The following is a 72,089-nucleotide window of genomic DNA, read 5'->3' as shown; positions in this document are numbered from 1 at the left end:
AATTGGACAAAAGGAACTAGATCAATGAAAATCAAGAAATCCAGACACAATTATTCAAGCCAATTCAAAGCATCAACACATGCATTCACTTCAAAAATTCATAAAACAGTGACAACATATTAGAAATGAATGGGACCAAAAGCATGATGTCCTTCAATGTGTCTACAATCAACATACCAAATTTCATCTTCATCCAAAACCATATGAGAATTTCACAAAAGATATACCAACATGTATCACACAATGTCACCAAATGAGCATACAGTGAAGAAAATTATCAATCAAATTGAAAACTCCATCAAAAATTCCAGAAAAATTCACATGTTATCTTGACACATCAATGATCATTCATGCAAAAAATTAGCTCAATCAAACAATCCTAGGCCATGCAAATAAAATCATAAAGTTGACCTAGCTTGGTGTGACACAAATTGTCACACCTTAGTCCAAAAATTCATATCTAATCAGCCAAGTATCCAAAAATTACAAACTCTATATGGAAATCACCATCAATGTGTCCAAAATGATCACAAAAAATTTCAATCATTTCTTTAAATGTATGAGCATTTCATGAAGGATATGGTAAAGTGCACAAAAAATGTAACACATCCTACAAACCCTAGGCTCATTATTTTTCTACTCATGCAAAAAATCCACAAAAATCATGATAAAATTCTACACATTTCAAGAAGAACAATGCAAAAAATTGCACTCAATTTGGATAAATTATGAATGAGTTATGGTTTTTTAAAGTTTTATTGAATTATTGAATAATTATTGAATGAATTAAAATGATTTAAAATGAATTATTAAGTCCAATGGCAATTTTGCAATTATCGCTCCCCAGGCCAAAACGGCGTCGCATGGCATTAATGCGTTGTCACGCTTCCATTGGCTGCGCTCGGAGGGAAACAAAAGTTCAAAAAATGCGCTGAAGCAAATGGATCAAACGCCAATTATTTTCCAGAATTCATGAAGTTCATCGCTGTTCTTGAGCTTTCAACACCAGAAAATGCAGAAAACGAAAATCCTCAAACCACAACCAAAATTAACAAACTCATAGTCCAAAGAACCGTCTCTCAACAAGGAACATGAACATGTAACTATTTTATCCTAACTCCTAACATAGCTCACGGATCGATCAAAAAACTAAATGACATCTAACATTCAAATCAACATTTCTCACTCTATAGTTCACTAAATCAAAAACTACCTACATCATGATCATCTACATGGAAAGCACTATAGAACGCATATGGAAATTGAAAGAATAGTGACATTCGAATTCACACCTTAAATTGAAGACAGTGGTGATTCTTTGAGCCTTGGCGCGCAACAATCCAAAACAGATGAAGGAGATGCTTCAGGAAGGTAATTGCAATGCTTAGCTTGGCTCGAAGTTGCTCCTATTGGAAGAAATTTCAATTTGCCATTGTTGATCACCACTTGAACAGTCGCGGATTTGCAAGGTTAAGGCAATGAATTGATGAAACAGTTGAAGTTCTTGATCCAAGGAAGATGAAGCAAGAAGAATTTCGTGAATTGGTGAAGAATTGAGGAAGATTCAATGAATTTTTGTTCTTGAAGCTTCTTGATGAATTTGGAAAATTGGAGGGAAAAGTTGTTAGAGTTTCTTGTGATTTGTGATATGATCAATATTCAGTTATGATTAATGTTATATACCTCCACTTAATCCATCTCTAATCACAAATTAACCAAAAATGATGTAATTAGCAAAAATGCAATTTTACAAAGCAAGGGCAAAATGGACATTTCACCCTGGGGCTTGTGACAGCTGTATGACAGCTCACACACTCTCCAAATACCAGCTGTGATGTGTTGGCACTTGTCTCATGGCAATTGGCTTTGTAATTCTCATTTTCCATATGTCATACCAAAATAATGCATTTTCAAGTGAAGTTTCAAAATGGCCTGGCCAAATATTGGACCTTGAAATGTTATGACAGTTGAAACCATCTCTAATTGGCATATGTGAGGTGTTGCAAAAACTCCCATGCCAAAATTCCAATTATTTCTCAACTTGGACCATTTTGCCCTTGACTTTTTAATTGTACACTTGAAAATTGACCTTTTGCATTGACCATTTTTGATGAATTCAAATTATGCACCATGAAAGTACATGTTAAATGGAGTTTGCTCATAAAAATATCACTCAATTTGGACACTCCATGTGGAAGTTATGCCACTTTGATTATGGGTCATTTTTGAAATTGAATGGACCATAACTTGCCAACCACACATGGGATTTTCATGTTCTTGGGCTTTTTGAAAAGGTGAGACCAAGATCTACAACTTTCATGTTGAAAAAATTTTCATTTGAAGCTTCCTTGGACATGTAATTTTATGGTCAAAAACTTTCCATTTTTGGAAACTTCCATTACAAGTCACTTTCTATTTTTGGCAATTTTTGTCCTGACTTGATTTTCTCCATTATTGAGCTTTGCAATGTCAAATAACACTTGTTTCAACATGAATGAAGTGTATCCAACTCTCTCCTACCTCCAAATCCATAAAATCAAGCACAGTTGACCACAGTTGACTTTTTCAACTGATAGATGAATTTGGCAATGCATTGATCAAACTGAGCTCCAATCTTCTGATGAAATGGCTCAAGGATGAAACCCTAGCCTCAATAATCTCCATAAAATCATGGGATGATCCCCATATACATCATAGACCCCATCTCCTTGCTATGCCCTGATTGGCCCAATGCAACTGATTAGGGTTGACCAGTGGTCAAAACCCTAATCTCAAGGAATCTGATCAACCACTTGAACTTCTTGGATGATATCAAGACCATGATGATGATGATGTATCACTGCAACCAAGATGAAGATCAATCCCTTTGAGAATCAAAACCCTAATTTGAACTTCCACATCCTCAGATGATTAATTACCAGTCCAATGAAACCCTAGCTTGCACTTTGACTTCCTCATCTTCTGATCAAGACTTGGGAGAATGGCTTGCACAATGTAACCACATGATATGCAATATGCAATGCCTAATGACCTAAAAAATGATATGTAATATGTTATGCTAGTCCCAAGAGAGGAGGGCAAATTTTGAGGTGTTACAGCTGCCCCTATTCAATCCACTGTGAACCTGTCGATATGAATAGCCTCGGCTTTCAGATGATCAGGATGAAGAGTGATTGAATACCAAGAACAGACGAACAATTTGCACTCTGATGGGAAATAATTAACAACGCCTGTCAGAATCGGCGAAGAACACACTCTTTGAAAAATCCGTCTGGTACGGAGAAAGCCGGCCTGAATACCGAAACAGTCGACCCGGATACCAAAATAAATGGCAACACAGGGATAACCATGGCCTGATCACCACATCCGCTGGGGATTATCATTTCTTTTTTTTTTCTTGAACCCCGGAATTTTCCTTTTCTTGGTCTGAAAACCACTTCGGTCTGAATACCGCCTCGGTCTGAATACCGGAAACTTGGCCTGAACACCACATCGGTCTGAATACCGGAAAGTTGGCCTGAATGCCGTAAGTACATCGACCTGATCATCGGAAACTTCTTCGATCTGAAAATCAGAAACTTGGCCTGAACGCCACATCGGTCTGAATACCGCCTCGGTCTGAATACCGGAAACTTGGCCTGAACACCACATCGGTCTGAATACCGGAAAATTGGCCTGAACGCCACTTCGGTTTGAATACCGGAAAATTGGCCTGAATGCCATTTCGGTCTGAACACCGGAAAATTGGCCTGAATGCCACAAGTACATCGACCTGATCGTCGGAAACTTCTTCGATCTAAAAATCGGAAACTTGGCCTGAACGCCACAAGTACATCGACCTGATTGTCGGAAACTTCTTCGATCTAAAAATCGGAAACTTGACCTGAACGCCACAAGTACATCGACCTGATCGTCGGAAACTTCTTCGATCTGAAGATCGGAAATTTGGCCTGAACGCCACATCGGTCTGAATACCGAAAAACTGGCCTGAATACCACTTCGGTCTGAACACCGGAAAACTTTTGGATTATCGCTCCCATCTTCGCTCGACAGAAACTTTGATGCAACATCACCTCTCAAACGGTAACCACAGCTTGAGACTAGCTTGTGCCTGCAATATGATGCATGACTGATTTTTCTGCGTAATGCTCCATAAGTATGGAAATGCTACGCGATTATTTATTTTTCTATGCAATATGCCATGCTTATTTACATGATGCATGTATAAAAAAGCATCCCCCTCAGGGGACTCTTCTGGGGAGCACGAGACACTCTGCTGAGGAACTCATCATTGCTTCCGATTCCACCCTGCTGGGGAATAGCACCGCTGCTGGGAAAATGCAACCCTTGCTGGGAAAAAAAAACCTCCTTTGCACCCAATCCGCTTGAGGATATTGCTGGGGAAGAAGAACCACCATAGCACCCTGTGGGGATACAACAGTCTTTGACTTGCTGGGAACCCTCACAGATACTCTCGCTGGGGGGAAATGAGAAAAGTTGGTACAACACCCATCGACTCGTCGAACCACGGTATCCACCTCCCAATCTCGTATAAGCTTTCCACTTTTGAGAACTCCCAGACTCGTCTGGACCTTTTCTGCTCCATCATCTTGTATTCCCAATCGCTCCACGCTCGACGAGACGTACTCCTGGGATTCATACATACTTTTCAATTTTCCGACTTTGAAGAGTCTTCTTGATTAATTTCAAGGGCCGTCGGACGTCTCGTCGTCTCTCCGTCCTTTCTTCATGCACTCGTCCCTGATCGGACTCTGCGGGGAATTACATACTTTCAAGTCTTCCGACTTTGAAGAGTCTTCTTGATTACCATCAAGGATCGTCGTACGTCTCAACGTCTTCGTCATCCCTTCATACATTCGTTCCTGAGCGAACTCTCTGGGGATCTGTTTCAACAGCTTTCACATCACAACCAGCAAGTGAGTGAAAAATATCTAACAGTTCCTGCAAAACAGATCGTTAGATAAAACCGTGCCCCAGGCGTGTCAAGATTTCAACACTTGGGTCACTCCACCTTCCGAATAAGATTTCAAGCTTTCAATCTTATAAACATGCATTGGAAGGGACCTATATGTCTTAAAATGCAAGATTCTTTATCAAAATAATCGGATGTTTTTGCAATCAAAGCGGTAATGAAAACAAAAACAAAATTATTTGACTGAATATGCATTTTATTGATTGAAAAAGTGTGGCTCAACTCGAGCAATACAAAGGAAGCAATTCCTAAAAAGAGGTAATTGCACACAAAAGGAAAAATCTATCCTAATGGCAATGTGAAACCCGCGATCTCATCGAGTTCCAACTCGGTTACACCCCATATGTCCTCAGACTCTCCGTGCTTTCTGCCTTCTGAACAAGACGATTCCGACTGATCCCTACCGGGTATTATCCATGATGCTTTAACCAAAGCGCAAACGATCATGTTGGACGCAGTTGTTCGTTTTAATCCCTCTTTTGCCTGGACCGCCCTCTCGGGTTTTCAGTCCACCGGGATACCCCTTTTTGCCCAAGTCGCCCTTGTGGGGTTTTCGACTTGCCGGGTGTACATTTTCTTTTTTTATCCCTAATTTTTGCCCGAACCTTTCTCTTTCTGTTTTTTTTTGGTTCGCCGGGATGCCCATTTTTGCCTAGACTATTTTATTCTTTTCGTCCAGCGGGTCAATTATACGAAGTATTTTTTAACTGCGTCCGCATTCACAGGGGATGGAAAATCCTCGCCATCCATGGTCGTTAACAACAAGGCTCCACCAGAGAAAACCTTCTTGACCACGAATGGACCTTCATAATTAGGTGTCCATTTGCCCCTTCGATCGTTTTGAGGAGGAAGGATCCTTTTCAGCACCATATCACCCACGTGATATACCCGAGGTCGCACCTTCTTGTCAAAAGCACGCTTCATCCTTTGCTGGTATAACTGCCCATGACAGATGGCTGCTAGCCTCTTTTCCTCAATCAGGCTCAACTCTTCGTACCTGGTCCTTACCCATTCAGCCTCTTGCAATTTCACGTCCATCAGGACTCTCAAAGAGGGAATTTGAACCTCAACCGGTAGCACCGCTTCCATCCCATATACCAATGAGAAAGGAGTTGCCCCAGTAGATGTGCGTACCGACGTGCGATACCCATGCAATGCAAACGGCAACATCTCATGCCAGTCTTTATAAGTTACCACCATTTTCTGCACAATCTTCTTTATATTCTTGTTGGCTGCCTCAACCGCCCCATTCATCTTCGGACGATAGGGAGAAGAATTGTGATATTCAATCTTGAATTCCCGGCACAGTTCTGCCATCATCTTATTGTTCAAGTTAGAACCATTATCAGTAATGATTCTCTCGGGAACCCCATATCGGCAAATGATGTCTCTCTTGAGAAATCTGGCTACGACCTGCTTCGTCACGTTCGTATAAGAGGCTGCTTCAACCCACTTGGTGAAGTAATCAATAGCCACTAATATGAATCGATGCCCATTCGAAGCAGTAGGTTCAATCTTCCCGATCATATCAATGCCCCACATAGCAAACAGCCATGGAGATGACATCAAGCTCAACGGATTTGGAGGCACGTGCACCTTGTCAGCATAAATCTGGCATTTATGACACTTCCGCACGAAATTAAAACATTGGGCCTCCATTGTCATCCAATAATAACCTGCCCTCAGCAGCTTCTTTACCATAGCATTCCCACTGGCATGGGTACCGAACGATCCCTCATGAACCTCTTTCATCAATTGGCTTGCTTCTCTGTCATCAACACATCTGAGCAAGACCCAATCAAAATTCCGCTTGTACAGAACCCCATCCTTATTCAGGTAAAACACCATGGCTAACCTCCGCAGAGTCTTTCGGTCCTTCTTAGATGCTCCCTCAGGATACTCTTGAGTCTCTAGATAGCGCTTGATATCATAATACCACGGCTTCTCATCATCAGGCGCTGTATCAACAGCAAACACATAAGCCGGTCTATCCAGACGACCTACTTCAACACTGGGGAACTGATTCCACCTCTGCACCTTAATCAAGGCGGCCAGAGTAGCCAAAGCATCTGCCAAAGGATTCTCCTCTCTGGGCACATGATGCATCTTCACCTTGGTGAAAAACGTCAACAATCTCCTCGTATAATCTCGATACGGCACTAAATGAGATTGATGCGTATACCATTTTCCGTTAACTTGATTTATCACCAGAGCTGAATCTCCATATATAACAAGGTTCTTGATCCTCAAATCAATCGCCTCTTCGATCCCCAATATGCAAGCTTCGTATTCAGCTACGTTGTTGGTGCACTCAGATGTTAGCCGGGCAGCAAAAGGAATGTGAGATCCTTTCGGCGTAACCAAAACAGCACCAACACCGCTTCCATTCACGTTAACGGTCCCATCAAACATCAGAATCCATTCGGATTCAGGGTCAGGCCCCTCCTCCGGGATCGGTTCCTCACAATCTTTCGATTTGAGAAACATGATGTCCTCATCAGGAAATTCAAACTTCATCGGTTGATAATCATCAATAGGTTGCTGGGCGAGGTAATCAGACAATACACTCCCCTTTATTGCTTTCTGAGAAGTATACTGTATATCATATTCAGTCAAAATCATTTGCCACCTCGCAACCCGTCCGGTCAATGCTGGCTTCTCGAAAATGTACTTGATTGGATCCATCTTGGAAATCAATAAAGTGGTATGAACCAGCATATACTGCCTTAGTCGGCGAGCAGCCCAGACCAAAGCACATCAAGTTTTCTCGAGCAGTGAATATCTTGTTTCACAGTCGGTAAACTTTTTGCTAAGGTAATATATGGCATGCTCTTTTCGACCAGACTCGTCATGCTGCCCCAATACACACCCCATAGACCCCTCGAGGACTGTCAGGTACAGAATTAACGGTCTTCCCTCCACAGGAGGCATCAGAATCGGAGGCTCCTGCAAATATTCTTTTATCTTTTCAAATGCCGCTTGGCAATCATCGTTCCACCTGACCGTTTGATCTTTTCTCAACAATTTGAAAATTGGTTCACACGTGGCTGTTAGATGAGATATGAACCGTGAAATGTAGTTCAATCTACCTAAGAAACCACGAACCTCCTTCTCCGTTCTCGGTTCAGGCATTTCTTTTATCGCTTTTACTTTTGCAGGATCAACCTCGATTCCTTTCTCGCTCACAATAAACCCCAGCAATTTACCGGACCGCACTCCGAAAGTGCACTTGTTCGGATTCAACCTTAGTCTGAACTGTCTCAGCCGGTCGAACAACTTGGCCAGATCTACCAAATGCCCCTCTTCTGTTTGGGACTTTGCTATCATGTCATCAATATAGCATTCGATTTCATGATGAATCATATCATGAAACAAAGTCACCATGGCTCTCTGATAAGTAGCACCGGCGTTCTTGAGACCGAATGGCATCACCTTGTAACAAAAGGTGCCCCACGGTGTAATGAACGTTGTTTTCTCCATATCATCTGGCGACATTTTGATTTGATTATAGCCAGAAAAGCCATCCATGAAGGAAAACACCGAGAATTGAGTTGTATTATCTACCAACACGTCAATGTGCGGTAACGGAAAATCATCTTTCGGACTAGCTCTATTCAGATCTCGGTAGTCCACACACATTCTCACTTTACCATCTTTCTTCGGGACTGGCACGATGTTCGCGACCCATGGCGGATAATTAGTGACAACAAGGAAACCAGCATCCCACTGCTTTTGCACTTCTTCCTTGATTTTCACTGCCATGTCAGGTCGAGTCCTGCGCAACTTCTGCTTCACTGGAGGACAATCTGTTCTCAACGGTAGCTTGTGCACAACGATATCGGTATCCAACCCTGGCATATCTTGATAAGACCAGGCAAAGATGTCGACATATTCTTTCAATAATGCTACCATTCTGCTCTTGACACTTTCCTCCAAAGCAGCCCCGATTTTCACTTCCTTCTTCATCTCGTCGGTACCCAGATTCACAACCTCAATCTGTTCTTCATGCGGCTGAATCACCTTCTCCTCTTGTTTCAACAACCTGGCTAATTCCCCTGGCAATTCACAATCTTCTTCGTCTTCTTCCTCAGCAAGATAGATCGGATTGTCGAAGTCATACAAGGGTGTAACAGGATTGTTATCAATGAGATCCGGGGAGGAATCGCATCTGCATGAATGTTGATTCATGCATTGCTTTAGAACCGGTGTGACAAATTGAAAAAGAAAAATGAAAACATTGCCATTTTTATTCTGTTTTTTATTTTTAAACTGCAAAAATAAATGAAAAACAGGAAATACCGCTTTTAATTGAAAAACATCCTTTTATTAATGATGCAAAATCTTGCAAATTTAAACATGAGGTGGCCCTTACAATGAACCATTACGTGTCGGGCAACACGTATGGCTTTCATGCATATAAAATGAAAACAAGAAAAATATTACTCTTCCAGCAGAGTGACCCGGATGATCTTTTCAGCCTTCCAGTTCTGGATTCCCATCCCTGATGCGCACGGCTTTATCCACCGGTCCATGTCACAGTCGCTATCAGCATCTTCACCCATCATGCAAATGTGATCCGGATCCAGCATTCCGGCACTTGTAAAGGTTACTGACGTACGACGTCCTCTTCCTTGCCCTGAGCCTCGGCCCGGTTGATATCCAACCCCGAATCTATCCTTCTTCGCGGGGACCTCCATCATTCTGCCCCAACCAGGAGCCTCTCCACTTTTTACCACCTCAGCGGCCTGTTTGTATGAAGCAATGGACGGTTTCTCTTCCTCCTGTTTAGCAAACAGAGCATTCTCCACCTTGATGGTTTCGAATGCCTGACTAGGCGTCTCCCATATTTCGCCATCCATTTCCACATACTTGAATGAGGACAGGTGGCTGACAAAGATGTCCTCTTCTCCGCACACAGTGACAACCTGTCCCTCCCAGATATATTTCAGCTTTTGGTGTAAAGTCAAGGTTACTGCCCCAGCAGCATGGATCCATGGGCGACCCAACAGGCAACTGTATGCCGGCTGAATATCCATGACATAGAAAGTTGACTTAAACACCTCTGGGCCAATCTTCACTGGCAGCTCTACCTCTCCAAACACGGGCCGCTTTGACCCATCGAATGCTCTCACAATCAAATCAGTCGGAGTGAGAATCAACCCATCACAATTAAGCTTCGCCAGAGCTTTCTTCGGCAATACATTTAAGGAGGAGCCGGTATCAACCAGCACATGCGAAAGCACGGCCCCTTTGCATTCCATAGCAATGTGTAAAGCCCTGTTGTGATTCCTTCCATCCACCGTCAAGTCCATATCAGTGAAACCCAGCCCATGGCTGGCATGAACATTGGACACCACAGTTTCCAATTGATTTATAGTGATCTCCTGAGGAACATAAGCCTTCTTCAGAATTTTCAATAAAGCTTCCCTATGCCCCTCTGAGCTCAACAGCAAAGACAAAATCGAGATTTTGGAAGGGGTCTGCTGCAGATGGTCCACCAATTTGTACTCGGACTTCTTGATGATTCTCAGAAATTCTTCAGCATCATCATCAAGTTTGTTTTCCGACCCCTCAGGCGCCGGTGTCACCACAGGAGTACTATTATCAACCGCAGCCTTCCCTTTCGCCCTGGCTAAAGCCTCGGCCTTTTCTTTTTTATCTTTTTCTCCTTCACCTCCCCTCAGCGCATCAGGAGCAAACAATCTTCCACTGCGAGTGAAACCGCTGGGACCGGCATTATCCACCTTTAGCACAGTGGTTTCACTTGCAGATTGCTCTTCTATCTTCTCCCCATTACAGTACACTTCCCCACCATAATGCCACGGCACGGCATCATCTTTGTCGTAAGGAATTGGTCCAGGTACCGTGATGGTAACTGGAGCCGCTTCAGCAAGGTTCGACAAATCCACCGGATCGAAATAGATTGTTATGGTGAAGACCTCCTCTTTTTCGTTATCAGCTCTCTCAATCAAGATACTCCCCTCGTCCATCAGGCCCTGGACATTCTTCCTCTGGAGCTCACACCCATTGACAGAGACAGTGCACTCAGCACACTCATGGACACAGCCCGGATAGACCCCATTCAACAATAACTGCCGTTTAACCTCAGCCAACGGAGTCTTCAACTGATCCACAGTAGACAGCCCAAACCTACTCTCTGCAGAAATGGCATTCACTCCCCCTTGACCATGCGCGGGCATGGGATTGGCATTAACATTGGGAGATGGTGCAAAGTTGATAGCTTTCGAATCCACCAGGTCTTGGACTACGTGCTTAAAAGCTTTGCAGTCCTCTACGTTGTGTCCGGGAGCACCCGAATGGAATTCGCATTTTGCGTTCTCATTATAACTAGCTGGCCTTTGATCAGGTCTCAAAGGTGCCAGCGTCCTCAACTGTACCAGCCCAAGGTCTTGCAATTTCTTCAGCAAAAAAGAATAAGTCACCGGAGGCCTGTCAAACTGCCTATCATTCATCCGACCCCTGACTTGGTACCCGGCCCTCTGTGGCCTCTGTTGAAAAGGTTGTCTTTGTTGTGGTTGTTGCTGCTGTTGCAATTGTGCCGGCTGAGACTCAGCAGGAATGGTTACTGCAGCATTGTGCTGGAAGTAACGGTCCCTACTGGGTCCTCGTTGTGAGTACACAGCACTGGTATCCCCTTCTTTCTTCCTCTGGCCATTATTACCGAATGGTTTCTTTGACCCTGAAGAAGAAGCAGAAGCAATACCCTAAATTTTCCCCAATTTCAGCCAACTTTCTATCCGTTCACCGGCCACCACAATGTCCGAGAAGTTAGTCACCGGACAACCAACCATTCTCTCAGCAAACGGCCCCTGCAGGGTTCCCATGAACAAATCTGACATCTCCCTATCAACCAGAGGAGGTTGCACTCTTGCAGCCAATTCCCTCCACCGCTGAGCATACTCCTTAAACCCTTCATTGTTCTTCTGAGACATACCCTGCAGCTGGGTACGGCTCGGAGCCATGTCAGCATTAAACTGATATTGCTTGAAGAACGCGTCCCCAAGATCCTGCCAGTTCTTAATGTCCGAGGATTTCAACTTGGTATACCATTCCAGGGAACCTCCGGACAGGCTGTCCTGGAAAAAGTACATCCACAATTTCTGATCCATTGTATATGCAGAAATTTTGCGGACGAAGGCCTGCAGGTGAGTCTCAGGACAAGAACTCCCGTTATATCTGTCAAATGTGGGCGCTTTAAACTTCTGTGGGATCACAATCCCCTCAACCAGCCCCATATTTGACACGTTGACCACCCCAGGAGTAGCATAGCTCTCAAGTACCTTAATCTTCTCAGCCAGCAACTGAATCTCCTTGCTCTGAGGCGGAGCACTGTATGGAACAAACGGTTCATTCTGCATTGAAAACTGATCAGCCTCCCTATCTTCCTCCCGATCTTCATCAAAACCGTAGAATGGAGGCAACAGACCCTTCTTCATATTCTGACCCAGACTGGGCCCAGGTTGACCACCGGCACCACCAAAACCAGCAGCATTATTTACCACACCAATAGTCGTCCTCTTACCGCCGTCACGAGAACCCAGCCCCTGGTTGGAGACACCATCCAGGTTTACACCGCTGTTTGCTGCAGAAGCCCGCTCGAGCTTTTCAACTTTGTCTGCTAGAGCCTTCTGACCAACTGCAAAGCCTTGCATGATGTTGATCAGCTCATTCATTTTGTCCTTCAGCTCGAGGATGTCTGTATTGGGAAGATCCATGAGTCTAGGAGTATTGTGCCTAGTGAAATATCTGTGAGGACGAGTTGAGTGCAAAGGTACAGTTCTGCGAGCACGAGCAATGATTCCTGTAACAATCAAGCACGTTAGTAACAGATACCTGCAAAACAAAACACAAGTTATTATGATCAATGCATGAATGCAGTGTCTATCCATATGAAGGACACTTTGTCTCTCGATCCTGGCTTCATCGAGACAAACAATAATCCGGCATCAATATTTTGTATTCAGCATTTAATTTCATCATTCAGATCAAAGATATGTGATTTAGCATGATACCCCCAACCATGTGTGTGCTTGTGTGAGTGCATACGGTAAAGCAAATAAAGCTTGAAGATCAATCATCGACTGAAAATAACCATCACATAGCAAAGAGTGCACAACCAATGCCATAGTCATACATCAAATCAGCTACAATTCAAATACAATCCTCCAGAATCTGGGAAAGAAATACAAGCAAGTAGATTCCGTCAACAAGCCTGACGGTAATCCACAACAAATGAAAGATCTAGCTGGACGAGGGTCCCACAGACGGCCCTATCTCATCTTCCATCTTTGCGAACTCTACGGCGAACCTGAGCTCGGTGTTCTCCTGCTGCAACCTCCCCACTTCTTTCTGGTGAATCTTCATCTGCCTGAAGTAATGATCTCTCTCTTCCATATAATGATCTCTCTCGGCGACAATCTTCACATTCTCTGATTCCTTGGCCTTCAGCTTTGCCTCCCACTCAGCAATGAGGACTCGAACTCGGTCGTCTCTCTGATCCTTTACGAGAATCTGCCTCCTCTTCTCATCTTCAATAACCTTTGAAGCTCTGGCCAATCTCTCTTTGGTGATGTCATGCTCCCTGTTGGACGATGCTAAGGCTTGGCTGATCTTCCCATAGTAGGCAGTATCCATCTCGAAACGCTCTGCTTCCAGGGCATATCGCTTGTCTTGATCTTCCATCTTCACTTTGATCTCCTGGTTGGCCATCTGAATTCGAGCAACACTCATCTCCAATTCCGCTTTCTCTACAAGTAACTGATCTCTGGCCCTCTTCATCTCAAGGAATTCTTCCATACTGACAGAAGAACTTGGACCCTCAATCCTAGGACACACGGGATCACCCCCAGGGAATGGTAGATGCGTAAGCTCTATCCTCTTCCGCAACCAACCATCAAATAGAGGAAAATACCGGCAGTTGACTTTGCCAAACGGAACCTTACCCTTTCTCTGGATATTACGCCACTCATCCAATACCTGCCTCAGCTTAGCCTGGTTACCATCAATCGGGAAGTAAAAGGACTCCTGGATCTCTCGCCCGAGAGGAGGACCCTCTACAGCAAACCCCATCTGTCTCCTGAGAAGCACCGGGTTGTAATTGATGCAACCCTGAACTCCCACCAAAGGCACATTGGGTAGACTCCCGCAACTGTATATAAAATCCCGACCAGCCAAACCATTATGAGTCCAAGCAATGTTATCAGCCCGCAAACCCATCAACCTGAATGACCACTTGACAGTGGGATCAATATGAGCAAAGGCACCTCGGGAAGGCAAATACCCCATAAACCACCTGAAGAGCAACTGAGAACAGCACCTGATCAAACCACCACGCCGCTTCTCGTTCCTGTTATGAACCGAGTAGTAAACATCCCCGATCAGAGTAGGAATAGGGTTTTTCTGCATGAACAACCTAATAGCATTATGGTCCACAAAATTCTTCTGATTAGGAAACAAAACAATCCCATAAATGCTCACAGCAATCAATGCGCAAACCGCCTTCCAGTTACCCATAGCAGCATGTTCCTTGGCATTAGCCTCCAAGAAACTCAAATGAAATCCAGGTAATTTTCCTTTCTCCTTCAAACCCTCCTTGACCATTTCCGGACTCAAATAAAGAGCACGGGAAATCCCCAGGACATCTGGCTCTGCCCTAGTAACATGGAAAGGAATCTGATCACGGATCTGTATACCCAAGATGCTAGCATAATCCTCCATCAGAGGTCCCAACAAATAATCTGGAAACACAAAGCATCTCAGCTCCGGGTCATAGAACTGAAGAAGAGTATGAATGGCACTTCTGTCACTATCAGTGAGTCTGAAAACCATCTTCAGGATACTACCATATGACTCTCTGAACATCCCCACATGGTCGGGTGTAATCAATGTTACCATATCCTTCAGCACACCAATCTCGGGATCAAAGAAACTGTAGGCCACATCGTGCTTCAAACCGGTTCTCATGTCTGAGCAGAAAGTCTCTCAACCAGGATCTCGATCAAAAGTGTCCCTGCATATGGGTAAACATGTGTTAGATGCAGGTAAATGCAAAATGTAATGATGCTGATGAATGAATGCAATGCGTTGCCATCCTCCAAACCATCTGATCCTCTGCACTGAAACCTGGTTTCTGAACTGATCATCACCATCTGAGGGAATATGTAACCACAAATCTGACCCACGGGTTCCGAAATAAACGGAAGATAGATACATCATCATCATCATCAGTCTCTGAGCAGACCCATCACGCAATCTCTGAATCGGCCCGGGGAATCCCGAAATAAACGGATCCCCACTGATAAACAACTCGGCCCGGGGAATCCTGAAATAAACGGATCCCCACTGATAAATCACGGACAGCACTCCGGCGTCTCAGCAATAAATGACCATAAATCTGACTCATAAATAGGACTCCAATCCACGGAACCAAAAGTCACCATCTGAACATGCATCTGAAAGAATCACCCTCCCCTCACAGGTAAATTCTAAACAGGTCATCCTAAGGCGGATAATAGTCTCGACAATCGGGCAGTGATACTCAATGGGTTTGCCCTTTCGGGTGTGCCATTGTAGCTCTTCTGAGATCGTCTAAACCAAAGATCCGGGAAATGATCGGTCACCAGAGTCAACAACTCAAATGAAGTGACTAAGCCAAAGTGGAGTACCCCACAGAGGAAAGCACTATCAAATGAACCTCGTCCGGCTTGTGGTACATCACGCCGCCAAGCACATGTTAACCTAACACGAAAGAGGCGACATGAGACCACACTAGTCCTAGGTGTATACTCGGGCCTGGGTTTTAGCCCCACTCAGAACACCCACCCCAAACAGAGGAACCACCTGCACAGAGGACGGCAACATGATAGAATGATGCATGCAAATATTTAATGCAAATATATACACTGGTTAGAATAATAAATGCAATAAATAAAGCAAAACAAGCAACCTAAACTAATCCTAGAACGCTAGGAGAGACTCGCTTAGGGAAGATGGACCAGCATAGGTCTACATCACATGCTTCCCCAACAGAGTCGCCAGCTGTCGCATCCGCGAAAAAACAACCGGCGGGCTAAAACAAAACAACACAGAGCCGCCACTGCGCGTTATTTATCCCAAAATAGGGAAAGGAAACGCTCAGAGAAACCTGGAAAAAGCATGGTCTCGCGACCAAAGAGAAAGGGTAAGGGAGTCGGTTACGCAAGAGGAAGGTATTAGCACCCCTCACGTCCGTCGTACTCGACGGGATCCACGTTCTAAAAGAAAGAAAAGGTCGCTAAAACATCACACACACACACAAGGAACGCAGGTGGGATTAAGAGGAAGGGAGCTCGATAGGACATCGCATTCTATGCCTACATATCTCGTCTGGAACGAGAATCAGAGCTACTGTAGTTCGGCTCACGCACGCCAAACAAGACACACACACACCCACAGGCAAACAGGGAACCCGACAACCACTCGATGGAATTATGTCAGCTTCCGAACCAAACAACCACAATCAGGATACGTACAGCCAATCGCTGGGCTTACGTCCATATCCTGACACACAAGCTTAACAAGCAAACACACGCAAAAAGGAAAAAAAAAGTGCCCGGAGAGACCTCGCACGGTCTCCTGCCTACATACCTCGTCTGGAACAAGGATCAGGGCGATGTAGTTCCCCCCAAAGGGGAAGAAAATTCTAGCCAGAAACCCAGGGAAGACACACTACCAAGGAGCTGTACTCAAGCCTAGTGTTGTCATGCATCATTGCCCTATGTTGAGGTTTCTACCTACTTGCACAACTGCAAGCTAACCCTATCCAGGAAGAAAGCAAGCATACAAGCATACAAATATTCACAAAGCACACACTATAACCAGTCAAGTGGGCTCAAACAATGGGTTCGACTGCCGAAGCAAGTCATCTGTACATGGGTATTGCTCGCTCTTAACCTTGCCATTGCGGGGCTAAGGTGAAGCAGATGAAAGGTGAGTGAAGATTAGACTTCACAGCTCTTATCCCTGTCCAGGGAGAGCTTCAGACAAAGGAGCGTGGGTCCAGAATGGAGGGACCCTTCTACGCTCAAAGACTCAGACACAACTGTTCAAAGTACAAGATCTTGGGTTTGTGCCCCAATGCATCAACACACAGCCGTGTGAGCAGAGGGACGACTCAACAGAATAGTGGGGGATAGATTGCATATCCCTTGGCTTCCACCAATTGCCTTAATCAAGGACTTCACCTGCTTGGGTACAATATTAAACAATCACAAACATCGCCTCTTAAGGAGGACTTCAGACAGTTGCCTGGCCAAGTAACAGGCCAGGTCTTCCAGACTACATGAAGAATAGAAGTCCTACCTCAAGTGGTTTAAAAACCAAGCAGCAGCAAGCAAGTTCTCAAAGAACTGTAAGCAACTAAATGTACCTGAAATCAATCAAGTATCATCAGTACTCAGACAGACAAACAATAAACAGCAAATGTTAATCAGTTAATCCGTACAAACAACACAGGTTAATGCACACAAGTGCAAACTATAAGCTTAAGCTCAAGCTTCACAACCTACAAAACAAAGTCATGTTAGTAGACAACATCAAACAATCTCAATTTAATTGACTTGAAGCAATCTCCTTAAGCATTGTGTATTTCATCCTGAAAAGTCAAGCCAAATGTGAGAAACAAGACCACTAGGCCAAGCCTAGGGTCCAAAGAGGAGAAAAAATTCTAAACAGCAAGGGATGCTCAACCAAAATCAAATTAACACAAATCAAAAACAAAAGCAATTGGTCCCATGCTCATATCATTTACCATTATCATTTTATGACCAAAACATGTCAAATTAGGTCAAATACAACATCAAATGTCCAAACAGAACTATTTCACTCAAAAGCATACCAAAACAATTCCAAAAATCCTCAAATAATTCACACCTAAACAGGACACATTCAACAAGTAGCATGTCAATTTTCAGCTCAATTGGACTAAAGGAACTAGATCAATGAAAATCAAGAAATCCAGACACAATTATTCAAGCCAATTCAAAGCATCAACACATGCATTCACTTCAAAAATTCATAAAACAGTGACAACATATTAGAAATGAATGGGACCAAAAGCATGATGTCCTTCAATGTGTCTACAATCAACATACCAAATTTCATCTTCATCCAAAACCATATGAGAATTTCACAAAAGATATACCAACATGTATCACACAATGTCACCAAATGAGCATACAGTGAAGAAAATTATCAATCAAATTGAAAACTCCATCAAAAATTCCAGAAAAATTCACATGTTATCTTGACACATCAATGATCATTCATGCAAAAAATTAGCTCAATCAAACAATCCTAGGCCATGCAAATAAAATCATAAAGTTGACCTAGCTTGGTGTGACACAAATTGTCACACCTTAGTCCAAAAATTCATATCTAATCAGCCAAGTATCCAAAAATTACAAACTCTATATGGAAATCACCATCAATGTGTCCAAAATGATCACAAAAAATTTCAATCATTTCTTTAAATGTATGAGCATTTCATGAAGGATATGGTAAAGTGCACAAAAAATGTAACACATCCTACAAACCCTAGGCTCATTATTTTTCTACTCATGCAAAAAATCCACAAAAATCATGATAAAATTCTACACATTTCAAGAAGAACAATGCAAAAAATTGCACTCAATTTGGATAAATTATGAATGAGTTATGGTTTTTTAAAGTTTTATTGAATTATTGAATAATTATTGAATGAATTAAAATGATTTAAAATGAATTATTAAGTCCAATGGCAATTTTGCAATTATCGCTCCCCAGGCCAAAACGGCGTCGCATGGCATTAATGCGTTGTCACGCTTCCATTGGCTGCGCTCGGAGGGAAACAAAAGTTCAAAAAATGCGCTGAAGCAAATGGATCAAACGCCAATTATTTTCCAGAATTCATGAAGTTCATCGCTGTTCTTGAGCTTTCAACACCAGAAAATGCAGAAAACGAAAATCCTCAAACCACAACCAAAATTAACAAACTCATAGTCCAAAGAACCGTCTCTCAACAAGGAACATGAACATGTAACTATTTTATCCTAACTCCTAACATAGCTCACGGATCGATCAAAAAACTAAATGACATCTAACATTCAAATCAACATTTCTCACTCTATAGTTCACTAAATCAAAAACTACCTACATCATGATCATCTACATGGAAAGCACTATAGAACGCATATGGAAATTGAAAGAATAGTGACATTCGAATTCACACCTTAAATTGAAGACAGTGGTGATTCTTTGAGCCTTGGCGTGCAACAATCCAAAACAGATGAAGGAGATGCTTCAGGAAGGTAATTGCAATGCTTAGCTTGGCTCGAAGTTGCTCCTATTGGAAGAAATTTCAATTTGCCATTGTTGATCACCACTTGAACAGTCGCGGATTTGCAAGGTTAAGGCAATGAATTGATGAAACAGTTGAAGTTCTTGATCCAAGGAAGATGAAGCAAGAAGAATTTCGTGAATTGGTGAAGAATTGAGGAAGATTCAATGAATTTTTGTTCTTGAAGCTTCTTGATGAATTTGGAAAATTGGAGGGAAAAGTTGTTAGAGTTTCTTATGATTTGTGATATGATCAATATTCAGTTATGATTAATGTTATATACCTCCACTTAATCCATCTCTAATCACAAATTAACCAAAAATGATGTAATTAGCAAAAATGCAATTTTACAAAGCAAGGGCAAAATGGACATTTCACCCTGGGGCTTGTGACAGCTGTATGACAGCTCACACACTCTCCAAATACCAGCTGTGATGTGTTGGCACTTGTCTCATGGCAATTGGCTTTGTAATTCTCATTTTCCATATGTCATACCAAAATAATGCATTTTCAAGTGAAGTTTCAAAATGGCCTGGCCAAATATTGGACCTTGAAATGTTATGACAGTTGAAACCATCTCTAATTGGCATATGTGAGGTGTTGCAAAAACTCCCATGCCAAAATTCCAATTATTTCTCAACTTGGACCATTTTGCCCTTGACGTTTTAATTGCACACTTGAAAATTGACCTTTTGCATTGACCATTTTTGATGAATTCCAATTATGCACCATGAAAGTACATGTTAAATGGAGTTTGCTCATAAAAAGATCACTCAATTTGGACACTCCATGTGGAAGTTATGCCACTTTGATTATGGGTCATTTTTGAAATTGAATGGACCATAACTTGCCAACCACACATGGGATTTTCATGTTCTTGGGCTTTTTGAAAAGGTGAGACCAAGATCTACAACTTTCATGTTGAAAAAATTTTCATTTGAAGCTTCCTTGGACATGTAATTTTATGGTCAAAAACTTTCCATTTTTGGAAACTTCCATTACAAGTCACTTTCTATTTTTGGCAATTTTTGTCCTGACTTAATTTTCTCCATTCTTGAGCTTTGCAATGTCAAATAACACTTGTTTCAACATGAATGAAGTGTATCCAACTCTCTCCTACCTCCAAATCCATAAAATCAAGCACAGTTGACCACAGTTGACTTTTTCAACTAATAGATGAATTTGGCAATGCATTGATCAAACTGAGCTCCAATCTTCTGATGAAATGGCTCAAGGATGAAACCCTAGCCTCAATAATCTCCATAAAATCATGGGATGATCCCCATATACATCATAGACCCCATCTCCTTGTTATGCCCTGATTGGCCCAATGCAACTGATTAGGGTTGACTAGTGGTCAAAACCCTAATCTCAAGGAATCTGATCAACCACTTGAACTTCTTGGATGATATCAAGACCATGATGATGATGATGTATCACTGCAACCAAGATGAAGATCAATCCCTTTGAGAATCAAAACCCTAATTTGAACTTCCACATCCTCAGATGATTAATGACCAGTCCAATGAAACCCTAGCTTGCACTTTGACTTCCTCATCTTCTGATCAAGACTTGGGAGAATGGCTTGCACAATGTAACCACATGATATGCAATATGCAATGCCTAATGACCTAAAAAATGATATGTAATATGTTATGCTAGTCCCAAGAGAGGAGGGCAAATTTTGAGGTGTTACAGAACCCCAATCTCCAGAAAATGCCTCAACATTTCCTTTTCTCCAGTTGAACCCCGACAGTCGCGCTGATCGCGTAACCTTTCCCATCTCCATCCAACGGAAAAGTTTCTTCCAGTATCGCACTACTGGGGAATATCTTCGATATAATCACCAGGATGTTAAACTCCTCAGAGTAACATCTACCAACTTCTGTCTCGCACGACATAAACTTCCTCCAGTATCGCACTACTAGGGAGTACCTTTGATTAAAACCATGAGGCTAAACTCCTCGGAGTAACCTCTTCACCTTTCGGGCCAAATCACCTCTCAAACAGTAACCACGGTTTGAGACTAGCTTATGTTTGTAATGATGAATGACTTTTTCTGCGTAATGCTCCATAAGTATGGAAATGCTACGCGATTTATTTTTCCATGCAACATGCTATGCTTATTCTACATGATGAATGCATAAAAAGTGTCCCCCTCAAGGGACTCTCCTGGGGAGCTCGAGATACTCTGCTGAGGAACTCGCCAATACTCCGATTCCCACCCTGTTGGGGAATAGCACTGCTGCTGGGAAAAGGCAACCCTTGCTGGGGAAGAACCTTCCTTTGCACCCAATCCGCTCGGGAAACTGCTGGGGATAACCACCAACACTCCGTGGGGATACAACAGTCTTTGACTTGCTGGGGATATAAATCCCGACTCCGCTTCGGGGAACCCTCACAGATACCTCCGCTGGGAAACAGCCACCTTCTGGCCTAGCGACTGGGGAAACATCGATCTGACACCCGTTGGGGATAACCATCCGGACCCTACTGGGGAAGCCACAGACCTTGGATCTGCTGGGGGATTGGACCTCACGACTCTGCTTGGGGATACAACTCCCGACTCGTCTGGACCTTTTCTGCTCCATCATCTTGTATTCCAAGTCGCGCCGCGCTCGACGGAGAGCGAACTCCTGGGATTTATACAAACTTTTCAATCTTCCGACTTTGAAGAGTCTTCTTGATTAATTTCAAGGATCGTCGTACGTCTCTCGCCGTCATTTCCATCGTTCTTCTGTTCATTCGTCCCTGACTGGACTCCCTGGGGATTGTCGCCAAAAAGCTTCCACATCACAACCTGCAAGTGAGTGAAAATACCTAACAGTTCCTGCAAAACAGATCGTTAGATAAAACCGTGCCCCAGGCGTGTCAAGATTTCAACACTTGGGTCACTCAACCTTCCGAATAAGATTTCAAGCTCTCAATCTTATAAACATGCATTGGAAGGGACCTGTATGTCTTAAAATGCAAGATTCTTTATCAAAAATAATCGAATGTTTTTGCAATCAAAGCGGTAATGAAAAACAAAAACAAAATTATTTGACTGAATATGCATTTTATTGATTGAAAAAGTGTGGCTCAAATTGAGCGATACAAAGGAAGCAATTCCTGAAAAGAGGTAATTGCACACAAAAGGAAAAATCTATCCTAATGGCAATGTGAAACCCGTGATCTCATCGAGTTCCAACTCGGTTACACCCCATATGTCCTCAGACTCTCCGTGCTTTCTGCCTTCTGAACAAGACGTTTCTGATTGATCCCTACCGGGGATTATCCATGATGCCTTAACCAAAGCACAAACGATCATGCTAGACGCAGTTGTTCGTTTCAATCCCTCTTTTGCCTGGACCGCCCTTTCGGGTTTTCAGTCCACCGGGATACCCTTTTTTGCCCAAGTCGCCCTTTCAGGTTTTCGACTTGCCGGGTGTACAATTTTTTCTTTTTATCCCTAATTTTTGCCCGAACCTTTTTCTTTCTGTTTTTTTGGTTCGCCGGGATGCCCATTTTTGCCTGGACTATTTTATTCTTTTCGTCCAGCGGGTCTCTTTATACGAAGTATTTTTTAACTGCGTCCGCATTCACAGGGGATGGAAAATCCTCGCCATCCATGGTCGTTAACAATAAGGCTCCGCCAGAGAAAACCTTCTTGACCACGAATGGACCTTCATAATTGGGTGTCCATTTGCCCCTTCGATCGTTTTGAGGAGGAAGGATCCTTTTTAGCACCATATCACCAACGTGATACACACGAGGTCGTACCTTTCTGTCAAAAGCACGCTTCATCCTTTGCTGATATAACTGCCCATGACAGATGGCTACCAGCCTCTTTTCTTCTATCAGGCTCAACTCTTCATACCGGGTCCTTACCCATTCAGCCTCTTGCAACTTTACGTCCATCAGGACTCTCAAAGAGGGAATCTGAACCTCAATCGGTAGCACAGCTTCCATCCCATATACCAATGAGAAAGGAGTTGCCCCAGTAGATGTACGCACCGACATTCGATACCCGTGCAATGCAAACGGCAACATCTCATGCCAGTCTTTGTAGGTCACCACCATTTTCTGCACAATCTTCTTAATATTCTTGTTGGCTGCCTCAACCGCCCCATTCATCTTCGGACGATAGGGAGAAGAATTGTGATGTTCGATCTTGAATTCCCGGCACAGCTCTGCCATCATCTTGTTGTTCAGATTAGAACCATTATCAGTAATGATTCTCTCGGGAACCCCATATCTGCAAATGATGTCTCTCTTGAGAAACCTGGCCACGACCTGCTTCGTCACGTTCGTATAAGAGGCTGCTTCCACCCACTTGGTGAAGTAATCAATAGCCACTAATATGAACCTGTGCCCATTCGAAGCCGTAGGCTCTATCTTTCCGATCATATCAATGCCCCACATAGCAAACGGCCATGGAGACGACATTAAACTCAACGGATTTGGAGGCACGTGCACCTTGTCAGCATAAATCTGGCATTTATGACACTTCCGCACGAAATTAAAACATTGGGCCTCCATTGTCATCCAATAATAACCTGCTCTCAGCAGCTTCTTTACCATTGCATTCCCACTGGCATGGGTACCAAACGACCCTTCGTGAACCTCTTTCATCAATTGGCTTGCTTCTTTATCATCAACACATCTGAGCAAGACCCAATCAAAATTCCTTTTGTACAGAACCCCATCCTTATTCAGGTAGAACACCATGGCCAACCTCCGCAGAGTCTTTCGGTCCTTCTTAGATGCTCCCTCAGGATACTCTTGAGTCTCTAGATAGCGCTTGATATCGTAATACCACGGCTTCTCATCATCAGACGCTGTATCAATAGCAAACACATAAGCCGGTCTATCCAGACGACCTACTTCAACACTGGGGAACTGATTCCACCATTGCACCTTGATCAAGGCAGCCAGAGTAGCCAAAGCATCTGCTAGAGGATTCTCCTCTCTAGGCACATGATGCAACTTCACCTTGGTGAAAAACGTCAACAATCTCCTCGTATAATCTCGGTATGGAACTAAATGAGATTGATGCGTATACCATTTCCCGTTAACTTGATTTACAACCAGAGCTGAATCTCCATATATAACAAGGTTCTTGATCCTCAAATCAATCGCCTCTTCAATCCCCAATATGCAAGCTTCATATTCAGCCACGTTGTTGGTACACTCAAATGTTAGCCGGGCAGCAAAAGGAATATGGGATCCTTTCGGCGTAACCAAAACAGCACCAACACCGCTTCCATTCACGTTAACGGCCCCATCAAACATCAGAATCCATTCGGATTCAGGGTCAGGCCCCTCCTCCGGGATCGGTTCCTCACAATCTTTCGATTTGAGAAACATGATGTCCTCATCAGGGAATTCAAACTTCATCGGTTGATAATCATCAATGGGTTGCTGAGCGAGGTAATCAGACAATACACTCCCCTTGATCGCCTTCTGAGAGGTATACTGTATATCATATTCAGTCAAAATCATTTGCCACCTCGCAACCCGTCCGGTCAATGCTGGCTTCTCAAAAATGTACTTGATTGGATCCATCTTGGAAATCAATAAAGTGGTATGAACCAGCATATACTGCCTCAGTCGGCGAGCAGCTCAGACCAAAGCACAGCAAGTTTTCTCGAGCAGTGAATATCTTGTTTCACAGTCGGTAAACTTTTTGCTAAGGTAGTATATGGCATGCTCTTTTCGACCAAACTCGTCATGCTGCCCCAATACACACCCCATAGACCCCTCGAGGACTGTCAGGTACAGAATTAACGATCTTCCCTCCACAGGAGGCATCAGAATCGGAGGCTCCTGCAAATATTCTTTTATTTTTTCAAATGCCGCTCGGCAATCATTATTCCACCTGACCGTCTGATCCTTTCTCAATAACTTGAAAATCGGTTCGCACGTAGCTGTTAGATGAGATATGAACCGTGAAATGTAGTTCAATCTACCTAAGAAACCACGAACCTCTTTCTCCGTTCTCGGTTCAGGCATTTCTCTTATTGCTTTTACTTTTGCAGGATCAACCTCGATTCCTTTCTCGCTTACAATGAACCCCAGCAATTTACCGGACCGCACTCCGAACGTGCACTTGTTCGGATTCAACCTCAGTCTGAACTGTCTCAGCCGGTCGAACAACTTGGCCAGATCTACCAAATGCCCCTCTTCTGTTTGGGACTTTGCTATCATGTCATCAACATAGCATTCAATTTCATGATGAATCATATCATGAAACAAAGTCACCATGGCTCTCTGATAAGTAGCACCGGCGTTCTTGAGACCGAATGGCATCACCTTGTAACAAAAAGTGCCCCACGGTGTAATGAACGTTGTTTTCTCCATATCATCTGGCGACATTTTGATTTGATTATAGCCAGAAAAGCCATCCATGAAGGAAAACACCGAGAATTGAGTTGTATTGTCTACCAACACGTCAATGTGAGGTAGTGGAAAATCATCCTTCGGACTAGCTCTGTTCAGATCTCGGTAGTCCACACACATTCTTACATTCCCATCCTTCTTCGGGACTGGCACAATGTTCGCAACCCATGGCGGATAATTAGTGACAGCAAGGAAACCAGCATCCCACTGCTTCTGCACTTCTTCCTTAATCTTCATTGCCATATCAGGTCGAGTTCTGCGCAACTTCTGCTTCACTGGAGGACAATCTGCTCTCAACGGTAGCTTGTGCACAACGATATCGGTATCCAACCCCGGCATATCTTGATAAGACCAGACAAAGATGTCGACATACTCTTTCAACAACACTACCAATCTGCTCTTTACACTTTCCTCCAAAGCAGCCCCGATTTTCACTTCTTTCTTAACCTCGTCGGTACCCAGATTTACAACCTCAATCTGCTCTTCATGCGGCTGAATCACCTTCTCCTCTTGTTTCAACAACCTGGCTAATTCCCCTGGCAGTTCACAATCTTCTTCGTCTTCTTCTTCAGCAAGATAGATCGGATTGTCAAAGTCATACAAGGGTGTAACAGGATTGTTATCAATGAGATCCGGAGAATGATCGCATCTGCATGAATGTTGATTCATGCATTGCTTAGAACCGGAACGAGACAAATTGAAAAAAGAAAAATGAAAACATTGCCATTTTTATTTTGTTTTTATTTTTAAACTGCAAAAATAAATGAAAAACAGGGAACACCGCTTTTAACTGAAAAACATCCTTTTATTGATGATGCAAATTTGCAAAGTTAAACATGAGGTGGCCCTTACAATGAACCATTACGTGTCGGGCAACACGCATGGCTTTCATGCATATAAAATCAAAACAGGAAAAATATTACTCTTCCAGCAGAGTGACCCGGATGATTTTTTCAGCCTTCCAGTTCTGGACTCCCATCCCTGGTGCGCACGGCTTTACCCACCGGTCCATGTCGCAGTCGCTATCAGCTTCGTCACTCATCATGCAGATGTGATTCGGATCCAGCATTCCGGCACTAGTGAATGTTACTGACGTACGACGTCCTCTGCCTTGTCCCGAGCCTCTGTTCGGCTGATACCCCACTCCGAAGCGGTCTTTCTTTGCGGAGATATCCATCATCCTGCCCCAACCAGGAGCCTCTCCGTTCTTCACCACCTCAGCGGCCTGTCTGTATGAGGATATGGACGGTTTTTCCTCTTCCTTTGCAAACAGAGCATTCTCCACCTTAACGGTTTCGAACGCTTGACTCGGCGTCTCCCAGATTTCGTCGTCCATCTCCACATATTTGAATGAGGACAGGTGGCTGACAAAGATGTCCTCTTCTCCGCACACAGTGACAACCTGTCCCTCCCAGATATATTTCAGCTTTTGGTGCAAAGTCGATGTTACAGCCCCAGCAGCATGGATCCATGGGCGACCCAACACGTAACTGTATGCCGGCTGAATGTCCATGACGTAGAATGTCGATTTGAACACCTCTGGGCCTATCTTCACAGGAAGCTCAACCTCTCCAAACACGGCCCGCTTTGACCCATCAAACGCCCTCACTATCAAATCAGTGGGTGTCAGAATTAGCCCGTCACAATTCAACTTTGCCAGAGCCTTCTTCGGCAACACATTCAATGAGGAGCCGGTATCAACCAGCACATGCGAAAGCACGGCCCCTTTGCATTCCATTGCGATGTGTAACGCCCGGTTATGATTCCTCCCATCCACAGTCAGGTCCATGTCGGTAAAACCCAGCCCGTGGCTGGCATGCACATTAGACACGACTGTCTCCAACTGGTTAATGGTAATCTCTTGAGGAACATATGCTTTCTTCAAGATCTTCAACAAAGCCTCCCTGTGCCCCTCAGAGCTTAACAGCAACGACAGAATCGAAATTTTGGAGGGAGTCTGCTGCAGATGGTCCACCAGCTTGTACTCCGACTTCTTGATGATCCTTAAGAATTCCTCTGCATCATCATCAAGCTTCTCTTCCGACCCAACCGGCGCCGGTGTCACATCAGGAGTACCATCACCAACCACTGCTTTCCCTTTTGCCCTGGCTAAAGCCTCGGCCTTTTCTTTTTTCTCTTTCTCTCCTTCTCCTCCCCTCAACGCATCTGGTGCGAATAATCTTCCACTGCGAGTGAAACCGCTGGTACCGGCATTATCCACCTTAGAAACGGTGGTTTCACTTGCAGTCTGATCTTCTACTTTCTCACCATTACAATACACCTCTCCCCCATAATGCCAAGGCACGGCATCATCTTTGTCATACGGAATCGGTCCAGGTACCGTGATGGTAACTGGAGCCGCCTCAGCAAGAGTAGACAAATCCACCGGATCAAAGTATATCGTTATGGTGGAGACTTCATCTTTCCCCAAATTAGCCTTCTCGATCAGAATACTTCCATTGTCCATCAAACCCTGGACAGTCTTCCTCAATAATTCACACCCGTTCTGAACAACAGTGCATTCAACACAATCCATACCACAGCCCGGATGAACCCCATTCAACAACAACTGCCTCTTGACTTCAGCCAAAGGAGTCTTCAGTTGATCAACAGACAACAGCCCCACTCTGTTCTCCTCAGAGATAGCATTCACCCCCCTTTAACCATGCGCGGGCATGGGATTAGCATTGACATTGGGAGATGGTGCGAAGTTGATAGCTTTCGAATCCACCAGGTCTTGAACTACGTGCTTAAAAGCTTTGCAGTTCTCCACATTATGTCCGGGAGCACCCGAATGGAATTCGCATTTTGCATTTTCATCATAATTGGCTGGCCTCTGATCAGGTCTCAAAGGTGCCAAAGTTCTGAGTTGTACCAGCCCCAAATCTTGCAATTTCTTCAATAGAAAAGAGTAAGTCACCGGTGGCCTGTCAAACTGCTTGTCATTCATTCTCCCTCTGACTTGATAACCAGCCCTCTGAGGCCCCTGCTGAAACGGTTGTCTTTGTTGTCGAGGTTGTTGCTGTTGCTGTTGCGGTGCAGGCTGATGCTCAGCAGGAATAGTTACCGCAGCAGTGTGCTGGAAGTAACGATCCCTACTAGGTCCTCTCTGTGCATAGACTGCACTGGTATCTCCCTCCTTCTTCCTCTGGCCATTACCGAAGGGCTTCTTCGACCCTGACGACGAAGCATTACCCCCTTGTGTTAACAGATATTAGTGTCGTGACATTACATTCGACATCTTATATCTGATACCAGAATTTCAGTTCTCAAGCAAGACTTGTGATCAAGTCTCAGACTGGACATCGGTCGTGCCTCTTATGTGTGATTTCTGATTCTAATCGCTCTTGAGGAAACATTAAGTCCCTCAGGCAAAAATACAGTTAGCCTAGGGAATCTAAGTCCCTTGGTCAAAATTATATGTAGTCCGACTAACAAAACTATGAGTCCCTCAGGAGAGGCGTTTGACCTCTTAGGTGGAATTTCCATTGAGCCCTTGGGCAAAGACTTGTGACCAAGTCTTAGACTAGACATTGATTGCGTATATTAGGTGTGATTCCTTATTCTGATCTGGCTCGAGGAAACACTAAGTCCCTAAGTAAGGAGTTTAGTTAGCCCGTGGAATCTTAGTCCCTCAAGCGAAATCATACGTAGCCCAACTGACGAGACTATAAGTTCCTCAAGCGAGGTGCTTGACCTCTTAGGAGGGACTTCCATCTAGTTCTCAACCCATACTTGTGATCAAGTCTCTTATACAGGATACCAGTCGCTCCTCTTAGGCGTGATTCCTTATTATAATCCCTTCATAGGAAATACTAAGTCCATTAGGTGAGAGTTTAGTTAGCTTGAAAAATCTAAGTCCCTTAGGAAAAATTATATGTAGCCCGGTTGACGAGAATATAAGTCCCTCAGGTGAGACACTCGACCTCTTAGGCTAGACTTTCATCGAGTCCTCGGGAAAAACTTGTGGTCAAGTCTCAGACTCGACATCGATCGCGCATCTTAGGCTTGATTCCTAATTCTGACCCTACTCAAGGAAACACTAAGTCCCTAGGGAAAGAGTTTAGTTAGCCTGGGGAATGTAAGTCCCTTAGGCAAAATTATATGTAGCCCAACTGACAAGACTATAAGTCCCTCCGACGAGGTGTTTGGCCTCTTAGGAGGGACTTCCATCGAGTCCTCGGGCAAGACTTGTGATGAAATATCGTACTGGACATTGGTCGCACCTCTTAGGCATGATTCCTAATTTTGATGTCGCTCGAGGAAACACTAAGTCACTCAGGTGAAAGTTCAGTTAGCCTAGGGAATCTAAGTCCCTCAAGAGAAATTATATGTAGCCCGGTAATGAGACTATAAGTCCCTTAGGCGAGGTGTATGACCTCTTAGGCGGGACTTCCATCGATCCTCAAGTAAGACTTATGATCAAGTCTCTTAGAATGGATATCGGTCGCGCCTCTTATGTGTGATTCCTTATTCTAATCCTGCCTGGGGAAACACTAAGTTCCTCAAGCGAGAGTTTTTCATAGCTTATGTGCGTCACCCCGAGGGGTGTCAAGGACCTCCATTATAAAGTCCAACACAAATACGTTGCCACAAAGGGCGGAAAGGACCTTCGTTATGAAGTCCAAGATAAAGACATTGCCTTAGAGGGAGGCAAGGACCTTCGTTATAAAGTCCAACATAAATACATTTCCTTAGAGGGTGACAAGGACCTTTGTCATGAAGTTTGACATAAAGACATTTACTAAGAGGGTGGCAAGGACCTTTTTTATGAAGAGCATCATAAAGACATTGCCTTTGAGGGCGGAAAGGACCTTCATTTTTAAGTCTAGCATAAATATATTGCCTTAGAGGGCGGCAAGGACCTTCGTAATGAAGTACAGTATATAGACATTGACTTAGAGGGAGACAAGGACCTTCGTTATGAATTATAGCATAAATACATTCCCTCATAGGGCGGCAAGGACCTTTGTTATGAAGTCCAGCATAAATATATTTCCTCAGAGGGCGGCAAGGGTCTTCGTTATGAAGTCCAACATAAAGAAATTACCTTAGAGGGCATAAAGGACATTCGTTATAAAGTCCAGCATAAATAAATTACCTTAGAGGGTAGCAAGGACCTTAGTTATGAAGTATAACATAAATACATTGCCTCATAGGGCGGAAAGGACCTCTGTTATGAAGTCTAACATAAATACATTGCCTCAGAAGGTGGCAAGGACTTTTTTATGAAGTCCAACATAAAGATATTCAGGAAAACATATTTGTTAGGAATAAGTAGCTTGGGAATTATGCACAAGTACATAATCAAGATGTTTAATGGATAATTAAAAATAATATTAATTGTAATATATTTAAGATGGAAAGCATTCCATGGTATGGACAAGAGCATTTTTTCCAACTCCTACAACTTGTATGCCCCGTGAGGGAGCTTTTGAAATATGTGATAGGGTCCCTCCCAATTAGGTTGTAGTTTTCCCTGTTGTGCAGGTAGAACCACTTATTTTAAGACCATGTCACCTTCTTGAATATATCTTGGCTTTACTCCAGAGTTATATCTTCTGGCATTCCTATGTTTGGGAGAGAATTCTCGGATGTGGGTGGTTTCTCTCAATTCGTCGATCAGGCCTGCCGCACACTTCAAGCCTATCTTATTTGCTTCCTCATTAAACTGGGATCGTCTCCATGAGGGTGTGCCGATCTCTACATGTAGCATATCATCCTCTCTGTAGACCATGGCAAACAGAGTTTCCGTGGCACTGGAATGTGGAATGGTGTGGTATGACCATAATATCTCATTGAGTAGTTCCATCCATAAACCTTTGGCATTTCCAAGCTTCTTCTTGAGTCCCTTCATAATTACTTTGTTTTCTGACTCGACTTGATCGTTCGCCTGAAGGTATACAATGGACATAATTTTTATTTATACTCCCAATTCTTTGTAAAAGTCAGACACCATAGTGCTGGCAAACTGGGTCCCATTTTCAGAGACAGTGGCTCTAGGAAGTCCGTATATGCACATAATCTCCGGCCAATAGAAACGACGCACTCTCTCTATCATGATTTTTACACAGACTCTGCTTCAATCCATTTAGTGAAGTAATCGACTCATACTATCAAGAACTTCAATTAACCCAACACCAAAAGAATGGACCCAGAATGTGCATGCCCCAACGGTTGAAAGGTCTGGGTGAAGTCATCAATTGGAGAAGTTATGTTGGGGCATGGTGAAGGTCATCATGTATCTAGATTTGATCGCACCTATTGACAAAGGTGGTTATATCCTTCACTAGAGTATGCCAGTAATATCCAGCTCTTAATAGTTTGTGGAAGAGGGTTTTTCGCCAATGTGACTGTTGTAGGCTCCCTTGTGTACCTCTGCAACTACCAGGGTGGTTTCATGGTTTCCCAAACATCGTATCATGGGAGAAGTCCTCCATATTTGTAAAGTTTTCCCGGGAGTGGGGTGTATTTAGCATTATTTTCCCAGATCTTTCTTACTTCTCCCTCGTCTAGTGGAATTTCTTAAGACTGTACATAACGCAGTATGGGCCACATCTAACTAAGTTCTGGGACAACTTCCTGGTTATACACCTCATTCTTCTCAATGTTGGGGGAGGAGAAAGTCTCTTGGATAATTATTTTTTTGAACCCCACTGTCTTTGATGTGGTGAGCTTGGACAGGAGGTTTGCTATGAAGTTTTGCTCGCAAGGGACATGCTTTATTTCAAAAGTGGTGAAATGGAAGAATAGCTTTCGTATATTTTGTAGATATTTTTATCAATTGTGGCACATTGGCTTGGTAGTGCCCTGATACCTGATTGGCGACCAGCTAGGAGTCACTTTTGGCCTTCAGTCTAGAGACTCTCGTCTCTAAGGTGAGGATCATCCCAATAATGAGACCCTAATACTCCGCCTAGTTATTGCTGAAGATCAACTCGAACTTTAGTGCATGCTCAATGAGTATGTCGTCGGGTCCATCTAGGACTATCTTAGTGTATTTTCCTTTTATGTTGGAGTCGCCATCTATATATAGCTCACATTCTTAAGGCGTCTCATTGTCTATGGGCGAGCGTAATTTTGTCATAAAATCTTTTAGAGCTTGTGATTTAATGATTCCCCTTGGAATGTATTGGATATCGTATTTCGAGAATTCCACTACCATCCTTCCTGTTAGAAACTATCTACAGGGTGATTTGATGATTTAGTGATGAAGATGAACTATCTATAGTTGGAAACTGTTATAAGAAATTGCTCAGGCTAAAGCACGTGTTAAATAAGTATAATGTCTGACACAATGTCATGACATTGGTCTGGGACATTCTCACTAAAGTTTGGATGGAAATCAATTTGAAATATTAAGGAGTGTCCTTGGTATTTGCACTCTTTAGAATCCATATCAATTAATGTTGGGGAGTTTTTCCAAAAGAGAAAATGAGCTTAACTCTCCTAATACTACTTTGGCACATCAAATAATATTGTTTCCTTGGTTATATCAGGTGTGGTATAACTGGATTTCCGTTATAAGAAAGAGAACCATATATATTGCCTTATCCTACTCTCAGATTTTAGATCCTTCTTCCAACATGAATCAAGATCGAGCTAGTGGAAGCAAGATTTTCTGTGAAATTGAAGATTCAGAGGAGGTTATTAATATAATAGAGTTATGGTTGAACAAACCCTAGGAGGCTAGAGAAGTTAAGAAGTACATTTCAATTGTTGAAGTGTCTGGTGGAACTGGTACCAAGAAGATTTTCGTCAAGAATATGAATGTTGAGCATATATGGAAGGTAAATGATATTGTGAAGGACTTAATGAATCTGGATGCAAGTGATTTTGATTCAGATGAAGACCCTGAGATCTAAATGGATTCAAAGCTTGAGGACAATTTCTGATCTTGTCAAGTCGGGTTGGTGGTCTTAGTTTTTTTTTTGTTTTTGGATTTGTAAAGGCTTTATAGCCTAGTTTATATTTTTAATTTTAAGATAAATCTAATGTTGTGCATCGGTTAATGTTGTTCTGGATGTTTTTCATGATCTGTGTATATATATGCTAGCATAACCCTTGCATGGTTGACCTTGTGTATGTTATTCTCTATGCATACTGACTTCGTTGAAAGACTAACCCTTTGACAAATTTTGGAAAAAAGGGGGAGTAATAAGATAAAGTGGCGTATCTGATGTGTGCAGATAGCTGGTGTTTGTTTAGTACTAACCCCATCTGAGAAATTCCTAATGTTGTGTTCCATGCTGGAGCATCAGGCAGGACATCTGGTCTTGATCCTTGTATTTGTGAAAATAGATTTATGTATGTTAGTAGTATTCATTGACATTATCTACTAATTAATTTTATGTGCATGACTAAGTATGTGAATGATTGCATGCTGGTATATGTTAGTTAGTAGGAGTGTATGTTACTAACTATGAGATACCAGATTGATGCATGACTAAGTATGTGAATGATTGCATGATTGTTTGTTTGGTTTGGAGCAAACTGAATGGACTATGTGAAAGCATCTGGATAGTGATGCTTCTGACTTCTGTTGTCGGTGATGCTTAACTCTGATACATGAAAGTTGTTGCTGCATAAATACCCTGAAGATCCAGTACATCTATTGTTTGTCACTTTTTCTCATGAAAGAAGTGTTATTCATCTCGAAGAGTTGTTTTTCCATAACTTACCAAAGGGGAGATTGTTGTTCCTATTGGATTGGCCCTTTGGATTGGCAGCGTTTTAGCAAAACAACAACTTTGAGTAGTGTCCAAGTGTTCAAGATTGGTCTAACTTGCTAAAGTTGTGTGAAGCTACATAAATGACACATGTTAGGCGCGACGCTCCAGCATGTTGGTACGACATTTAGGCCTTGTGCAACAAGCACCAGAATGTTGTGTTTTAGAGTGCGTTATGCAGAAGATTTCTTAAAGATTTTATTATTATTGATTTAATAATATGATTAAGTGATTTGTTTGACATTTGAATGGAGTTTAATTCAATTTAAATGAATATTTAAATTTAAATTTGAAACAAAAACAAATCATATCTTGTTGGATATATTCAAGGAGCAAATTAAATATCCAACTGATTATGCATTAATTCTAGACGAAGTCAAAGATATTATTCAAGGAGAAAAGCCCAAATTTACATTTATATATAAGGAGCTCAAACCTACATTGAAAAGTAATCTCTCCCATTGAAGATCTTAGAGTGTCTATGTTTTATGTCGTGTATTCACTCTAATGCCCAAATAGGATTAGTGTTGAATCTTTATGTACACCTCTATATTTCAGTAACTTGGCATAGATGGTTTGTTTAGTTGAGTTGTAATCAGTATTGTTTATGTACACCTCTATGTTTCAGTAACTTGGCATAGAAAGTTTGTCTAGTTGAGTTGTAATATTCAACATTCTTTATCTTGTGAAGACTGAAGTTGATAACTAGGGTTTAATGGTTATTTCCCCTATCACTAGAATTGTGGTAGAGAAGAAAGTGAGTAGGTTCTCATATTTAAGGGGATGATCTAAATAAAAAGTAATTGGGTAGGTTAGGAAGAGGCATTGAACAACATAGGGTTTGTTGTTGCTTGTAAGTCTAAATGTACTAAACTACTAATAGTGAATTTCCTTTCTTGTATTATGGACTCAGCCCCCCAAGATGTAGGTGTAGTTTCACTGAATTAAGTAAAAAAATTGATTGTGTTATTTATTATTTTTATGCTCCATCATTTATTACTAGTTAGTGTATTGTTTCTGGTGTATCTAGTCGCACCTGTTATTGGAGCCTCGTGTTCGACATTTGTCCCTTGAGGAACAAAATTTCATATAGTTTTCCTTTGCATGTTCCTCTTCTAGTATCTCTTGATGAGGTGGAATAATGGGGTTTTCTTTTGCATCTGGTGTTATACAATGATTTGATATTCTATAAAACCATTTTATGCAACCATATATCATGATTCGTGGACGAGGAGTTAGGATATTATGTACATCTTCTGGCACAAGATGATCGTCATAGCCCGTCAATATCCCATCAACATATCTACAAAGGACAATGGAAGGATCAATAATTATGGGGTTCTAGGTATACCATGCAGATACCCCAACTTCCATAGTACTCTCTCAGGTAGAAGTGGATACATAAGTTTAAATCCATAAGTCAACCATTCAGAGTACCAAAATATCAATTCCAAGGCATGTCTAACAGTGCTCCCCATACGGTGTGCAACAAATTCCATCTAACATGATGCGGTCAAGTGCTGTTCAGAAAGACTCAGACTTTTGATTCCCCTTAAGTGATAAAATGGAGCAGGCATGTGGCAATTCCTCAAATTATTCTTCAACATATTCTCAGTCGGTGAGACATGGAAAATGTTAGGGGATGCGTGTCTAAAAATGGTTCATATGAAATCTCAGTAATTGTGTAGCACATGTATTATGAAACTAATATGAGTAAGGGTGACAAAATTACCATAATAGACAGTTGTTTCTTGTCAATTGTCTCATCTTCCATTGACTACCTTCAACTGATTTAGAATACAGGTACACCAAACAAGATTACCCTAGTTGAACTCATGAATCCTCTCCAAATCAATAAAGTATTTATTATATACAATGTCGACATAGGTCGTACTTTTGTCCATAAAAATGCATGTGCCAACCAAAATCATGAAGTATGACTTCAATGTACATACTCTATAATATTCAACTCGTGCATCATTAGTTGCGGCATCCACAGTTGCATTTAGGTTGTCAACATAATTTATCATGAGGAAATAAAATATGGCATGACATCCTCTAGTGTCATCTTCTCATGTTGGGCATCACCCAGATCAACTCCTAAATATGTCACCATCAGATTTAGTGCCTCTGATCTATTAATTATAGAGTGATCTAATAATGTTCTTATGATTGGAAGATGTAGGATGAATGATACACCATTAAGTGTGATGGTCATCTCATCGGTCAGAGAATGAAATAACGACGTCTTTGCATGCCATCTCTCATGAAACACGGACAATAAAACACGGTTAATATAACCATATCTAGTCATGCAGAAATCCTTCAGCCGAGATAACTTCAAGACATTCTGAAACCATGGTTCATCAAACTGCAACACCTTTTCTACCTTCCTGCCATGGTTGATACATTTCAACATCTCACTGTACTGCAAAAATAAATACATTATCTTCAGACAATTCAATTATTATAACACTGGTGTTTAACACATACAATTCAATTATTTACGTTACCTCTTCCTTCTACGTGTGTCTAGCAGTATTATGTGCATATAGAAGAAGTGTGAAAGGTCTGAGGGCCTCCCAGAAACTATCAGGCTCAACAACATCAGGATCAACATCAGATATAGGTACAACATCATATATTGGAGAAACTGGGGTTTTGTAATGAGACAAACATACATGACCCCGGGAAGACGATCCTTCAGCAGAAAATGAATATTATCCAACTGCATGTCGCAAGGGTCTAGCTTTCTCCTACATAGTGAAGTATTTTGGGCCACTTTATCATGTCTTAATCGTTGTTGGTTTTCATTCATTTTTTCTATAATCAAACAAGAAAATGCATATCATAATCAAAGAAGCGGAAACAATATATTAGCAAACCAAATTTCAAAACATAATGCAAAACAGAGAATTCAGATTTTGTTATTTGAACTAAGAGTTCGGATTTCAAAATTCGGACTACACGAACCCATAATAGAAACAAAGCATGCACTACGAACCATAAACTCAAATATTCAAAATTTTAAACTAAAACTAATTAGGACAAAACAAATACAACATATCTATTACATTTAACCTAATGTAGCATAATTATAACCTATTTAGGAAATGCATGCATTACAAATATATATAAAAAAAGGAAATGATAAACTTACTAAAGGTGAAAGATGGATGATCTTGACTTTAATGTAGTGGATTAGAATTTGACAAATATGTTAAGTTTGAGTGTAGTAGAGTAGAAGTTGTGAGAAATATTAGAAAATGTTGGAACAAGAGTAGGCAGTGGTGAACTTTGTTTTCTCTTGTGCTCAAATTTGATGAAAGGAAAGATAATGAAGAGGGAAATGTGTGAGTATGAATACTTAAATGAAAGTGTCTGGATTTCAATCTCCGTAAATTTAATCTGAAAATTGAAATTCAAATAAACCCTTTAACGTTTTGGAATTCTGAGTTTGAGTTTTTGTGGGATATATTGAGGCATCCGGATTTCAATATCCGTAAAATTTTAATCTTAATTATAATATTCAAATCAATTTTTAATTTAGATTTAATATGTTTCAGAAAGACTTTATTGTATATTTGATGCGTTCGAATATTGGAACTTATATTTTAACACTGTTTTGAAATCCTAACCTAATCAATTTATTATTAGTCACTTATATAAAATGATGGGTCAGAACTAGTTTAGCATAATGATATCTTTACCTAGTTTAATATATGACTTTGATCTATAAATATCATTAAAACTTTATCATTTTATTCTACAAGTTTTTTTCTGCAATGAATATTTAAAAATATTATATGTAAAACAATAATTAGTGTTACATTCAATTTTAGAAGTAATAAACAAATAAGAACAAAAAATTTTTAAAAATGAACTGTTAAAAAGAATTGAGAGAGTACATTGAAGAATTGTGGAATTACAAAATCAATAAACTACAAGTCATTTCTGTCAATGTTATCTTACAACAAGGCTAGTATCAAAAGAATTGACTATAACTCAAAACAAAAATTATCTTCACTATCAAATTTACAAGCCAATGTTATTCTTATACCATAAAACAATATCCACAAACACATTAATCTTTTTCACCATCTACCTTGGTCTAATGGTAGGTATATCTCCACTAACAAGCTCACTCCCCAAACTATCTTCTGAAACAAAAGGATTCTTCATAACAGATGATGAAGGTTGTGAACTGAAGGTACTTCCAGAATCACTTGTATCATATTCACCACCTTTTTTGGCATGATAATCCGGCATCATCGACAATATGATTTCGAGTTCTCTTGCCACTTCTTCCATTTTCGGCCTTTCTTCCGGCGCATCTTTGCAACAATTTAAACCCAAAATTAATAACTTTTCCACACACTCACTAGTGTAGAATCCCATTCTGTTATCAACAATCGAAAATATTCCACCCGATTCGAACGCCAGTTTAACCTGCGAAAAATTCATCCAGCCTTATATTCTAGATATATCTTAAGCCACAAGTAATAGTTAAGGAACACTATCAGAATCTCAAACCTGTCTAATAATATTTTCGCCGTGAAAAATTGGTGGTTTTCCAGTCACGATTTCAAGAAATACAACACCGAGACTATAAACATCACTTTTGTCAGTTAACTTGCGCGTTAAGAAATACTCTGGATCGAGGTAACCCTGCATTTTTAAAAGTTAAAACAGTTATCAAATATTAGTACGGTGAAATCAACGTAACCAGTGTATAAAGATACGTTCAAATAATTTAATTCATATACACTGTCGTTAGGGGAAACGTTACCGGGGTCCCTTTTACAACGGTAGATACATGAGCAGGCAAATTGCCTTCAATATCTGGAACTGGTGCTAGTCTTGAAAGTCCAAAATCAGCAACTTTTGCTATGTACTTTGAGTCTAATAATATGTTGCTAGCTTTGACATCTCTGTGGAATATTGGAGGATCAGCTTCTGTGTGTAGGTACACAAGACCTTTAGCTGACCCTAGAGCTATCTTCAATCTCATTGCAAAACTAAGAGGTTCTTTAGAATAAGCTGTCATAGAAAATGAATTAAAAAAGTTAAATGAGAGAGTGCATTTGTGAAATACAATGAGGATGATGACCCTGCTCACATGTGTGATCGCAAGAGGGTGCATATACTCTGATCATGTGAAATTATCCCAGTCTAGATAGCATAGAAATTTATGATATAAAGAATGTAAAATGCAAGGAATAAGAGCACAAAATGTACCAGCAAGGTGATCCCTTAGTGTTCCATTTGGCATATATTCATAAACCAGCATCTACAACCATAAAGAAACAAGCCAGATGTAAAAACAAACTAGTCATAGAAGCATACATTTAATTGTGAATTAGAAAAAAATACCTGTTCGCCATCTTCGTCGCAATATCCAATCAGAGACACAAGGTTACGATGATGTAACCTCGATAGCAATTCTATCTCTGTAAGAAACTCCCTCTCACCTTGCAGCGAACCTTCTTGCGCGCGTTTTATGGCAACAACAGTTCCATCATGAAGATTACCTTTATAAACCTTCCCATACCCTCCTTGTCCAATTTGAGCAGATTCACTAAAATTGCTTGTAGCCAAAGCCATTTCTTCGAAATTGAATGATCTTACACCATCAATTTTTATCGAGATCTTAGAGCCTGTGAAAAATTACAAGTCTGCTTTAAGGTACATTTGAGTAAAGCAATTCATACCAATAAGTTATGTTAATTTAATCACCTTTACGCCCTTTGGAGAGTGTACGGTAATCTTTCAACCGTATTTTTAGTATAAATATGGCAACAGTTGCAGATAATGTAACTGAAATGGCAATTGCTCCTAACACAATTCCAACCACCGCACCTGTGCTTATTCCCGAACTTGAAGAGTCGACAAGCCCTGCAGAAACAATTAACTGTCTGAGAACAACCGCAAATAAACACTGGCGCATGAGTACGTATTATGGAGTTCAAGTCTCAGTAGTACTGAGACTTGAACTCCTTACAGAAACAAGTTTTTGCAACTTACCGTCTTTGTAAGGGTCAAGGAGAATGAATTCAAGAAGTTCATAAGGACCAAACAAATCATTCTCATGAATATTCCATTCTCTAAACAAGTCTCTTATCCTAATAACCTCACTGTCATTGAAAGTATAAGAGTTTGCATTATCAACATACACAGGAAAAAGCTTCAAGTGCATTCGCAATCGACCTTCTTCCCACATAAAACTATTAATGAATAGCTGACTATTATGTATGTCAAGGCCACTTGCCAAGAAGCTTTCGAATTCTTCCACATATGTATTAAAATCTGAAAATCCTGGACTTTTCAATCGATAATACACGAGCAACGGCACTGCACAGACACACTCCGGAGAGTATTCGTAAGGAGGAGGGCATGGTTGACTTGGACAGGTAATATTGGAGTTGCCATTCATATCATTTTCAGTTTCAGATCCACAGAACTTAACTATGGTGCTGTTGTTGTTATTTGAGCATATAGGATTCCCCTCAAGCCTGACAAAAGAAAATGTTTGACAAGTTTTGATTTATATCATTAGGATACTAATCATAGTTTCATTTCTTTGAATACAATAAACAGAAAGTATGTTTGTATGCATACATGAGTGTGACATTTGGAGGAAGATTTGTTGTACTTCCTGATATGCCTGTGAGTTGATTATTTTGCATGTTCCTGAAAGATCATAACTTCATGTTGAGTAAATCAAATCAACAAAATCAAGTAGCATCAATGCTGAAGAAAGAACAAAAGACTTGACATATGTGCGCTCCATGATACTGATCTATGTAGTACTGACACTTCAGATTGAATGTGTTTCCTATGTTCTACATGTGTTCAACATGATACTGATACATGTGGTTGCTTTCAATCACTTTTACTTTCTCAAATTATTATCAGCGTCAATGTCGTGTTCGGTGTCTGTGTGAAATAGTCTTAGTAGATACAGGTTTATAAGAGAAAATTTGTGCAATAATCATTCTACATCTTACAATAGAAGCTTTTCTGATCCATTTGAAGTCTTGTTCTGCCAAATGGAAGAGGGAACATTGCCACTTAGTGCATTGTTTGCAAAAGACCTGTCATGGGACAAGATATGTGCTATAAAGTCATTATTGAATTTTATAGCATGATTAATAAAATTATAAATTAAGAAAATGTCGACTAAGAATTTCAAAATTACTTACAATTTCTGAAGATGTGGAAGATCAGAAAAGTAAGATGGAATAGTACCATCAAGATTATTGTTTGATAAATCACTGCAAAAATTTCAAGAGTAAAACAATAAGAGTATATAAGTTCATGTCTATAAGTGAAAAATTGAAATGAAGACGAATAGATTAACATACTATAATAGCAATAGAAGTTCCTACATGGTTGTGATATTATCAGATAGCTTATTAGTAGGAATTGATTCATTCAAATGATTAAAACTGAGGTCACTGCAATTCAAACAAACAACTGTCATTAGAAACATTTACAATCATCAGACATTTGGTCGCATAGGCCAAAAGTTGATTTTGTAAAATTGATTTTGCTATAAAAAAATTTGGTATCTGCTTAAATCAGACTTAAGTTGAATTGAAATGAGATAACTGAACTTACATATAACCAAGGCGTGGTATCTTGCTTAAATCAGGAATTGGTCCTGTCAAGTTGCAGTTCCTAAGGCTCCTGAAGATTAACCAAAAGTTTTATCATCTCAAATTAGTACTTCAAACCAAAACATTAAAATAATGGCTTCCCTATTTATATTGGTAATGTACTAGCACATCATCATATAGATTCAGAGCCGTCTTTGAGGGTGTGCAAGACAGACTACCACACAAGGCCCAAAATTCGTCACAGTTAAACTGTGGCTAAAGAGGGCCTCGTAAAATATTTGTCACAGGTTAATCGTGACTAACTTATACAGGATCTCCAAAAACTTAACACGATCCTACATAGATTACACTTACAATTTCAATAATTTTGGCATATTTCCATAAGAACTTGGAATGCTATTTCCACCAAAGTTGTTGTTATCGAGTTGACTGCAAGAACAAGAAATACATATTAGAATCATACATTTTATGAAAAAAGAATGAACAACATGAAAACCAAATGAGTTTACAGTATCTTTAGGCTTGGCATCTCAGCAAGCTCATCTGGGAGATTTCCTGATAAATTGTTGGTGTCAAGAAGTCTGCAGGTCCAAAGATTCATCTTGTCAACAATATATAGACATGAAAATGAAGCATTAAGAAACGGTTACGCGTCACTTACAGGTGAAGAAGGTTTCTTAAGCCAGAAAGCTGTGGTGGAATTGGTCCACTGAGTGAATTGTTGTTCATGTGACTACTCCATTTTGAGAAAAGATTAAAGCATTATTTTCATCATCTTTTTAGAAAAATGTTAAAACTGTATGAGTCAGTGTAAAGAACATTACAAGTGTTGTGCATTTGTCAAGTTTGCGAATGATAAAGGTATTGGTCCTGTAAGATTGTTTTGATCAACTTGGATTCTGTTCAGGACTGGAAGATAACCAAGCTCTTCTGGTAAATGACCTGTTAATTGATTTCCATTCAAAAGCCTACAAAAAAACAATGTTATTGATTTTCAATTTTTGAGTCTTCGATAACGGAATTAGACCGCGAAGAATGTTCTGAACTTACAAGAGTCTTAAAGTTTTGATATTGCCGATTTCCTTCGGAATGTTCCCGGTTATGTTGTTCCACATAAAGTCCCTTTGAAGATTACATGTAAAAGCACATATTAGAGTAAGAAAGTAACAGAAATCTGTTACATACTGCTAATATTCTTGATCAAAATTGAAACTGTTTATTTATAGCTTACAATATTTTCAGATGAGATAACTTGCCAATCTCAGGTACCAAAGTTCCAGCCAAACTCATATTCATTAGATGCCTATACACAAAAATAAAAGTTTGTGTCAAAATGCAATTAAGAAATGAATCATCTTAAGCGTACAAGGGATACTTAAACCCGATTATAGCGAGAAACGAGCATCGTAGTCTTAGAAATGAAGCAAAAGCAGAAAAAACTAGAGCTTAAACTAATTAGGAAACTAGGACTAATTATTGTTTTGGACCGTCTGCAAGACCCGTGGAGAAAGGCCTACGAATGAACTTCAAGTAGATAGGCGCATGGAACAGGTAGACTTTCACTTTGGCCATTAGCAGAGGATTCCGCCCTCCAACGCATCAATCACCGTCCGATTCAATCAGACGGCTAACCGCACAACACGCCATATCACTCGCGAACGGTTACAACTGCTCTTGATATATATTAATAAAGTGCGTCATTTCAGATATTAAAAAATCATTCTCACTCTCACATTACTTTTCATTCTCTCACTGACTTGGGCGTTGGAGTGCTGCTCCACCGATCCAGTATCTCATCTCACCGTTTCACCACACATTTTTGTTTCCCTAGCGGAACAATTACTAAGAAAACACTCAAAAGTTCAATATAGAAAAAATTAAGTGTAAAGCCATACAATCTTTGAACATGTAGAAAATCATCATCTAATGTTGTATTGGAGCACATAACTCCTGCCCACTTGGATGTACATGGATCTCCATCATTCCAGTTGCTCAAATTTCCATTAATATCAATCAAATTCTCCTTTATGATTCTCAATGTATCAACTGCATGTTAGTCAAAATGAAACTATGTTAATATGTTATATCAAAGAAATTAAAATGAAGAAAAAAAACAAACCTTCAATAGGGTCAGTTCTTTGAGTAGCAGCCAATAAAAAACAGCAGCAAAACAGAAAGCATAGAACAATTTCACATTCACAACTCTTTGAAAAGTTCATCTTCCCATAAAAGCAGAAATCAACACAAACTCTAACAAAAGCCAAAATGTAAAAAGATTATAGTAATTTGCATGTATATATATGTAATGAGAAAAGTAAAGATGACACAAAATACTTAATAGTAAAAAAGATTAGCGTTGAAAAGTTCTTAGATAATGACTTTTGACCAAAGTGTTAATTAATCAAGATACATGCGTAATTATATTGAAAAATATGATATAGCAAATCAAAAATTGACAGAGGAAGAGATTACTGAAAGAAATTAAAAAAGAAGTACATTTGACTTTCTGGAATCAGATGCCAAGTCCTTCATTTAATTAGTCCATTAGAATTATTAAAAAAAAATAACAGATGAACTGTTCTATTCAAAAGTCTAACATGATTGATGATTTTAGTATCACATTAATTACTAATAGTTTATCCATTCCTTCATTTTTTTAAATAGTATATAGTTTCATTGTGGATGAAGTTATTCAACTCTTTGAATTTCAAACTTAAAATGATTCAGCCTTCTTTAATTTTAAAAGGTATATTAGGTGAATGATTTACAGATGATTTGACACTTCTAAAATGAATAAAAAATGGAATGAAAAAATAAAAATAAAGAGGTTATTTATGTTTTAAAACTCACGTTTTATCATTCATATGATACTTATCACTCAACTATTCATTGACTTTAAGAAATTGAATCCTAGGAGACATGGGAAATTGAATCCTAGGAGACATGGGCATTGACCAAATGCATCAAAGTTCACAATTGCATCAACCAAAAAAAAAATCCCACTTGTAACGAATTTATTTTTCTCAATGTTTTGTACCAAGACAAAAAATGACTTTTTTTTAAAGCACGATAAAAGATGATTGATGGATAATGGAGACCATACTAGAATGATTCTCGTAATAAGAGATTGAGGTGGAACTTTTGCAACTGTCTAATGAATCATATTTAAGTGTGACTCAGAGTCACATTTATATAGGATAGGTGAAGGTAACTATTTTGGGATTGTCTGACGTGAAGCGTGGGTGACTGTTGGATGATGATCCAATAACTTAGAGTGAAGAGGAGGCATCCTCCTGTGTGGTGATCCATGACGCGGGTCCATCTGTGCCATAGTGCGACAAATTTTCAAAGAAGATGGACCTATGTAGATTGGGTCGGCCTTGTGGGTCGTGGACCTGTCCTGAACAATTGCCCCTAAATCCTTATTGTTAACCATGAATGGAGGATTGATGACATAAGAGTAGATGAGGTTGGTCCATAAGTCTGAACCGAGGTGAACTCGTCTGTTGAATGGGGGCTTCTTGTTTAGTGGGAATGTCATGGATGATCCTAAAGTGCATATGTTTGCTAGGCGTCTAGGTGTAACTTCAAATGTCCATTTAATGTTGAGGAAGTAACAATTATCTTTGAACAGTGATGAGGAAATGGATAAAAATATTGTTAATAATCCAGAACTCACTGCAAATGTTGAAGACTATCGTTGGATGGATAGTGAAATCTTAGGACCCATGTTTTTCTACTCCCCTGAGGACACATTAAAATGGGCATGCTGAGAAGTTGGGTCGTCCTCCGACTAGAAGATGATTATCCTCATGTCAAACATGAGACAAAGTCGTCGCGGAGAAGGTCACAATCTTGAAGGAAGTTTCTTAAACCATTCAGGGTACCTCTTCTCAGGCTCAAGGTAACATTGAGCTAAAGAAGGGGGGTAAAGACTAAGGAGCTTATTGGAAAAAGACCAAAGACGAATCTCATAAAAACAATACTCATAATGGGAAATAATAATAGCCTGTGGCTCCTTCAAGATTGAAAAGATTATTGAGACATTGTTGCAAAGAATAACTTCAACCACCTGACTAAGCTGGACAGTTCAAGTTGTTTGGAGCTCGTCCCAAAATCTCATCATCACTTGCACTGGCTTTTGAAATCATGATGTTATTTACTCTTGTTTACTCTTGAATATAATAAGCATAAATCATCAAAGGAAAATTCAAAACAGAAGCTACCATTGAATAAAAGTTCCTTGTTCCTAAATTATCTCTAAAGCTAACATTCAGACACTTGCTAATACATATCAAAGAGCAGCATTCTCCTTAATAAGGTAACAAGAGGTGCTTACACATCTAACATGTCTAAAAGTGCAACACTATTGTCTTCATAAAACATTTAATATAACCTAAAATCCATATCTGCATTTCATAACGACCTTTTAACCAGTCATTTAGAGACTGGGTTTTTAGGAGCTGAGTTTTTTCGAGGTTTTCCAACTGGCTTAACTTTCTTTAACTTAATATCATCATGCTGAACAAGTTCTTTCTTCGTAGTTTCAACTTGTGCTTCCTCTTTCGGTTCAAGAGTAGTAGATGCTTCGGATATCTTTTGCACTATTTTCTGAGAAGATCTAGTGTTTCTTCCGGTAGTTGCATTTGGTTTTGGCGTTTCAATTTTTGCTTCAGAATCAGGAGTGGTAGGTAGTTCAGACTTCTTTGGCAATTTTTTCTGAGATGATTTAGTTTTTCTACTCGTATTTGCCCTCTGTGGTTTAACATCTTTTTCAATGCTACTTTCGAACAGACTTTCTTCAGAACTCTTTGATTCCTTAGTTTCACATACAATGGCACGTTTTTGCTTTTTACTCTTTGGTTCTGATTTGCGATTATTGGCAGCCTTAGATTCTTTTGTTGCTTTCGATGTGTGCATATTTTCTTCTTCTATCAAAGTGTTGTTTTCTTCTTCTATCTTTTCTTCTTCATATGCATCTGGAAATGCTCTAACAATATAAACCTGCAGTAATATTATTGTCAATTTGTCATAATCATTACTTATTTTTAGGCTCAATAGTTTTCTAAAACTAAAAACCTTAATTCGGGGGAATGTTCTCTACTTTGTAGCACTGTCACCTCTGAACAAAGGTGTCTGGTATTCGACACGTGATAGTGTCTCACATCGACAAATGTGATGATTTCGTTCAATTTATTCGTTTTTTCAAATAATTATCAGGGTTGACATATCAGTGTCTGGTTCGTGTGAGTGTTTTGTCTCTATTTCTTGAAGAAGCTTATCCCTAAAGAAATCAATTAAAAAATATGGAGCCTTTAAGACTTGTTCACTCACACCAATGTATGTGATATAGACTAACAGTCCAACTCCAACCTTTAATGAAGGCTTAAATATCTTTTTTTGTCTTTACAAATATATTAGTTCTCTTTTTCTTGTTTTTTTTTTTTAGTTTAGTCCCTGCAGAATAAAAACTATTCACTTCACTCATTGTTTTGTTTTAATCCTTGAACTGTTTTTCATGTTCGAACTAGTCCTTATATTGTTCAAATATTACAGGAACTAAAACTAACTTGAACAGATACAAAAGAGGCAGGAGTAGAACAAAGAAAAATTATAGGCCAAAGCTAAATCTAGATATATATCTATATATGACATAGATTTGTTGAAATATTGATTTAGATTGTAATTAAATTTGATATGATCACAGTTATATATAGATTATTCTTCTCGTGCATATAAAGAATATGTATCATTTCTTTATAGAGAACATTAAATTGCAGATTGCAAGCAAAAGAAGAAAGTGGAGCTGCAGTTTTTAAAGCCTCAAAATAAGTTGTATATATTTTTTAGAAAATGGCTTGGGTATAACTCAACCTTAAGAGTTAATTCCAAAAGCTAGCTCATCAAAGAGAACCAGTCACATTTATTAACACAACTAATTTGGCCATATCACAAGTCCTTGAGTGCAACACAAGCCTTTCGAAATCAGGACTAGGTATTGGGAGGTATTAGACTATGTAAATATAGAAAGAAAATTTATCTAACCTATGTAAATACATCGGGAGCATGAAGATAGCAAGTTTATCATATACCATCTTAGAATTTGGGTAAGGTCTAACTTAGTCCAAAAGCTATCGCCATAACTTAGCTGTTGGTATGAGGGTTTCCCTAAAAAAAACATTATTTTGGCTATATCACTATTCACTCGTCATTGTGAGATCTACAATAGGGCCTAACTCAATCAAAAAAGCTAGCTCAAGAGGTAAGGATTACTTACACCTTTGAAGTTAAAAGAGATTTGGATGAGAATTGTAAACATAACTTACCTTAAATCTTGCTGGTTCAACCAATTCAAAAACTAGTGCATCACCATCATCCAACTTATGTTCCAGTGCAAATGCTCTCCAGCCACCACTAAGCCCAGCTCTAGTGCCAATGTAAACAGCCTTGTATTCTGATCCTTCTTCATCCTCTAAAACCATGTTATACACTGTTTTTGGAAGATGTTCCTCACTAAATCTACTAGGAAGACCCTGACAAAGTAAAGATGATACATTGGGAAGTACGTCGTATGTTAATTGTATTTACAAATAATCTAAACATTAAAGAATGTGAGACCATATTAAAAAATATTCTGAACGGACACATACCAACCAAAAACAGCTATAAACATGGGACCGGACCATAGACTTGATAAAAGATGGTTTCGAAGAGTTCAAATTGATTTGGAGTGCCTCTGCAGCCTCCAAAGCATGATTTCTTTCTTGACTTGTAGCTTCTTTGATTTCGTCTAGTGGCCTTGCAATGTAACTGAGAGTCCCATAACCTTGTTATTAATATTTAAATTAGCAATATAAGGAAGTCAATGAGTAATTAATTAACCACCTTCCCCATGATGACGGAATTGACCTCGACCTCTTCCGGAGATTAGGAAGGTCTGTGCCAAACTGTAGAAAAATGAAATATACACTGTCAAATAGACATTTGTGCTAGACTATCACGAAACATGATAGCTAAATTATCATACTTTTTTTGTCTTAGGGTACAAAAAAAAAAACTCAACAAATTGCTAGTAAAAAATTTCTACTACATCCACTCATATTAGCTTTAAATATTCCATTATCCAGAGGTGATTCAACCCTCTTTCTTGAGTCACACTTTTTGTTTGATTCATTGCGTTATGGTAATTTGAACCTTGCAAGACAACAGAGCTTACCTCCTCACGATAAGAAGGAACTGGGTTTCTTGCACGAGAAGAACGCCTTGGTTCCACAACAACAATAGTCTTTGATTTTGGTCTGTAAAGACGATTCTGCAGAGAAACAGAAGAAAAAAAAAGGTCAAAACTGAACGCTGGTTCCTTATTGATTAAAACCAAATCAAAATTGAAAGCTTACCGCGGACTTCTTTGCTGGACTTGCAATTTCGATTAATGTTTTCGATATTGTTGAAATTCCTAAATCCTTGAGAATAAAAAGGGAAGCTATGTCAAGTAAGAAATCACCAAATTAAAACAAAATCTAAGCCAAGGAAGTTATGTAAAGTAAGAAATCACCAAACTAGAACAAAATCTAAGCCGCTAAGACTCTGTTAGTAGCGGTGACACCGGTGAGGGACACAAGTAGTTTGCATATATATATAGGTTCAAACCTCACTGTCACAACTATTACTAACATTTATAAGTGGATCAAACCAGGAATTATGACCGCCTAGGTTCAAACCTCACTGTCACCACTATTATTAACATTTATAAGAAGATCAAACCAGGAATTGTGGCTGCCATATCAAGTTTTTGATGCTTTTGTGACACAATTGAGGCTGCATCAGCCGCATTTGACAATAAACTCCGTAGTATCAAGCTGTTAGCAGTAACTCTGGGCTCATACGTGAGTGTTGTGAATCAAATACACAACAATGGCTTCTAGACACAATTTAAAACATGATCTAAACCAGCATGAAAGTCTTGAATAGTTCACACAAGCATATATATTACTCTCAAAGCTTAAGTAATAATGGTTTATCTTTATGATACATTACTCAATCAGGGTATAAAAATAATCTAAAGCGACAATTTAGGCCACATCAGCAAGGTTTTAAGAAACAGTCTTTTACAGCAAAAACGGCCACAGCAAAATAGTCGTGGAAGGTGGCGTTACTGTTATTCACACAGCGGCGACTGCAATGAGTATCGCAACACTTGTACAGACCGAAATCGCAAAAACCAGTGATCTGCCACGACGGTTATTTAAAACTATGCACATTAGGGTTTTTGATGTTTTTACTACTGTTGTTGAGGCTGCATAAGCCAAATTAGACAAAAAAACTCTGCAATATAAAAAATCACAACCCGACCACAATGTTAAACCTAGCTTTCAAACAACATGAAATGAAAGTCCTAATAGTCAAACAAACAGTGATTGGTGATTAAGATTACCTCAAACCTCTTCTTGTTCTCTTCAAGTCTTAACTTTCTAGCTTCTTCATAGTTGTTACTAGAGGATCCCTTTGCCATCTGCTAAAAGAAACACGCAATGATTCAAAACAAAAACTATCATGAAACTTTTAAAAGAAAACGAGAAAACCCTAACATCAAAAATCCGTCGCAAGAGTGAGTAAAAGAATGGGTTTTTAGTACATTGATTGGGAAGAAAAAGAATAAAACGAGTTGAATTTAATGATGAAATGATGATAGTGGAAGAGATTTAGGTGAAGTAGCGATGGTGTTGCTACTACAGTGGAGTGAGTTGAAAGAGGGAAGAAAAGCCAAATTGATTTTCAAATCTCTTTCTTACAATCTTACCGCTCTAACTTCTACTATTATAGATGTATTCTATTCCAGCCCTACAAAAGTAAAAACTTTTTTTTTTCACTATAGTATCTTGTGTTACCGCTAAATGAAGAAAGTTTTTCAAAAAATATACATTTTTTAATTTTATTTTATTTTCAATTCAAATCTTGTGAAAGAGTTTTATTTTATAATTTATATAAAGGAGGGTCAAAGTCTAGACGAAAAGAAACTATAAAAAGAATTAAATGGGGAATAGCATTCTCAAACAAATCACTGACAATAATGTGATTAAGAAACGAATGGCACTCTTCTAAGATGTACGAAGAGTTCGAGTGTAATCTTTTTTCTTTGGCTAATGCATTCGCACACATATTGGTTTCCCCGGTAGATGTGACAAATCTCAATCTCTCTATCTTGATGCATTAAAGTTCTTATTTTCGTGATCAAGTGTCTTCCCATGTTACTACTTTGACCACTCGTCGTAATGTCATTTACCACTTGCTGAGAATCCACCTCCAAAATCACTTTCTGAAAATCCATTGTCACAGCTAGCTTTAAGCCTTCCAAATCACCTCAAAGTTCAGTTATGTAAACACTACTCATGCCAACATATTTAGAGAAACCTCTAAGTCACTCTATTTCTCTCCCTTTAATGATCACACCACAACTTGTATTGTCGTGTTTACTATCGCTTCATCTGTGTTTAGTTTGATCCAACCCACCGGAGAAACTTCTCACTTTATGTAACTTAAATTTTTATGGGGGCTCCAAGTTGATATTTGCAGCAGTTTTTACATGCTCATAATCTTGAATCAATTTATTGATATAACTTAACATGCACGGGGGTCGATTAAAACTCCCATCATGAGTCTCCTCATTATGCCACGTTCAAATAGTAGCCCAAAAAGTCATCCAATCTTCCTCGGTGATCCACCCCAAGTTAGCATTCATGTTATAATAAATCCAATTCTTCAAGTTACCTGCAAAAAAGCTAAAACGATTGGTAGTGTTCATAGTTGCCATCCAAAGCGCAACTACATGTGGGAATCCCAAAGAACATGGAGTGTGTCTTATTCAATGTTATTACAAAAGGAACACATTGCACTTTCAAAACCCATGTGGTGCTTTCTACTATTAATGAGTAGTATATCATGTTGAAGAATCCAAAATGAGAATCGAACTCATTTCGTTGCTTAAATTTTCCAAATTTCTTAAGGCATGTTACTTGTTCTTCCTCCACAATCATCAAGAAGTTTGTACATAGTTCCAACACTGAATTATATCCCATTATGCCAAAATCCAACCCTCACGTCTGGACATGCGTCGAAAGAAGCAAGCATAATAGCAACAATTCGTTGGAGTATATCCATTGGAGGCCAATTATTCAGATCATCCCAATTCCAACCAGCATCTTCGTTAGCAATATCATCCACGTTAGCATTTTGTATGTGCATGGGGATAAAAAATTGAAGTTCAGAAATGCGAGCGTTTGGTGCAATCCAAACACCATTCCACACATTCACGTCCTTGTCGCCTTCAATACTTCACATACTGTATTTATCAACTTACGACCAAACTATCGCAATACTTTTCCAGTGGATTAAGTCTCTGGACTTCATCGAAATATCTCTTCTGTTATCATTCATGTCGCATTTACCCCAAACACCATCACACCAAAACTCCCCATTATTATTTTGGAGCTTCCACACAAGTTTGGAGATACATGCCTTGTTTATAATGTCCAACTTGCACAACCTTAGTCCATCATCACTCTTTGAACTAGTATCAACATCCCATTTGATGGCATTATCTTTTTTGCTCCTGCTATTATCCCCCCCCCCCCCCATATGAACCTCCATTGGATCTTGTGAATTTCATCAATACACGACTTAGGGATGGTATATGTCATCATAGGAAATGTTCAGATAGCTTCAAAAACACTCTTTGCAATAGCCACTCTCCCTGCAAAAGCAAGTTAACTTCCCTTCCATAAAGCAAGCTTAATATTCACTTAGTCCACAAAGCAAGCTTAATAACATCCATCATATTGTGTCGGTGTGTTGAAAGACGAAACTTATGAGTTCAAAAGTGGGAACCTATGATTGTTCGAGGTTCAGAAGTGGGGACTCAGGGTTTAGAAGTGGGGATTCAATTCGATGAGGAACTGTTGTTGAGTGGACGAGATTAATAACAAACCTCTGATGTCCAAATTGGTATCACATGCATAGAGTTGAGTCGTGAGTCACGTGGCATACCTAAAGGCTCTGTGAATTGAATGGTTATGTTGATGTGTGATCGAATATGTATTGTTTTGATTGTGTGATTAATTTACCATTGCATTCTTTTACACTGTTAATATATTTGAGTGTATTCTCACCCCTTTCTTCTTTGTTTTGTGTTGCTTTGTACATAGTTATACAAATACTCAGGAGGAGTAAATGATGTTGTGAGTTGGAAGATAACCTTGGAGCTTTTCTTCGTTTATTTTATTGTTTATCGCTATTTAGTTAGTTTATATGCTCTGATCTATAACATTGAGGAACGAGGCGTGTTATTTGTCCTGAGTTGATTTTAAAACATGATATAAACCAGCATGAAAGTCTTGAATAGTTCACACAAGCATATATATTACACACAAAGTTTCAGTAATAATGGTTTATCTTTATGATACATTACTCAATCAGGGTATAAAAATAATCTAAAGCGACAATTTAGGCCGCATCAGCAAGGTTTTAAGAAACAGTCTTTTACAGCAAAAACAGCCACAGCAAAATAGTAGTGGAAGGTGGCGTTACTGTTATTCACACAGCGGCGACTGCAATGAGTATCGCAACACTTGTATTTACCGAAATAGCAAAAACCAGTGATCTGCCACGATGGTTATTTAAAACTATACACATTAGGGTTTTTGATGTTTCTACTATTGTTGTTGAGGCTGCATAAGCCAAATTAGACAAAACAAATCTGCAATATAATAAATCACAACCCGACCACAAAGTTAAACATAGCTTTCAAACAACATGAAATGAAAGTCCTAATAGTCAAACAAACAGTGATTGGTGATTAAGATTACCTTAAACCTCTTCTTGTTCTCTTCAAGTCTTAGTTTTCTAGCTTCTTCATAGTTGTTACTAGAGGATCCCTTTGCCATCTGCTAAAAGAAACACACAATGATTCAACAAAAAAGAACTATCATGAAACTTTTGATAGAAAACGAGAAAACCCTAACATCAAAAATCCGTCGCAAGAGTGAGTAAAAGAATGGGTTTTTAGTACATTGATTGGGAAGAAAAAGAATGAAAGAAGTTAAATTTAATGATGAAATGATGATAGTGGAAGAGATTTAGGTGAAGTAGCGATGGTGTTGCTACTACAGCGGAGTGAGTTGAAAGAGGGAAGAAAAGCCAAATTGATTTTCAAATCTCTTTCTTACAATCTTACCGCTTTAACTTCTACTATTATAGATGTATTCTATTCCAGCCCTACAAAAGTAAAAACATTTTTTTCACTATAGTATCTTGTGTTACCGCTAAATGAAGAAAGTTTTTCAAAAAATATACATTTTTTAATTTTATTTTATTTTCAATTCAAATCTTGTGAATGAGTTTTTATTTATTTATATAAAGGAGGGTCAAAGTCTAGAAGAAAGGAAACTACAAAAAGAATTAAATGGGGAATAGCATTCTCAAACAAATCATTGACAATAATGTGATTAAGGAACGAATGACACTCTTCTAAGATGTACGAATAGTTCGAGTGTAATCTTTTTCCTTTGGCTAATGCATTCGCGCACATATTGGCTTCCCATGTAGATGTGACGAATCTTAATCTCTCTAGCTTGATGCATTAAAGTTCTTATTTCGTGATCAAGTGTCTTCCCATGTTACTACTTTGACCACTCGTCGTAATGTCATTTACCACTTGCTGAGAATCCACCTCCAAAATCACTTTCTGAAAATCCATTGTCACAGCTAGCTTTAAGCCTTCCAAATCACCTCAAAGTTCAGTTATGTAAACACTACTCATGCCAACATATTTAGAGAAACCTCTAAGTCACTCTATTTCTCTCCCTTTAATGATCACACCACAACTTGTATTGTCGTGTTTACTATCGCTTCATCTGTGTTTAGTTTGATCCAACCCACCGGAGAAACTTCTCACTTTATGTAACTTAAATTTTTATGGGGGCTCCAAGTTGATATTTGCAGCAGTTTTTACATGCTCATAATCTTGAATCAATTTATTGATATAACTTAACATGCACGGGGGTCGATTAAAACTCCCATCATGAGTCTCCTCATTATGCCACGTTCAAATAGTAGCCCAAAAAGTCATCCAATCTTCCTCGGTGATCCACCCCAAGTTAGCATTCATGTTATAATAAATCCAATTCTTCAAGTTACCTGCAAAAAAGCTAAAACGATTGGTAGTGTTCATAGTTGCCATCCAAAGCGCAACTACATGTGGGAATCCCAAAGAACATGAAGTGTGTCTTATTCAATGTTATTACAAAAGGAACACATTGCACTTTCAAAACCCATGTGGTGCTTTCTACTATTAATGAGTAGTCTATCATGTTGAAGAATCCAAAATGAGAATCGAACTCATTTCGTTGCTTAAATTTTCCAAATTTCTTAAGGCATGTTACTTGTTCTTCCTCCACAATCATCAAGAAGTTTGTACATAGTTCCAACACTGAATTATATCCCATTATGCCAAAATCCAACCCTCACGTCTGGACATGCGTCGAAAGAAGGAAGCATAATAGCAATAATTCGTTGGAGTATATCCATTGGAGGCCAATTATTCAGATCATCCCAATTCCAACCAGCATCTTCGTTAGCAATATCATCCACGTTAGCATTTTGTATGTGCATGGGGATAAAAAATTGAAGTTCAGAAATGCGAGCGTTTGGTGCAATCCAAACACCATTCCACACATTCACGTCCTTGTCGTCTTCAATACTTCACATACTGTATTTATCAACTTACGACCAAACTATCGCAATACTTTTCCAGTGGATTAAGTCTCTGGACTTCATCGAAATATCTCTTCTGTTATCATTCATGTCGCATTTACCCCAAACACCATCACACCAAAACTCCCCATTATTATTTTGGAGCTTCCACACAAGTTTGGAGATACATGCCTTGTTTATAATGTCCAACTTGCACAACCTTAGTCCATCATCACTCTTTGAACTAGTATCAACATCCCATTTGATGGCATTATCTTTTTTGCTCCTGCTATTATCCCCCCCCCCCATATGAACCTCCATTGGATCTTGTGAATTTCATCAATACACGACTTAGGGATGGTATATGTCATCATAGGAAATGTTCAGATAGCTTCAAAAACACTCTTTGCAATAGCCACTCTCCCTGCAAAAGCAAGTTAACTTCCCTTCCATAAAGCAAGCTTAATATTCACTTAGTCCACAAAGCAAGCTTAATAACATCCATCATATTGTGTCGGTGTGTTGAAAGACGAAACTTATGAGTTCAAAAGTGGGAACCTATGATTGTTCGAGGTTCAGAAGTGGGGACTCAGGGTTTAGAAGTGGGGATTCAATTCGATGAGGAACTGTTGTTGAGTGGACGAGATTAATAACAAACCTCTGATGTCCAAATTGGTATCACATGCATAGAGTTGAGTCGTGAGTCACGTGGCATACCTAAAGGCTCTGTGAATTGAATGGTTATGTTGATGTGTGATCGAATATGTATTGTTTTGATTGTGTGATTAATTTACCATTGCATTCTTTTACACTGTTAATATATTTGAGTGTATTCTCACCCCTTTCTTCTTTGTTTTGTGTTGCTTTGTACATAGTTATACAAATACTCAGGAGGAGTAAATGATGTTGTGAGTTGGAAGATAACCTTGGAGCTTTTCTTCGTTTATTTTATCGTTTATCGCTATTTAGTTAGTTTATATGCTCTGATCTATAACATTGAGGAACGAGGCGTGTTATTTGTCCTGAGTTGATTTTAAAACATGATATAAACCAGCATGAAAGTCTTGAATAGTTCACACAAGCATATATATTACACACAAAGTTTCAGTAATAATGGTTTATCTTTATGATACATTACTCAATCAGGGTATAAAAATAATCTAAAGCGACAATTTAGGCCGCATCAGCAAGGTTTTAAGAAACAGTCTTTTACAGCAAAAACAGCCACAGCAAAATAGTAGTGGAAGGTGGCGTTACTGTTATTCACACAGCGGCGACTGCAATGAGTATCGCAACACTTGTATTTACCGAAATAGCAAAAACCAGTGATCTGCCACGATGGTTATTTAAAACTATACACATTAGGGTTTTTGATGTTTCTACTATTGTTGTTGAGGCTGCATAAGCCAAATTAGACAAAACAAATCTGCAATATAATAAATCACAACCCGACCACAAAGTTAAACATAGCTTTCAAACAACATGAAATGAAAGTCCTAATAGTCAAACAAACAGTGATTGGTGATTAAGATTACCTTAAACCTCTTCTTGTTCTCTTCAAGTCTTAGTTTTCTAGCTTCTTCATAGTTGTTACTAGAGGATCCCTTTGCCATCTGCTAAAAGAAACACACAATGATTCAACAAAAAAGAACTATCATGAAACTTTTGATAGAAAACGAGAAAACCCTAACATCAAAAATCCGTCGCAAGAGTGAGTAAAAGAATGGGTTTTTAGTACATTGATTGGGAAGAAAAAGAATGAAAGAAGTTAAATTTAATGATGAAATGATGATAGTGGAAGAGATTTAGGTGAAGTAGCGATGGTGTTGCTACTACAGCGGAGTGAGTTGAAAGAGGGAAGAAAAGCCAAATTGATTTTCAAATCTCTTTCTTACAATCTTACCGCTTTAACTTCTACTATTATAGATGTATTCTATTCCAGCCCTACAAAAGTAAAAACATTTTTTTCACTATAGTATCTTGTGTTACCGCTAAATGAAGAAAGTTTTTCAAAAAATATACATTTTTTAATTTTATTTTATTTTCAATTCAAATCTTGTGAATGAGTTTTTATTTATTTATATAAAGGAGGGTCAAAGTCTAGAAGAAAGGAAACTACAAAAAGAATTAAATGGGGAATAGCATTCTCAAACAAATCACTGACAATAATGTGATTAAGGAACGAATGACACTCTTCTAAGATGTACGAATAGTTCGAGTGTAATCTTTTTCCTTTGGCTAATGCATTCGCGCACATATTGGCTTCCCATGTAGATGTGACGAATCTTAATCTCTCTAGCTTGATGCATTAAAGTTCTTATTTCGTGATCAAGTGTCTTCCCATGTTACTACTTTGACCACTCGTCGTAATGTCATTTACCACTTGCTGAGAATCCACCTCCAAAATCACTTTCTGAAAATCCATTGTCACAACTAGCTTTAAGCTTTCCAAAACACCCCAAAGTTCAGTTATGTAAACACTACTCATGTCAACATATTTAGAGAAACCTCTAAGTCACTCTTTTTCGCTCCCTTTAATGATCCCACCACAACTTGTATTGTCGTGTTTACTATCGCTCCATATGTGTTTAGTTTGACTCAATCCACCAGAGAAACTTCTCACTTTATGTAACTTAAACTTCTATGAGGGCTTCAAGGTGATATTTGCAGCAGTTTTTGCATGCTCATAATCTTGAACCAATCTATTGATATGACTTAACATGCACGGCAGTCGATTAAAACTCTCATCATGAGTCTCCTTATTGTGCCACGTTCAAATACTATGGCATGTAGTAGCCCAAAAGGTCGTCCAATCTACCTCGGTGATTCATCCCAAGTTAGCATTCATGTTATAATAAATCTAATTCTTCAAGTTACATGCAAAAAAGCGAAAACAATTGTTAGTGTTCACAGCTGTCATCCAAAGCGCAGCTGCACGCGGGAATCCCGAAGAACATGGAGTGTATCTTTTTCAATGTTATTATAAAAGGAACACATTGCACTTCCAAGTCCCATGTGGTGCTTCCTACTATTAGTGAATGTTGAAGAATCCAAATAAAGAACCGAACTCGTTCCGTTGCTTGAATTTTTCAAATTTCTTTCCAAGGCATGTTACTTGTTCTTCCTCCATAATCACCAAGAAGTTTGTACATAGTTCCAACACTGAAGTATTTCCCATTGTGCCAAAATCCAACCCTCATGTCCGCACCTGCGTCAAAAGAAGGAGGCATAATAGCAGCAATTCGTTGGAGCATATCATTGGAAGCTAATTATTCAGATCCTCCCATATCAAACCAGCGTCTTCGTTAGTAATATCAGCCACGTTAGCATTCTATATGTGCATGGGGGTAACAAGTTGAAGTTTAGAAATGCAAACGCTCGGTGCAATCCAAACATCATTCCACGCATTCACATCCTTATCGTCTCCAATACTCCACATACTGTATTTATCAATTTACGGCCAAACTTTCGCAATACTTTTCCAGTGGCTTGAGTCTGTGAGCTTCATTGAAATATCTTTTTTATTATCATTCATGTCGCATTTATCCCAAATAACATCACACCAGAACTCCCCATTATTATTTTGGAGCTTCCACCCAAGTTTTGAGATACATGCCTTGTTCATAATGTCCAGCTTGCGCAACCTCAGTCCATCATCACTCTTCGAACTAGTATCAACATCCCATTTGATGGCATTATGTTTTCTGCTACTGCTATTATCCCCCTATATGAACCTCCTTTGGATCTTGTGAATTTCATCAATACACGACTTAGGGATGGAAAATGTCATCATAGGAAATGTTCAGATAGCTTCAATAACACTCTTTGTAATAGTCACTCTCCCTGCAAAAGCAAGTTAACTTCCCTTCCACAAAGCAAGCTTAATATTCACTTAGTCGATAATGTAGCGAAAATCCTGTTTTCTAGGAGCCTTGCCAATAAGAGGAACGCCCAAATATTTACCAAGCACAATTGTTTCACCAAAATCTGACATCCTTCCAAGCTTATCGTGCATGCTCTTTGGAACATTCTTGGAATAGAACATTCTAATTTTATCTTGGTTTATTTGATGTCGAGACATCCTACATAATTTGTTTAAAATTCTCTTTTATGAGTTTTTAGTTGTTACAAATTAAGGCAAATCTTTAATGACTTGTTTGAATGTCATTAATATATTGTATAAAAAATATATCTTATATATAAAAAAAATTATTAAATGACTTATTTTATGTCATTAATTTGAATGACTTGCTTTAATGTCATTAATTACAATAGATGTACCGATATTTGCTATTCAAAAATACTTCCTTCGATTCTATTTATAAGATAAAGTTGATATTTTACATTTATTAAATATCAATGTATCTGATCTATTATAAAGTTCAGATACATTGATTATTCAATGAACCTAAAAAATATTTTTTCTCTTGTAACCAGAAGAAGTATATTGAAAGTGTATGACTTATTATTGTTACATCTTATGGAAGTTTGTCTCTCTAACAAAATAAATTAAAAACCATAAATAAATTATGGGAAATGCTAATGAGTGTCAGGGGCACTCTATAAGAGCTTAAAAATGTGATTTTTTTTTGTAAATACATCTAATCAATTCATCGGAAATTGAAATATTTGACTTTTCTAAAGAATTTTTTCTTTATTTAGAATCCTAAAAGAGTGTCCTCGGGACACTAGTTGAAATTCTGGTGTAGTCGGAATTTAGATGTTCTACTCCAAGTCATGACATCTAATCCAACATTGTTACTAATACAACAAGACATTTATACAAATTAAAACCCAGTACTAATCTGCACACTTTCACCGATGTCACGACATCTGCTGCTATAATACCATAGAGTGGAAGACCACCCAGTTTTGTCCATCTGGTACAAAGACACAGTAGATATCAAACTTAACACTTACTTCTGCTGGACCAGCACAGTTCTCAGCATGATGTCTCAACCCATATTTGAACATCCCCTGTTACAACATTACAGTTTGTTGTACTGTTACAGATCAACCAGGCTATACTTCAGTATCAGCTGACAGAGATAACTGTCATAACTTCCAATTAGACATTTAGACAATGAGCCATATGTCAGGTCTGTTATGCTCCTGAAAAACATACTGAGATAAATACTAAACTTTTACATTGCAGCACTTGGGCCTTGTACTTGTATTAGCTAAAATTAAGGTTAAGCAAGTTAACCTAATTTCCACATTTTAGGGTGCTAAGAAATAGGCTATTGGTTAGGTTCATTAATTGTAGCTCAGTTGTTAGTTTCCTGAATTTTAGCTCAGCTGTTGGACTCCTGAAGAATAGCCTGAGAAAAATACTGAAACAGAAAAACTAACCATCATACACTCTAGCATATGCTGTCAGGAATGAATGTCACAACATTCAGTTTGACGTCCAGAACATATACCATATGCTAAGTCTGTTATTTTCCTGAAAACAGACTGTGCTAAATGCTGTACTGTAAAAGACCAACCAGTCTATTATTCAGTATATGCTGTCAATGATGAATGTCAAAATATTCTGTTTGACATTCAGACAGTATGCCTTATGCCAGGTCTGCTATTCCCTTGATAAATAGACTGAGATACATGTTGAGTTATAACAGAAGGATTATAATGTGCAGAAGGTAAAAACACAGGTAATTGTTAACCCAGTTCGGTGCAACATCACCTACTCTGGGGGCATACCAAGCCAGGAAGAAGATCCACTATCAGCAGTATTAATTCAGAGTTAAACTCCCCCGTTTACAACTCTTCACTTAATCCCTACCCAATGCAATCTATACCTAGGAACTCCTAGATAGAAACCACCAGTTTCCATTCCTATCACTATAATTTCAAAGTAATGCTAAACAACTTGAACTTGCTTCACAGCTTCGTTCAAGACCATAACTACTCTTACCTACAGGCTTTGAGTTGCAAATAATCTCATGCTTTGAGCATTGAGACACACATGGTAACCTTCCCACAGGTTGGGAGGTTTATCTCATACACACCCCTAATTTCTACATTGTTTGAGGCTTCTCAAACCTAGGTTACAATCTGCTATTTATAACCTAAACACCCAACTGGATTTGGGCCTTCAGCAATCGCAGCAAACTTCTCCTTTGTTGTTACAAATCCAGCAGAAAACTTATGCTATAATCAAGGTCTTCAACCTTTTAGTTCCTAAAATATCTCCATATTTAGAAATTATATATTCACCAAATATTCTGATTGAGTCTTCAAGACCTCCACAAATAACGCCATATAGGATTCTAACTGATCCCAGAATATTGAATCAGTTAACACATAACAGAATTAACTAATTCAGTTTTATACACAGGCGCGATGTCACAGTCACGATGTTATGACATCCTACATGACATGTTGGTTCGGATGTTGAACTTCTTCAACCCAACATATTAAAACAACATAGGTGATTACATTATTTGTTTTACAAAATTAATGTCAATCCTAAGGTATTAACAATCTCCCCCTTTGGCAAATTTTAGCTAAAACAAATAAACATTACACAAGACACCACATCCCAATATGGGTCTGCACTTCCTCTTTGTCATTGTCAGCACCATCATGAACACCAACTTTGGTGTACATGAAGAAGAAGTTGTATAGGAATCAGGTGCATCAAAACCCTTCCCCTCAACCCTAGGGCCTCCTGAAGAATATGTAATGCTGAGTACATAGATAATGTAACTCAGATCACAGGACACAACTGTCCTCTTAACTCAGATCACAAGACACGAGTGATATACCCAGTTAGTGACTTTTGTGCCTGAAACCAACTTCTGCTCGCTACCATATTTTGCTTGCTTCTGGTACATCCTCAGGACAATGTTTCTCTCCCCCTTTTTAGCTAAACATTTATAAATGAAACCTTCACAAAACCAGATCCAGACGCAGTATGCCCAAATCTTAACAAACCCCATGGTTTAGAGGGAATGGAATGTCGCTCTTGTGAGAAGAGGAGTGCTGATGCATCCTTTAAATAGGCCAGACCGTGCTTAGGAATTAACGGTAGGAGTAAATGCTTGGTCAAGATTCATAAATATTGGCTGAGAATCAGTCAGAGAATCACCAACAATCTCTCAGACTACCTTTGATTACCTTTTATAGCTCTTGACTGTTTCTTTTCAGATACAACAGTTCCAATGCATGTAGACTATTCCATATATGCAGTCAGACACGTTGCACGCGATGTCTTAACATTCAACGTGGCTTTTTCCTGCATTCTTCATGTATTCTCCCTATCCTCATTTCCTAAGACCGCTTTCGTACCTCCAGTGGTAGCTTGACACCTGGCACCACTACAACTATAACACTCAGTAGATGGTTACTCCCCCTGTACCACACAACTGTAACACTCAGTAGATGGTTACTCCCCCTGTACCACACAACTGTAACACTCAGGCTTATTATAATGAGACACACCACATCCATATTTCCTCCTGACTGTAAGTTTCAGAAGGAAATAACAGTATTGTCTAAGGCAATGTCATGACATCCGGTCAGACATTCTTCTGCTCACTCAGCCTTGACACACACCACATCATCCCAATAACTAACAGGGTGCCATACCTTGTTATCTGAGAACACATAGACCACAAGCTTGATGATTACTTGCAGCTCAAGGATAGAACTCCCCTTGTCATGAACAACCCATTCTCCTCTTGAGACATGGAGATCACACATGAACATATCCAACACCCCAAAGTTGGACCTTCACATACTTCCTGATTCAAAGAGAACCCCGACCACTTGATGAATGGAAAACATAAGACGCATCTTCATGTCTTCAAGAGCACTCCCTCTGTTCAACCTTCTTGGCTGAACACATCCACACTTTGTGTCAATCTCTCTTCTAACCAGAACAGAAAGCCACTTCACAAAATGTTCTAACATAAGTTAGGACATCCTTCACAGCATAACAAAGAACCCCATCTGATAAACTTCAGATATCACTGAGTCACCAGCTTGATCCAAAAGAACCCAGACACAAATTGGGACATATACATACTCATCTCATTACAAGAGATAATCTTCCATAGATAGCTCAGAACTCCTACCACAAGCTCCAAGAAATGACTAGAGAACACCTCCTTTTGTCTTCAACTTACTACTTTTCTGCTCAAAAGTAATTTGTCTCAGACTTTCCTTAAGAATAACCAGCTGCCATATGTTGATTATCTTGATTCTTCGAACTCACTTCTGAGATAGACCAAATGCCACTGGTTGATTAACTCCTTCATGAATCCTCATATGAAAAAGTCAAATGCCACTTTTTGACCTCTACAAGTTTATCAGACTTCTCCCAAAGATATTCTGACCATTCAAGTGAGACTTGAACTTCAAGCTACATGTTAAACAAAACTTAGATTCTCCAAGACATGAACATGTAACATCTTCTCCATCCAGCAACTCCAAAGAACGGCAATGAGAACGATCTTTTTGAAGTACCCAATCTACAACTCTGTAGATCCTTCTATCTTAAGTTGATGTGCCACTTCACCAACTAAGATTCTGATGTTGAACCAAATGTCACAACATTGTGTTTTAACATCTGGTTGTTGAATTCAGCTCCTTCTTTTGCCAATTGAAAGAACTTCCTCCCTACACAGAACAAGAGTTCAACGCTCTCATAGACTTGATTGTGGAACCAAGTTTGAGTAAATAGCCTCCATCCTGCAGGTTTGCAGTTAAGTCATCCAAGCTCACACCTTGATGAATCCTTGCTTCTTCTCCAAAGACATCAGACACTCTGATGCATGAGTCTTCAGACGGACCAGTTAGAAACTAACCCTTCAGTTATACCAAGGATTCCACTTCCTAAGGCAAGGCTGTTTCCATGATGTCAAGAATGCTGCCACTTGTTCTTAACTCCACAATGTGCATTAGCCAATGCACTTCCTTACCTAGATCAGAAATAAACTGATATAAGTAACCATCATCAAGACTATGATGTCTTCTTCTTCTTGTACACACCAAGGTTGAACATGTTTCTTGCCAGGAAACCTTTTCAGAGATCATATGCTTTTGCTGCCACCAAAGAGATAGATCATAAACCAATGTACTATCCTTCCTGTGATTCTGCACAGGATCTTGAAGAAGAGATGTTCCAACATCTTTAAGAACATCAGTTATCTTGAGCTCCAAGGATAATCAATTAAATACTTATACTTGGCACAAGTAGACATTGATCTCAAATCCTTTCCCAATTATCCTTTTAGATACTTCCACCATAAGAATACTTTGAAAATACTCTTCTTGTGTCAACATCTTCTGCTTGCGAGCACCTCAACAGTTTTGAGAATCTTTCCAGATTATATTCACCCTTAGGAATGAGAAAGATGAATCCTTCCTTGCAAATGTGTCACACAACAACCAGAACCCATGTGACACAGGTCAACAGCCAACCAGGCCCTAGGCTGACCAAAAGTGAGGAGGTTAACCAAAACTCCCCCTCAATTTAACAATCATGGAAACTCCACACCAATATCCATGCATTGTACACAAATGTCTCAACATGACATACACCATCCCTACCAGTGGCAACTAACTCTATGAGTTATACCTATGCATACTCCAATCACACCAATCAGACTCCAGCTGACCATAAGTACTAGTGAAAAAAAAGCAACACCGGTCAATAGTATATATGCATTGCCAGAGCATACTACCTCAACCAACCTCTGAATCTTCATATTCTCATTCCTTGAAAGAACTGCCACTTCTGAGCGTGGTGTTTGAATAACAAGATTCATGGTCCCAATCCTCTTAAATGAAATAGCAATCAGGTTACCCCATTATTGACTTCTAACATCCAGGGGACTTATCTTCCAACACAACATAGTACTTCAGGGAACAACTATCCAACCCTGATCAATCTACAGGAATAAGACAAACAACAGGAAATTGCACAATGTCACATCTCAACCAGCTCCACTTCTAGAGATCAGACTTCTAAAAGTGACCTTCTTGAGCCCACACACAGTTGACCCTACCCTTGTCAACTTAGCTCACACAGATGTCTCCTCTTCCAGGTCAGGAGTAGGTTCCAAACAAAAGTCTCCCTTTGTTTGACACCTAAAAACATCTGCTCTTCAACCAGTAGCTGCATACTTGTTGAACAACATGTTCTAACATCACATAAAACATTAGTTCCACCTCCTTGGAACAAACCCTCCTTGAAAGTCTTCAAGGTCTTCATATACACTACCCAAGAGAGTAAAAGAATCAGTGATCAGGTGATTCTTACCATGATGAATATACTTTAGGAGACTCAAGTATCTTTGACATCTTCAGTAGATTATGATGAAATCTTGAATACTGCCTTTCATCCATATGAGGGGAAGCTACATCAGAGTTTGAATTTTGCCAGGTATATGCAGCGGAAATCATAATACAACTTAACCTATGAACACACACTTCACCAGATCAGCCTCTAAGAACATACCAAGTTTGAATATGATTCAATACTCGCACAGCTGTCCCACACCAAGGCCAATTGCCAACCTTCAGAGACAGGTACACACAGTTCCTGTCATGAATAGTCCATCCACCTACTTGAAGGGACTATTCAGAGAAATCACAGAACCTTCCACAGGTTCCAACATCTGTACTAACATAACTTCTTGCGCGATACCAGAAAGTATCACCCATGGATCTCATCCAGAGACAGAACAAGATGCCTGCTCTGATACCAATTGAAATTCTGGTGTAGTCGGAATTTAGATGTTCTACTCCAAGTCATGACATCTAATCCAACATTGTTACTAATACAGCAAGAACGTTATACAAATTAAAACCCAGTACTAATCTGCACACTTTCACCGATGTCACGACATCTGCTGCTATAATACCATAGAGTGGAAGACCACCCAGTTCTGTCCATCTGGTACAAAGACACAGTAGAGATCAAACTTAACACTTACTTCTGCTGGACCAGCACAGTTCTCAGCATGATGTCTCAACCCAGATTTGAACATCCCCTGTTACAGCATTACAGTTTGTTGTACTGTTACAGATCAACCAGGCTATACTTCAGTATCAGCTGACAGAGATAACTGTCATAACTTCCAATTAGACATTTAGACAATGGGCCATATGTCAGGTCTGTTATGCTCCTGAAAAACATACTGAGATAAATACTGAACTTTTACATTGCAGCACTTGGGCCTTGTACTTGTATTAGCTAAAATTAAGGTTAAGCAAGTTAACCTAATTTCCACATTTTAGGGTGCTAAGAAATAGGCTATTGGTTAGGTTCATTAATTGTAGCTCAGTTGTTAGTTTCCTGGATTTTAGCTCAGCTGTTGGACTCCTGAAGAATAGCCTGAGAAAAATACTGAAACAGAAAAACTAACCATCCTACACTCTAGCATATGTTGTCAGGAATGAATGTCACAACATTCAGTTTGACGTCCAGAACATATACCATATGCTAAGTCTGCTATTTTCCTGAAAACAGACTGTGCTAAATGATGTACTGTAAAAGACCAACCCGTCTATTATTCAGTATATGTTGTCAATGATGAATGTCAAAACATTCTGTTTGACATTCAGACAGTATGCCTTATGCCAGGTCTGCTATTCCCTTGATAAAAAGACTGAGATACATGATGAGTTATAACAAAAGGATTATAACGTGCAGAAGGTAAAAACACAGGTAATTGTTAACCCAGTTCGGTGCAACATCACCTACTCTGGGGGCATACCAAGCCAGGAAGAAGATCCACTATCAGCAGTATTAATTCAGAGTTAAACTCCCCCGTTTACAACTCTTCACTTAATCCCTACCCAATGCAATCTATACCTAGGAACTCCTAGATAGAAACCACCAGTTTCCATTCCTATCACTACAATTTCAAAGTAATGCTAAACTACTTGAACTTGCTTCACAGCTTCGTTCAAGACCATAACTACTCTTACCTACAGGCTTTGAGTTGCAAATAATCTCATGCTTTGAGCATTGAGACACACATGGTAACCTTCCCACATGTTGGGAGGTTTACCTCATACACACCCCTAATTTCTACATTGTTTGAGGCTTCTCAAACCTAGGTTACAATCTGCTATTTATAACCTAAACACCCAACTGGATTTGGGCCTTCAGCAATCGCAGCAAACTTCTCCTTTGCTGTTACAAATCCAGCAGAAAACTTCTGCTATAATCAAGGTCTTCAACCTTTTAGTTCCTAAAATATCTCCATATTTAGAAATTGTATATTCACCAAATATTCTGATTGAGTCTTCAAGACCTCCACAAATAACGCCACATAGGATTCTAACTGATCCCAGAATATTGAATCAGTTAACACATAACAGAATTAACTAATTCAGTTTTATACACAGGCGCGATGTCACAGTCACGATGTTATGACATCCTACATGACATGTTGGTCCAGATGTTGAACTTCTTCAACCCAACATATTAAAACAACAGAGGTGATTACATTATTTGTTTTACAAAATTAATGCCAATCCTAAGGTATTAACACTAGTTAGCATGACCCATAAATTATAGTATGTTTGGAATTTGGAAAATTACAGTGGAAAATAACAGTTGCACAGAAGCTACACATGCTAACTTCTAAAAATCACGTTAAAAAAATCTTAAAAGTGCGGCAGTAGTGACTCACCGTATTACCAAACATAGACATGATAGAATAAAATATTATTGTTATAAATAGCCATGATTAGTTTAATATAATTAGAATATTAGGTTAAATATGTTTGTGGTCTTCATGAATATCTCATATTTTATGTTTAGTTCCTCAAAAAATTCTTTTAAAGAATGATCCTCCTAAAAAATTTATCCACACTTTTTGTCTCTCCTGCTAAAGTCGTCGCTAATTCAGTCACTATGTAGTAAATTATTACTAATTTTGTCGCTAAATTTTAAAAATTGTCGCTAAGTTGTAGGAGGGACCAGAAGTGTGGATGCAAATTTTTCAAAAGACCATTCTTTAAAGGAACATTTTTTAGAGATTAAAAATGAAATATGAGATATTCAGGAGGACCACAAACATATTAAACCCTAGAATATTTTGTCTTTGTAAGTATGTTGTATCATAATTAGATTGTTAATCAAATGATGTATATATATTATATTCATGTGAATGAGAAAATGTAAGTAATTTCATTTTCTTACATGGTATATATAATACCCTAAAGCCTCGACTCATAATTAAATGGATAAAATCCACACTTTAGGATGCTACTCAAACACGACATGCATACATTCCAAATATTTTCGAAACTCGCAACGGAACTCAAATAAATAACATAACTTCAATTATCTTATCAATTTGAAAATACTTAATCAAAATAGCATAATCAAAAAATCAACTCATAACAAATAACACGCCTTGTTCCCAATGTTATAGATCAGAGCATATAAACTAACTAAATAATGATAAACAATAAAATAAACGAAGGAAAGCTCTAAGGTCATCTTCCAACTCACAACAACATTTACTCCTCCTGAGTATTTGTATAACAATGTACAGAGCAACACAAAACAAATAAGAAATGGGTGAGAATACACTCAATTATATTAACGGTGTAAAAGAATGCAAGGGTAGATTAATCACACAATCAAAGTAATACATATCCGATCACACATCATCACAACAATTCAATTCACATAGCCTTTAGGTATGCCATGTGACTCACGATTCGACTTTATGCATGTGGTACCAATTTGGACATCAGAGGTTTGTTACTGATCTCGTCCACTCAACAACTGTTCCTCATCGAATCGAACCCCTACTTCTGAACGCCCGGGTCCCCACTTCTGAACCATGGGTCCCCACTTCTGAACCTCGAACGATCATAGGTCCCCACTTCTGAACTCATAAATTTTCTCTTTCAACACACTAATACAATATGATATATGTCACTCAATAATGCAACAACAACAACTATGGTTTCACTTATAACCATAACCAACAATCCAATACAACACTCAACAATACTCCCACTTCTGAACTACACTTATCAACATAAAACATACAATTATATTCACAACATATAGTTGTATTCAGAACACAATAACCCATACACATGATCATAATTCGACACATACAATCATACAAATTAATTTAATTATTACTTAATCATAATAATATTTCCACTTATGAACTGCACTTATCAACATAAAACATACAATTATATTCACAACACATAGTTGTATTCAGAACACAATAACCCATACACATGATCATAATTCGACACATACAATCATACAAATTAATTCAATTATTACTTAATCATAATAATATTTCACTTTAATTAACTAATTACACTGAATACCCGAAAACAACAGTTAAACATCGATTATACGATAAAACAACATCAAAGACTAGACTAATCGCTAAAAATGGCCTCTGGAAGCCATGACGACCAAGTCGCCATCTGGGTGATGACCGTCACCCAACCCCTCCCCCCCCCCCTTCATAACCCGTCACCTATGTGACAACTGACAGAAGAATTCCTGCCTAGAGACCATGATGGTCTCCCCGTCACCCTGCTGATGACCGTCAACTATCCCAAAAGTATGACGGGCAGCCTGTCACGCTCGTGATGCCTGTCACACTATTGCAGAATGCAGTTTTTGCGTTTTGTCCATGGGAGCTCATTTGAAGCTCTGATTTCAACCCCTAGCACCTCAAATCACATAGAAATTAACAAATACATATTGTATATGGATTAAACCATCACATACTCATCGATTATCATTCAATTTCATCAATTAATCATAAATTCAAGGTTATACACAAAACACCAAAGCACATCAATGACAACAATCAAACTCATAATTCATACCAACACATTATACATAATATTCAACATACATCAGAGCACAAATTCACACATGAAGCATGACAATTAACATGTATGGTCACACAATCATCATCAAAAATCATAAAACACAACAATTGTGAGAAAACTCCAGATGAGGGTGAGGATCCCTCTCTATCCTTCATGCAATACACCTATATTCAAGTAGTCCCCCACCCCTTTACCTGAATTTCCAGCAAAAGCTCCAAGTTTGGCTATGGTTTCTCCTTCTTTCTCAAACCCTTATTCTTTTCTTCTCTCACTTGCCTCTTTTCTCAATTCTACTCACTACCAAGTTTGCCTCCTCTCCCTTTACTATTTACTTTGACCTAAATTATAATTGATTTTCCTCTTCACACTTTTACCCCTTCACTAATCTCCACTTTCTCATATTCCCCTTATTTTTCTAGTAGTTCTATTTTCTGCCCCAAATCATGTTTTTCTCTTATCTTTCTATTTATTTAATTAATATTTTACTATTTTAATTTAATTAATTAGTTAAAATTCTAATAACCCCCAAACACCACATAACACATATTATCACCAATTAAATTACTAAAAGCATATTAAATTGTTTAAATAATTAAATAAAAGTGACAAAAATTCAATTAAATAATTTAATTAAATTCGGGGTGTTACAGCTATCCCATACTTATAGAATACTCGTCCTCCAAAATTACCTTAACGAAACAGCTCCACATAAGACTTCATCATCCGACTCTCAAGCTCCCACGACATGCTTCCTCCAGCTGGTCCTCTCCACACAACCTTCACCAAGACGATCTTTTTACCCCTAAAGTGTTTCACTTCCTAATCATCAATTTGCAATGGTGATGCCTTTACAGTCTAGTTATCTCTCACTTGTACATCACTCATTTGAATCATGTGAGATGGACTTCGACCATACTTATGAAGTTGAGACATATGAAACACACTATGAAGATTCAAAAGAGATGATGGTAAAACAACTTGGTAGCCCACTTATCATACTCTCTTCAAAATATGATAAGGACCAATGAAACACAGTGTGAGCTTTCAAGATTTCAAAGCACGACCAACCCCAGTCACTAGAGTGACTCTCAAGAATACATGATCTCCCTCTTGGAATTCAAGTGCTTTCCTCCGTTTATCATGATAACTTTATTATCGACTATGTGAAGCTTTCATCTTCTCCTAAAATATCTTGATCTTTTTAGTCATTTGTTGAATAAACTTTGGCCTAAGCACAACACTTTTGCCAGACTCATACCAACACAATGACCTCTTACACCTTCTACCATACAAAGCCTCAAATTATGTCATTTCAATACTAGAATGGAAATTGTTGTTGTAAGTAAACTCGATCAAAGGCAAGTAATTATCCTAATTACCTCATTGCTCCAAAATGCAAG

General features: G+C 39.2%; 2 protein-coding genes across 10 annotated transcripts; both read right to left on the bottom strand.

Annotated features, from left to right (window-relative positions):
* Positions 1–38,378: 38,378 nt before the first annotated feature.
* On the bottom strand, positions 38,379–44,410 carry LOC127118423 (probable LRR receptor-like serine/threonine-protein kinase At1g06840). Its single transcript, XM_051048619.1, has 20 exons — positions 44,216–44,410; positions 43,992–44,142; positions 43,328–43,399; positions 43,147–43,218; positions 42,921–43,064; positions 42,758–42,829; positions 42,606–42,677; positions 42,451–42,525; positions 42,098–42,166; positions 41,866–41,934; positions 41,680–41,751; positions 41,485–41,571; positions 41,096–41,167; positions 40,502–40,989; positions 40,214–40,372; positions 39,851–40,134; positions 39,716–39,767; positions 39,267–39,517; positions 39,011–39,145; positions 38,379–38,926 (listed from the first exon to the last, which is right to left on the bottom strand). The coding sequence occupies exons 1-20, from the start codon at positions 44,313–44,315 to the stop codon at positions 38,579–38,581; spliced, it is 2,844 nt and encodes a 947-aa protein (XP_050904576.1). The 5' UTR covers positions 44,316–44,410; the 3' UTR covers positions 38,379–38,578.
* A 1,884-nt stretch (positions 44,411–46,294) lies between these two features.
* On the bottom strand, positions 46,295–57,603 carry LOC127118424 (putative B3 domain-containing protein At5g58280). Of its 9 annotated transcripts, none has more exons than XM_051048624.1 (8): positions 57,581–57,603; positions 50,531–50,608; positions 49,494–49,559; positions 49,313–49,408; positions 48,982–49,043; positions 48,747–48,906; positions 48,423–48,629; positions 46,295–47,100 (listed from the first exon to the last, which is right to left on the bottom strand). In XM_051048624.1, exons 2-8 carry the CDS (start codon positions 50,606–50,608, stop codon positions 46,534–46,536), a joined length of 1,236 nt encoding a protein of 411 aa, XP_050904581.1. In that variant the 5' UTR covers positions 57,581–57,603; the 3' UTR covers positions 46,295–46,533. The 9 variants fall into 9 exon arrangements, with proteins under 9 accessions (XP_050904581.1, XP_050904582.1, XP_050904584.1 ...); XM_051048625.1 differs by having other exon boundaries at positions 50,531–50,611; positions 57,581–57,596; XM_051048627.1 differs by lacking the exon at positions 57,581–57,603 and adding an exon at positions 57,534–57,552.
* Positions 57,604–72,089: the final 14,486 nt, after the last annotated feature.

This window comes from Lathyrus oleraceus, chromosome 2 (assembly GCF_024323335.1).
Source record: "Lathyrus oleraceus cultivar Zhongwan6 chromosome 2, CAAS_Psat_ZW6_1.0, whole genome shotgun sequence".
NCBI classification, from domain to species: Eukaryota; Viridiplantae; Streptophyta; class Magnoliopsida; order Fabales; family Fabaceae; genus Lathyrus; species Lathyrus oleraceus.
Note: the sequence above shows the minus strand (reverse complement) of the source record. Positions and strands in the feature narration are given on the sequence as shown.

Coding starts and splice junctions, on each gene's coding strand:
- LOC127118423 (XM_051048619.1), bottom strand. CDS start 44,315: ATGAACTTTTCAAAGAGTTGTGAATGTGAAATTGTTCTATGCTTTCTG. Junction 42,830..42,920: donor TTGACAAATGCACAACACTT/GTAATGTTCTTT, acceptor AAAATGGAGTAG/TCACATGAACAACAATTCAC. Junction 42,678..42,757: donor TTAAGAAACCTTCTTCACCT/GTAAGTGACGCG, acceptor TTGGACCTGCAG/ACTTCTTGACACCAACAATT.
- LOC127118424 (XM_051048624.1), bottom strand. CDS start 50,608: ATGGCAAAGGGATCCTCTAGTAACAACTATGAAGAAGCTAGAAAGTTA. Junction 49,560..50,530: donor AGAACAAGAAGAGGTTTGAG/GTAATCTTAATC, acceptor TTTATTCTCAAG/GATTTAGGAATTTCAACAAT. Junction 48,630..48,746: donor TTTATAGCTGTTTTTGGTTG/GTATGTGTCCGT, acceptor TTACTTTGTCAG/GGTCTTCCTAGTAGATTTAG.